The sequence below is a fragment of the Podarcis melisellensis genome (genome assembly GCF_964234715.1).
Source record: "Podarcis melisellensis genome assembly, chromosome: 3".
Taxonomy (NCBI): Eukaryota; Metazoa; Chordata; class Lepidosauria; order Squamata; family Lacertidae; genus Podarcis; species Podarcis melisellensis.
In genome coordinates this window covers 69,183,961-69,256,049 of record NC_138530.1, presented here as the reverse complement: position 1 = coordinate 69,256,049, position 72,089 = coordinate 69,183,961, and positions in this window count along the sequence as shown.

Sequence of the window (72,089 nt, the reverse complement as noted above, 5' to 3'; positions counted from 1 at the left end):
CAGCAGTGTGTAAAATAAGGTGTGTGCATGTGCGTATGTGAGTCACCAGTATTTGCGCAGTATGGTACATTTTGGTGGGGTTGTTAGAATATGCTCTGTATGATGTATAAGCTTCCTAATAAGGCAGAGATGAAGTTATTCTAAGGCTCAAAGAAGTGTGGTGCTGACATCAGAATCTCTAAACACAAAGCACTGCTAGCAATCCTGAGAGTGTAAACTAAGCTGAAGAGCCATTTTGCATGCTCATGTGGAGCTTTTATGGTGTGATGCACCACATACAGTACAAACACTTCTCCATGGAATTATGAATGAACTGGTGAGACTTGAGTTTATTTATTTCAGTTGAACTTTAGTTTGCCATTTTGAGACTTGCATCAATAGGGTCAAATTCTGTATCCTCATCATAATTTTGTCTCTCACTTTTGGCTTGTTGAATCCATTTGAACTATACAAGCATGCTCAGTAACAGCTCCTGAAGTCTTCATTAGCTGTTGCCCTAATTCTGCCTTTTATCATAATCATCATTTAATATTTTTACGCACCTCAAATGTGCTAAGTGCTGTACATAAGGCGAAGAAGACAGGTCCTGTCCTACAGGCTTGCAGTCTACATTTCATTTTATCAAGTTTATTTATCTATTTATTTTTGTCTATCCTGAATTCAGCACTCAACTGGGAAAAGCAATTGAGCAAGGATAAGTTTATGGAAGGAGATGCATTTAAGCCAAACAATGTTAAAGAAAACAACTGTTGTGGGATCTTACCACTAGGTACTGTGGGTTTCAACTGGTTCCCTTTGATGTAGGCTTGCAGTCTGATTTCACTCTGGTCAGAATCCGCTTGCTGAATTATCCTCACTGCCTAACACCCTTATATAGCCTCACTACCAAACTGTCACTATTATTGTTGTTTCAGCTCTTAAGGGGGCAGACTATCTTCAGCTTTCTCCAGCCTGGATAAACCCTTGCTCATCTTCTACCTGCTTCTGCTTCAGTGTTTCAGGATTTGGCCTTCTCCCTCAGCTTCTTCTCCTTTTCTGTTGTTGTCCTCATCTTCCTCTACTGTCATCTTTGTACACTCATTTCAGGGTTCTCTCAACAAATTTGGAATAGGCATACTTATGTGCTAGCTTGCCTTTCCTTCAACCAATCAGATTTGAGTAGCATACAGTTCTTCCTCCTTTAGACATCTTTTCCTGTCCAGTGATGGACCAATAATTTTGTACAAAAAAGCCAGTCAAAAGTGTAATTTTACAACCCACTTTCTTGGAGGAGTATTTAAAAGAACCAGGTTGTCCCCATAACAGTCAGATGTCAGCCAACAGCAGATACTTGGTGTTTCAAATGTATCTCTTACACGACACCCACATACGCATACATTTTATCTAAAGCAAACCCTGTTTTAGTCAGCATATGTTAAAAAGTGATTTCTCCACAACATTGTAGAGGGTGCTAAAGGGGGTGGTGGTGGCTTGAGGGGGAATAGGGAACTGGCAAAAAGGCCTCTCTTCATTTTCTTCTGTGAATACATTTGGTGGATCAAATGTCATTCCTTGAGTGCTGGAACACACTGATTGGATTTCACCTGGAGCCTTGGGGAAAAAGTATTACAAAACATGGGGGAATAATGTTAAGTCTGCAATCCTAAACAAACTTACAAGGGAGTAAGTCCTACTGAAAACAGTAGAAACTTCCTTCTGAATTAACATGCATAGGATTGCACAATAGATTGCAATCCTAAGCAGGTGCTATGAAATAAGGCTACAATGTTATACACACTGACCTAGAAATAAGTCCCACTGAGCTCAGTAGGAAATAATATTGATAGACATACGTAGGTCTTCCTGTGAATTTAATGTGACTTACTTCTGCCTAAAGATGATTGGGATTGATTATTATTTTACCCGAAGCATCTCTTTCTTCTTGTCCTTCTTGTTCAATGTGATCCATGCAGCTATTTAACTTGGACTAGGACTGTTGATATATTTTATATAATTTGCTCATTGGTTTACTTAACCTTTTTGTTTTCCACCTTTCATTCATTATTGAAGCTGGCCAACAAAATTCATTAAAGAAACTTCAGAAATGCAGTAAAAAAAAGATTACCAAATGAAACAATGTATTAATTCATTAGCATTTTTGCCACTTTACCCATCCTTCCCTCCTTTTTCTTAAAGTACAGCTGCGCTCCTTGTATTCCCTTCTAATTACGTGAAGCTTCTTCAGGTGCCCTTTAAACATTCTTTGTATTTTGATTTAATCTTACTCTTGATTTAATCCTATATTAGAGGCACATGTAGCTCCTGAGAGGCTAAAATGTCACAGGTAAATGGTATTCAACTCTACTTGTGCATTGGTTAATCCCCTGCAGTGCTTGAAAGGTCCTGAATGTTAGTGTATATATGCTAGTAGGAATGAGAAGATTTTGGGGGCGGGGAGAGCCATATCTAGAAAAGAAGTGTTCATGAAAATTAGTCTTGGCAGTGACTTAATTAATAGAGGGGGGTTGCATTGGCCCTGTGTGTATTGCCAAGAATGGAGCAAATTGGGATGATTTGGGGGTAGCGCTTCACGTTACAGAGTTAAATGTACCATTAGCAAGGTGTGTCACGGTGGATCAGGGAGAGCCCAGCTTTCCAAGTAGCCGTGTTTCACGTAAACTTAAATGCACGGCCGCCTTCCCCTTTCTTTTCTGAGAAATGAAAACAAGCTGACTGGAGAAATGACCAGTGCTTGAGAAAGGGAAGATAGGGGAGACTTGGGGCACATCTTTCACTTTGACAGGCAGGTAACAGGAAAACCTTATTCAACAGAAGCTACACCTTGTTCAACAGCTGCTACAGGAAAACCTGGTTCAACAGCTGCTACACTGCATTTCTGAAATGGGGCAGCCTGCACCCTATCAGAAGGTGCAGTCATATTTGCTAGTTCTTTGAAATGTAGTCATTTTTGTTCAGTGAGTTTGGTTTTTGCTCACTCAGGCCAGAATATTTTCCACATTTTTTTTGTTTTTGTTGTTGTTGTTATGTTTGTGTCGAGGGGGAATGACAGTCACCACCACCCTCAACACAAACATAAGAATAAGAATAAGAATAAGAATAAGAATAATTGAATTTATATCCCACCCATCTGGGCAGCTTACAACATAAATAAAAACACATCAAAACATATCCTATACAAGCAACATATCCTATACAAGCAACAAACAAACCAACAAATCAATGGAAACAAAAAACAACAAAAATAACAATAACAAACAGTTTACAGTTATACTCAAATTAAAATAACCACCAACCCCAACTAAACATTTAACCAACACCAATCCAACAAAAACAAAACAGGGGAACCAAAATCAGAACCATTTAGCCAGTTGCCCCAACCCAAGAGTTGTTCCAGCAATGTCCCAGTGGCCTCCCAGGAGCCTCTTTTGGCTGTTCAAGGTGAGTCTGGGCTCCGCCCCCAGGCCAGGTGGAAGTGAGCCTTGCAGCAGGGAGCAGGTCTTTCTTCCAGCACTCAGGTAACAGCCATGCCTTGGATCTGAAGGATGGAATATGGTGGCCAGGCCGCCAATGCTGTTGGTGTTACCTCTTGTAGTGGCAGCAAAAAAGCCATGCCACTGTCACTGTTAATGGCAAAACCCACTCTCGAGAAACTATTAGGGCAGGGATGGTTAAGCCCCAGTTTGGGGGTCTGATTATGACCCCCTGAATTTTGTGGCTCCTCAAGAGCCCCCCTTCTAATTTTGACCACAACTTGCACCCCTGAAAAAACATTGAATAGTGCCCAGGAATGTGATGGGGCTGCAAGTTTCCTCCTCCCTGGTCATCAGATCAATGATTTGATGAAATGAAATGGGTAATAACTGACCCTCCATAGCTGATCTGCACAAATCCCCTGAGGGATGCAGTTTCCTGTGTCTGTGAGACCTCTCTTAGTGCTGTAATGTGCATCCCTTGTGTGCATGTAGTGTGCATGGAGAAGTGTGCATGGAGAAGTGTGCAGTTGCACACAACCACCTTTGTGTCAGGAGCCTGTCCTACACACGAGTAGGACCCTAGCAGAGACATATGCCTGACTGGCATGTACTCTCTCTCCTGGTCAATCATTTGGGGGCTTCAAAGCTTTCTTCAGCCTGAACATCACAGCAACTGATGCCAAGAAACATCAGCACACTTACGGATCCGCAGAGTATTTCACAGTTTGCATAACAGAACTCAGTAGGTCAGCATTTGGCTAATCTATTTTATTTACATATAAACACACACGGAGCACTGCAACATGGCTCCCTCTCTCTCTAGCATCAGATAGCAAAGAGACAAAGGACAATAGACCCACTTCACAGAACATGGTAACACAAACACCCTGTCTCTGTCACTTCCCACTAGACAACAATCCCATGACTGCAGACATGGGGAATGAATCTCCAATACTTTGGTTACATCCATCATTGGCATGTGGCCCCCAGAGATTGGGCGAAAGGTGAATGCGACCCTTGGGCCCCCAAAGGTTAGCCACTTCTGTGTTAGAGAAATTGTCCTCCCAGTGCGGCAATTCTGTCAAATTCGTTCTCCCATTTGTCTGCCTGCACAGCAGGAGGAGACTTTCAAAAGGCTGATTTCTGTAAACAGTGTAAGACATGGTTGTGATCCAAAACACACAGACTGGGAATAAGGAATCCCTATTAAAAATGGTGGGATTTATTTCAGAATTAGCAGGCACACAATAGTGCTTTGAGTTGGATTTCCATTAATCCTGCTCTTGCAGCAAAATCTAACTGAAATTTTGTAAAATACCTTAAAGGCCATCTGTAGTTCATGAGCTACTACTGCACAATCTTTTTGCTAATTCTGTAGGAATATATATCTGGCCCAAGGATTTTTCATTAAGGCAAGTGTACTTTACTTTAAACAAACAAACAAACAGAAATCCTCAAGCTAGTTACTTACAGTTAGCAAAAAGGAACAAAAATAAAGAAAGGTAAAGAACTGGCTCGTGAGCTATTGGTGGCTTTAAGAGTTTGAATTTGGGAGAAAGTTGTTGCCAAGTTCAGTTAACTGAGATTTATCTGCTTCAAAAATAAGGCAATTTCCAGGTATGACTATTTATGCCTTTTTGGAATAAACATAAGGCTGCCCACCTTAGCTTTAGATCAAATATTTATGATTAGAGGAAGCAGTGAGGTAACCTTGCTAGGGGCATTCATCTCACACTTATGGTCTCTTTTTAAAAATATTTTTAATTAATGAATGACCATATTTCATTGGTAATGTATTGATTAAAAAATCTCTGTCAAATGTCAATATGTTGACATAACCAATGATTTTTGACTCTGGGGTTTCTAAACTTTGCTTAGCCATGAAGATCACATACACAACCTTGGGCAAGTCACTATTTTTCAGCGTAACTTGCCTCACAGAAGTTGAGGATAAATGATGAGAATATAATTGTAAAACACTTTGTACATGGAAAAGTGCTGTAGAAACAATTAGCACTAATTGAAGACCAGGTACACATAATCTGTTATCCTTTTCATTCTAGAAAGTCAGGCAATGAAAGATTTATTGGAGAGGGAAGAAACAGAATAACTGGTCTTTCTTTGGGTTATGTAAGAAGTCTCTACACATTATGCAAGAATCTTCTCTACAATGAATTCTACTTTCTAGTTGAATCATTGCCTAAGGCCAGAATAAAGGTGTAGAATAACTTGTGCATTATCCTTCTCCTCAAAGAAGAAGAAAAATCCTGCTGGTCCAATTCTCAGAGTACTGTGGTAGAACAAACCTTAAGTCTTTTGTTCTCTGAGAGCATTATGGTTGCGTTCAACCAGCTTGTCATAAAAATAATATGTGCATGTGTTTGGTATATAAATAATGTCCCGTATGTTCTGAGGACCATTGCATTGCCTTAGAATGTGTCCCTGTTTGCTTGGAGCAACACCCAAACTACAAGCCAATGATTAATAAGCATTCTTAGTAACGAAAGGAAATTAGGGTGTAGGAACAGAATAGTTATCATGAATGATCTCAGGGCTAGTTGGTTGTCCAGTAACTTGTATCCATAACAATATTAAGGCATTTCCATTTTAAAGCAATAGATGTCCTATAGGATGATGTTCCATGAGAGTAGGACTTTGTCTGTAACCTGAAGTGTCTGTAACCTGAAGCGTCTGTAACCCGAGGGACCACTGTAATGTTTATACAGTGGTACCTCTGGTTACAGACGCTTCAGGTTACAGACGCCGCTAACCCAGAAATAGTACCTCGGGTTAAGAACTTTGCTCCAGGGTGAGAACAGAAATTGTGCTCCGGTGGCGCGGTGGCAGTGGGAGGCCCCATTAGCTAAAGTGGTGCTTCAGGTTAAGAACAGTTTCAGGTTAAGAACGGACCTCCGGAACGAATTAGGTATGTAACCAGAGGTACCACTGTAATATAATTTGAGCTCTAGATTAGATTATCAGTAGCAAGACAGGTGCAATTGATAATCCACATGTCTGTAAAAGTCACAATCCAGTTTTTCCATCTCCTCTTCCTTCTTCCCTACCCATCTCAGTCTATTGCATCAAATCCACATTTCATCTAGGTAGAGAATGAGCCCTTGATAAACACACGTGTTTTCCTCTTTCTACATTTTTAATAATACTGGATATTGAAGGGTTTGGTTTTTTTTGCTGGCTTATTGGATCAGATTTTATTTCCTTTCTTCAATAACAAGCAGTGTGAAACTTTTCTTTCATATTGTTTGATTCCCTCAGGGTGCTTGGTGAGCACTGAAATCACACTGACAACATTCAACATGTAGCAAATCGAAATGGCCCTTCTTGCAGGTAAATAGAGAGGAATTTAAAACAGCCCCAAAGGTGAGATTGCAACACACTGCAGGCTCCTGAGACTGCACAAGGAATTTCATTCATGTAGTCACCAAGTACAGAACTTAATACTTTAAAAAATAAAATAAAACCCTCTCTTTTCCCTATCCACATATAATTCTCACATTCACATGTTGACAGAAGCCCTTGCCAAGTGCTTGTCCCTTACACAATGACAAAGAAAGTGGGGAATAAGCACACTAGCACACCCTTTTGTTTCGGTCCTCCTGATATGCACACCTACAAAGATGTCTTCCTCTTTTGGAGCTCAGTGAAAAGGAGACTTTTTGCAAGACTACTGTCAAATTACACTTGGAGTTCAGAGAACGATGCCTACTGAGATATGCATGGAAATACACATCCTGCCTCTAATCTGGGAATCTCACTGTAACAAGAAATCTACTCTACTGTTTGGTTAATTGTATTGATGATTTTCTCATCCATCCAGTGTTGGCTCTAGACTTTTGAAAAACCCAGTCTTGAGCTCCAGACTTTTGAGGAACCTACTTCCTGCTGTTTCTGCTATCTGTCCACTTGACCTGCTCTTCTTGGCCCAATCCAAATCACTGTCCAGAGGGAGAGGTCAAGACTCAATCACTTGAAAGCAGGTGAACAGGTAGAGACTGAAAGTGGAGTTCTTGCAGGGCCAGGGGGCTCTGACAGTTGGCAGCTGTCCCTTTCCTGAGCAGGGGCCTTGGGAGAGGAGGACCAGTAATGGTGGCTCCCAGCACAGGCCCTTCTTCCATCTTATAAGAATTTTGGGCTGGCCAATAACTATTGAGGCAACCATTCCTCTTACAAGCCATTTCCCAGCATTATGGCTATAATTATAAATACACACACACACACACACACACACACACACACACACACAAGCAATAGTTACAATAGATATCTTTTTAACTGATGTTTTTGACACAAAAGCTGGCATGGAACCATTTCCTCAGACACAATAAAGATAGCACAATATTTCCACACAGTCATAAGAACTGTGGTATCAGAGTCTGGCAGATTGAAATTTTCTGGCAGAAAAACCACAAGGATAGTCCTGGTGGAGCTTTCATGGCAGATCACAGTCAGAAGATCATGCGTGCAGCCAAGCACACTGTGAATAGGTTGAATTAAAGTCACACAGATGGACCTGGGCATAAAAAGGTGCACTTTGTGGAATTAAAACAGATGGATTCACCACAAGGAGTTCATAGGGCTTTCTGTCCGTCCCCCATCCCCCAGTGTAAGGATCTACATCACATACTGAGGACACTTTTATTTATTTATAACTGTCAGTACCTGCAATTTTATGAGATAATTTTCTTTATTTTGAGATATTTTCACAGCAAACTTGAAGAGTGAGCAGATTTTAGAAGATGAATTATTGAAGAGGAACACAGCTGTAGTATCTCTAACTATGGAGTAAGATGCCACAGTTTAGTAAATATTGATTTTGTCCAGATGGAGCTCATGCTAGGATACCTGTTAAAAATGACTGATGCTCACTTACTAAATCACTATTTAATGATCGTTGCAAATTAGCAGTATTTAACCGACACACTGCTGATAGCCAAGAACAGTCTTTCAGTATGTGTGTTTTTGTGTGTGAACACACACACCTTACCCTATCTATTTATCCATCTGAGAGAGAGGCTCTGTTTTATATTGAAGAAAACAGGATCCTATAATTAAAAGCTAATGGTATTGGAGCTTGGCTAATACAATTTAATCTTTTTGTTTACTTTTACATTTATATTCCAGATGCTTAGCACAAGACTCTTGCAGTGGCTTCCTTTGGCTTATACAAAAATAAAAACAACAACAAATACTTATCAAAAACTCAGGTAAGCGTTAAGTGTGGTGGCAGCTGGGTCATTAGGGCAAATGGGCATTGCCCCACTAGTTTCTGCCTGCCCCCAGGCAGCCCCTCCTCTGCCTGCCTTCTTACGTCTTACAACCCATCCAAGAAATGCCACTGCTGCCAGCTTCTTCCACTTTGTCTCAGTTGTAGAATTGAGCAGGGAGGAAGATAAAACTAGAGTTAGTTGGCTCAGCCTCCTTTGTGCCCCACCAGTCCTAATGGACACCAGATACCACTGGCTAAGGGTATGCACACAAACTCTTATCAGCTACTCCAGCTATCCAAATGTTTTCCTAAGAAGGAAAATCTCAACCAAAAATTTACAAGAAATTCACGAGGGATTCAGACAGGCCCCTCCTGGTGCCTGGTCCTGACATAACTCCATAGAGACAGACATCAGCAGTGCTTTTTTCTAAAAAAAAATATGTTTAGGGGTACTCTCATTTTCCTACTCATATTGAAATACTGCCCCTCAATGAGGCCAGACTTAGATTCACAAAATGTTTAGGCGTGTGCGTACCCCTGCGTCCGCCAGGAAAAAGCACTGGACATCAGCCATGGTTAACCTGCTACACTCCCTTGTGATTGTGAGGTTTTTACATCCTGTAGGGAGCCTTCATGAATACAGAAGGCTCCATTCTGCGGAATCCAGCAAGTCAGTGTGCATGGAGGGTGACAGGACTGGCAAGAGGAATGGAAAGGGAGAGGGAAGCAGAACATGCCCCCTCATGCCCACCTATTTGTAAATAGGACTACATAATATCAGCAAGCCCAAACCAGAATTCAAAATGGTGGCACAATGGAATCCAGGCAGAGATTTAGCCTCTGACTAGAATCTCAACATCATTAGTCTTCTGCTAATGATTTCTTTTTCTTTTTTTTAAGACCCCCTTCAGACATTTTACCCTTCCCAAGCCACAATGAAGGAAGGGGCAGGGGACCCAATTGGCATGGGCCTACAATTTTGAGGAGTACTATTCTAAGTCCCCCTGCTAAAGGTAAAGGACCCTGGATGGTTAAGTCCAGTCAATTTTGACTTTGCCCCCTGGTGGTGGCAAAGGGGGACCCTTTGGTAAAGATTACTGAAATGGATCCTATGTTTCCTATCTAGCTTGGATCTATTACCAGATTTCCATGGCGCTGCCCCTCCCAGTCAGTGCACCTGTTTGTGAAACATTTATAAAACACATGTGTGTGATGCATGGACTTGGAAAATAATAAATCTATGAATATGAACATTAATTTTGAATGACAATTACTTTTGTTCCACAAAAGATGTTCATCTGAAGGGTAAATGAGGTAAATCTACAAAGGCAGCATAGCTGGAATCCACTGACTTTGCCATCCCATCTCCTCATTTGCTCTGGTTTGGAGGAGAATAGGAATGTATAGCTCTTGATGTTACTGAATATGACTAGCTGGATTCTGCATCCACAGCTCCACACATTCCCCCTCGGGATAGCTTTTGATCCCCTTTCTCTGAAGCAGGCAGAGCTACTAATAGGTTAAAATGGTCTGGCTTACAGAGTTTTCATCAGATTTGTCAGCCTCCATTTGTATCTAGGGTAAAAACCTGAAGCAATTTTGAAGAGCTGAGATATTGAACTTTCAGAGCTGAGATTCATAGCTGATGTGTGCTGTACTATATAAGTAATAAAGGAATGCATAAACAGCTGGCAGTGCTCATGATTATGAAGCATTTTTCAAATATTAAATATTATGGATTATTTTTTTCTAAATAAAAATAGCAGACTATTTAGAGTGATAGTCATTTTTTAATATACCTCTACTCTTTCCACGCTCAGAGCATACGGAACATCTTTTGTTTGGCCGACCAGATCTTTATCTCTCCACCCCAGAGGCCAACTTTGATAGTTTACAGAGTTGCCTGTGAAGAGGGATTGATTGTTACACCACCCTGTGAATTGCAGCTCTTAGAGGTGAATAGCCATCTCCTAACAACTCCCAGCATCCTACAGGTTCCAGAATTCCTTGGGTGACTCAATGCCTGTTTAAAGTAGTATTATGTTGCTTTAAATGTATGGTGTGAATGTGGAGCTAGTCTGTATCTATACAGTATTGGAATTGTTTTTAAGATTTTTGAAAGGTTTTTGTTGTTGTTTGATCACTTGTTTACCGCTCTGAGATCCTCTGGAAGGAAAGGTAAGATATAAATTCAGTAAAGTAAACAAAGAAGGTAGACCTCAGAGAGGGAGCTCTCATGCTTTCTTTGGACCTTGAGATGCTCTCCTTGGGGCAATCGAATTGAAGCATCCATTTACAATTCTATATGCAACTTTCCTGGAAAAAAGCCTTATTCACCAAAGTTGGACTTGCATGTAAGTAAACAAAGTTGATATTGACCTACATGGGATATTATCATTGACAGTTGTCCAAAGCCAAACAATATGCTCATATTATTATTTATTAATATATGGATCACTGAATGCCAAATTAGGTTTCTAAGCCATTTACAAATGATAAAAAGTCTTAACAGAGACAATAAAGTATAAACATCCATAATTTAAATACACTTGTACCTTGGCTTTTGAACAGCTTAATTCTCAAACGTTTTGGCTCCCGAACGCTACAAACCCGGAAGTGATTGTTCCGATTTGCAATCTATTTTTGGAAGCCAAATGTCCGACGGGGCTTTCGCGGCTTCTGATTGGCTGGGGGAGCTTCCTGCATCCAATCAGAACCCATGCTTTGGTTCCCAAAGTTTGGAAGTCGAACGGACTTCCAGAATGGATTCCGTTCGACTTCCAAGGTACAACTGTACGCTATAAAAGAATTGCATTAAAGCATAAGATATAAAATATATTAAAAAATGTTCTCCTGACAGAAGCCCAACTCTGATCTTTTCTCAGAGCAATTCCATTTTCCAGGTATTTTCACCCTACACTATTTTCTTCATTCTGAAACTAAGAATGTGTTGTTTGTTTGTTTATTATTACATCCATTTATTAGTCTCCTAATAAAAACATTTCTCTAGGCAACATAAAGCCACAAAATTAAAGCAATGATATTACAGCTCAACAAAACCAAGAGAAGCCCACTCAACAGTAATTCTCTAGTAAAATCAACAAAGCAAAGCAGCCAATCTACTAGCAGCAGAGCAATCTCCAACAGCTAAAACTGATCAACTAAAAACATATTTATTTATCTAAAGCCTTCAGGCTTTAGTTGGTGTTGGTTCTGGAGCAGATGATGTTGATTGTACATTGCTGCAGATTTGTGATTTGATATTAGGCTGTTTTTATATACTCTATTATTTATGGTATATTGTACAAGCTGTGTTGTCAGCCAGTCTGTGCTCCTATTGAGGATGAAAGATATAAAAAAGCATGTAATAAGTTGCTGCCCATCTAAGGCAGGAATTGCCAATATACTGCTCATGAGTACCAGTGTGCCGTCTATTACGTCCTACAGTGCCCACAAAGTATCCCCTCAAAAATCCACAATACATTAGAGCTCATTTGATTTTCCTTCTCAGATCCTGTCTGCATTGGCTCAATCTCTCCTATATTGAACACCCCCCCCCCCAAACACAGCCATATTTTTTGGATGCCAGGACTGGACGACTATTTTCTTCCTGTTCTGAATAAAAGAGAGATGCAAAGAGTTTCTGCCTCTGAGTGAGGATGGTCGTGGTTAATATGCTCCCCCCCCCTCATTGTTAGGGTGGGGATGGGATTATGCCTGCATCATTTTGAAGACCTGCATGTCCTTTCTGCTTTTCAGTTGTGGCAGCCATTTTATGTTATCCATGGCCCCACAGAAGACTGACAATCGCAGCACTCTCTCAAAATTCCAAATATGCCTATTGGCAATAGAAGGTTGACGACTGTTGACATAAGGGAATAAAATGATAATTAAGAAATACAGACTATTAAATTATGTTATATTATATTATATTATATTATATTATATTATATTATATTATATTATGTTAAAATGTTAGGCCTGAGAAAACTTTTAAAAGTCTCCAGTGACATTTTTTTTTGCTCTTAACCGTCAACATGTCTGGTTCCTTAATTATGGGGTTTTGGTTGCACTCCACAAGTTGATACATACCTGCGAAAAGGAAGAGCCATTTGTGTAAAAACTTGCTCCTGTGGGTCCAACTGAGTCCTATGTTCACTTCTTCAGCATTATTTTGAGACAGGGCACGCCCCCTCTTTTACAATTTATTCTGTATAGCATGTGAAAATCATGTTTTGTTTTCCAGCCTTTTTGTGACATGATAATTGTATGTGGTTTGTCAGGATAACATGAGAGGGCACACGAATGTCTGTGTATACTTGTGGTGTGCTCAGCTATTTGGCTGATTATGCTTTTGGTATGAAGACAGCTTTGTTTAACTTCAGTTATTAGGGATGGGGTGGGGGGAACTGTCATTTTCAATATTTCTTGGTTCCTCATTTTTCCAGTCATAAGTTCAGTTTCCTCATCAGGTTGCATTCAAAGAAAAGGCCATCATGAAAATCCATCCACATTTTAGTGCAAATTTCTCCTAAGGCAAAATTGCATACAACTTTTTTTTTTTTAACATACACATGTTTATTTTATTTTTGCAAACTGAATTGACATAACATAAGTGAACATACTTGTCTCTGCATGACAATGGTCAGCAACTAAAGTCCTAGCTTACACATGCGGCAGAGGTGGAGGTGGGTGGGGTTCTAAGAGGCCTAAAATGGTGGAATGGACTGTACCACTTTATGCTGCAGATGAAAAATTATATTTCTGAATTTTTCACTATGTGGAAAAGATTTTTTTTTTAATACCCCAGAGAGAATGATTGTAGATCAGCCTCTCCCCAATCATGTTCATTTCCCAGAGAGTTTTCCCACACAGATGAGCCTTCAACCATGTGACCCACTTTTTTCAGTCTAAAGTGATATGGTCTATTAGTCTATTCTCCCACTTTAGTCACATTCTGCTGAGTGTGAGGCTGGTCTTAAGTTGGCCCACAAACAAAAATACAGCTTACAAAAGCTGGTTTGCCATAAACATAATCTACAATAAACGTATTTCCCTAGAAAAGTGCCTTTCCCCATCATCCCATTGATGCCTTTTATTTTCAGCAACCTCCCAGGCTGCTTGCTGCCACCACTGCCTTACAGTCAGCTCAACAGTAGCACGAAGGAAATCTGACACATGCTTTTTGTACTGAAGCCTCTGCTATAACAAGGTGAGCTAACCTATTCATACCACCGTTATTCCCAAATGTAACTTCGCTAGTAATAGATAGTAATCACGGTCCCCTCCCCTGGGACCAGAAATGCTGAAGCAATAAATGTGCCTCTGAGATAATGTAGCCACATTTTCTAATCATATTTCTAATTTCGCTACCTTGTTACATAAAACTTGCTCAGATTGGGGAGCAAGAGCAGACAGCCTGTGGGATAATAACAAGTCACTCAGCTGCTGTGGTTCGAAAATTGCAAAGCAGTATGAAAAAGTTACATAAAACCCCAAGGTTGCACCGCCTGGGTACGTTCTGAGAGGTACAAATGCATTAGGGAGGAAACAGGCACAGAAAACCATCTATTTTCATAGACCTGTCATCAATTTAAGCGGAATGTTGTACACATACTTCTGCTGGAAAAGGTAAAGTGTTTGTTAAGGCACTTTCCAAATATAATACACGCTGAGCACAGTGACAAGGTCTGCAGTCACTTTGTTCAAATTGACATTCCAACCTTGTATCTGCCCACTCAGTCTTGATCATGGAAGACTTGAACAATAGTGCATTTAAATAAGGGAAAAAAAACAGAAACCAAACCACAGCATAGTATGAATACCACAGACACAATAAGGGTCCTGAGATGAACTCACAGGTCTCATGTCTAACCGAGTGGAAGCATTATTGTTCCCTCTCGTTGCCAACTGTTACCTAGAAACTGTTTTTCGTCATTTCTCCTTGCTCTTTGGCACCATTTATCTTCTGCACCGACTACATTTCCTGTCTTCTGTGTGGCGCACGAAGACACCTCATGGGCATGGGCCTGTTCACAGGATGGTGTTTAATTTATAGTGTATTTCATACCCTCCAACATTTCTCCGATGAAAGTTTGGAAGCCCCATTCCAGTTCCCTTCCCCTTGACAGTTAATGACAGGATTCAAAACTTCATTTAAGAATGTTCTTAATAAAAGTTGAGTAATGTTTGAAGAATTGTGTTTTTATTTGTTAGTTAGTAGTCTGAAGGAAATCAGCCCTGAGTGCTCACTGGAAGGACAGATTGTGAAGCTGAGGCTCCAGTACTTTGGCCACCTCATGAGAAGAGAAGACTCCCTGGAGAAGACTCTGATGTTGGGAAAGATGGAGGGCACAAAGAGAAGGGGGCGACAGAGGACAAGATGGTTGGATAGTGTTTTTGAGGTTACCAGCATGAGTTTGACCAAACTGCGGGAGGCAGTGGAGGACAGAGGTGCCTGGCGTTCTCTGGTCCATGGGGTCACGAAAAGTCGGACACGACTAAATGACTAAACAACAAAAATCATTCAGCAAAGTACACAATAACTAATGAGGCCCAGGAGCTGCTGCAATACTGCCAGGATGCTGCATGCCCTCCAACATTTCTCCAAAGTAAATAGGACGTCCCATTCCATAATGATAATTTTACTATTTATACCCCACACATCTTACTGGGTTGCCCCAGCCACTCTGGGCAGCTTCCAACATATATAAAAACATAAGAAAACCTTTAAAAAAACTTCCCTATATAGTATTGCCTTTAGATGGCTCGGGGGTCGGATAACTCCACACCCTCCAACATTTCTCCAATGAAAATAGGGACATCTTAAGGAAAAGTGGGACATTCCAGGATCAAATCAGAAACCAGGATGGCTTCTAAATCAGGGACGTCCCTGGAAAATAGGATTACTTGGAGTGTCTGGTATTGTGCAAATATACAAGTGGGGCCTGTCATCAAATGCTGTGGTGTGGAGTACTTCTGTTCAGGGATCCAAGCAGCCATGTCATCAGCCATCCTTCCCCCTTGGTTTTCCAATTTTCCATGCCCAGTGAGCACACCCAGCCTTAACTTGGCTACTTGGGGAATAATCCCTTTAGTATTTTCCCCTAAATAGTTTTTAATAATTTTTCAAACTTGGGGTTCTCTGCCTATGCCCCCACTTCCTGTGCACAGACCAGCCTTTCGCATGATGAATTCTGCATATAAGTTAAATAAGCAGGGAGACAATATACAGCCTTGCCGTACTCCTTTCCCAATTTTGAACCAATCAGTTGTGCCATATCCAGTTCCACCTGTAGCTTCTTGTCCCACATAGAGATTTCTCAGGAGACAGATGAGGTGATCAGGCACTCCCATTTCTTTAAGAACTTGCCATAGTTTGCTGTGGTCAACACAGTCAAAGGCTTTGCATAGTCAATGAAGCAGAAGTAGATGTTTTTTCTGGAACTCTCTAGCTTTCTCCATAATCCAGCACATGTTTGCAATTTGGTCTCTGGTTCCTCTGCCTCTTCTAAATCCAGCTTGCACTTCTGGGAGTTCTTGAGCCTTCCTTGTAGAATTTTAAGCATAACCTTGCTAGCGTGTGAAATGTGTGCAATTGTGCAGTAGTTGGAGCATTCTTTGGCACTGCCCTTCTTTGGGATTGGGATGTAGACTGATTTTTTAACTTATATGCAGAATTCATCAGAATTCATCATGCGAAAGGCTGGGCTGGAAGAATCCCTAGCCAGAATTAAGATTGCTGGAAGAAATATAACCTCAGATATGCAGATGACACAACCTTGATGGCAGAAAGTGAGGAGGAATGAAAGAACCTTTAAATGAGGGTGAAAGAGGAGAGTGCAAAATATGGTCTGAAGCTCAACATCAAAAAAACGAAGATCATGGCCACTGGTCCCGTCACCTCTGGCAAAAAGAAGGGGAAGAAATGGAGGCAGTGAGAGATTTTACTTTCTTGGGCTGCATAATCACTTCAGATGGTGACAGCAGCCACGAAATTAAAAGATGCCTTCTCCTTGGGAGAAAAGCAATGGCAAACCTAGACAGCATCTTAAAAAGCAGAGACATCACCTTGCCGACAAAGGTCCGTATAGTTAAAGCTATGGTTTTCCCAGTAGTGATGTATGGAAGTGAGAGCTGGACATAAAAAGGCTGATCGCCGAAGAATTGATGCTTTTGAATTAGGGTGCTGGAGGAGACTCTTGAGAGTCCCATGGACTGCAAGAAGATCAAACCTATCCATTCTGAAGGAAACCAGCCCTGAGTGCTCACTGGGAGGACAGATTGTGAAGCTGAGGCTCCAATACTTTGGCCACCTCATGAGAAGAGAAGACTCCCTGGAAAAGACCCTGATGCTGGTAAAGATGGAGGGCACAAGGAGAAGCGGATGACAGAGGACGAGATGGTTGGATAGTGTTCTCGAAGCTACCAGCATGAGTTTGACCAAACTGCGGGAGGCAGTGGAAGAAAGGAGTGCCTGGCATGCTCTAGTCCATGGGGTCATGAAGAGTCAGACACAACTAAACAACAACAACAAGGACCAGCACTTGAATAGTACATTTTCCAGTAATATAGTGTATGCTATTAGTATGTAAAAATGATGCCAAAAAAAGTTTAAGGAGAGAAATATCACACACAAAGTGAAGGCTGGAAGAGAAGGAACAAGAAGCTGCAGGTTCAGCTGTAACAGAAAAGCAGGAGCAGTGGTCTAAAGGCAGTCAAGTCTGACCTGGCCATGCGGCTGGGAAAAGTAAGTAAGCAACCTGCTTAAGGGAGAACCAGGAAGAAGTCTGCTCCTACCATCCACACAATGCTGTGTCTTTCAGCATTGTTGCATCTGGCCTGGGGCGGGGGGGGGGGGAAGAGATGCTAGATTCCTGCTCATGCACATGAAGGCAGAACTTCTTTTCAGCCAGAGCTCACTGGAACTCAATTCCAGCACCTCTCAGGTGGGTGCCATTGCCATTATAAGAGAACAAGGAAGGAGTTCATGTTGAGTTCCGGCACTTCTTTTTCTGTGATGGGCTGAACATTGATTCTTGTTATAACAGAGTATGGTCAATAGCATTGGCTGAGAAACTAACATGACAGGTGAGAGCAGCAAAGTCAAACACAATCCATATTCCTTTTATAACATGTGGCAAATGTTTATTGAATACATAAAATGCTCAGACTATGGCAGAAATCCACCCAGCACTCCCAGGAAAATGTGGTGTGATCTCTTGGAGTAATCAAATGAAACTTCAGCACATGGAATGATAAAAGTCTGTAATTTTAATAGGACAAGTTACTTGTTGTTTACTGTTGTAACAATTGTTTTGCGTGTCGAGGTCCCCAATCCATCCCCCCAAATAACTCACAACGGACACGTAATTTTTTGTTTAAGATTTTTGGCATGATTTTGGCCACAACTTTATTAAAATACAAACTGTGAGTGGTTGTTTAGGCATTGGTTAAGACTATCTGTCCCCCCGCCTGGGGACAGAACTGACTTCCGGGCACCACCGAAAGACAGTGCGGGGGAAAGCAAGTGGGGGAAGAATTGGAGCTGAGACACAGACCCTCAACTCTCACCCGCCTGCTCCCCGAAGGCTTGCCGGCCCTAGTCCCATTCCAGGGATTGGACGAAAAGATGGCAAGCCCCAGGATTCCTTTAACGGAATTCCCTTTCCGCAGCAACCATGGAGGGGCAGGCCCAGCCTATCCTAACCCCTCCTCCACCAGATTTATAACCAATGCCTAACCACAACCTTACAAGTTGTGACGATTTGCTATGCAGTAGGCAAAAACCACCCAGCCAGCCAATTTGCCAGGTGGAAAAATTCCTACCAGGCCCCTGCTCAAAGGCAGATGACCCCATGACAGGCATAGCAAGGTCAACGCAACAACCCCTTATTCTAGGGCGGGTGGGCGGGTGATCCGTTGCACGCAGCAAAAGAGAAAGTACAAGGCTGTGTGCAGAGTATTTAAACCTTTTACCCCTCCCACAAAAATTGCAACATAACTTTTCCCCCAGCAACTCGGCAATCCAATCAATGCCCCCTGGCCATCTTGGAGAACTTACCCAGCAACAAAGGAGGTGGCTCAGTAGACCTCACCGCAACACGTGCTCTCCCTGAAGGAGAACACGCTTTCTCAAAATTTATCTTCTGTACCATGAAAATAAATAAAAACAGTATTAAAAAAAGGAAAAAAGCATTGGCTGAAGGCTTTATATGCATTGGTCACACCCCTAAGGGCCTCTTTGGCCATTTTCTCACAGCTACCCAGCTTGGTGTCTGTTCTAGTACACTATTGTCAGATGCTTTGTGGCTGAGTAAGATTTGTTTTGCTCAAGCAGGTTTTTTCACCTACTCTGCAGGGGGTGTTAGTTTCCGGTGGTCATTGTTGCTAAATAGGTTAATTTCTTTGCATGTCTATGTTGGTCACACTGTTGGCAGGGAGGTCCAGGAAAGGTTAAGGTTAGATGAGGTAACAAGGTGACACCTTAAGAAGGTGAAGGCCATTTCTGTAGCCTAACTTCTGGGTTTGGGGCTCTTAGTCTGACTCGGGTATTCTGAAGGCTCACCTGCCACACCTGCCCAGAGCTGTGTGGCACAAAGGTACCCCTTCTCATCATAAGGTGAGTCCCCAGTCTTGGAGCTATGCCTTGCCAGGCTCCTTGGTATGGGCAGGGTTTGATTCAACCAAGACTGAAGTGAAGTTAGCTTCATGCTCTTCTCATTTCCCTGGAGATATTGTAAATAAAATGTACCCCTAGTTCAACTCAGGAATCGAATGGGTTGAAAGACTAGAAATGGTGTCTGAATGGGCATAACAAGACTTTTTAAAGCATTGGTCTTAGCAGGCAGAGCGGCACCATTTGAATTTGCTTTAATCACCGACATGTCTTGGGCAACTGGTTTCTCATTTTATACCGCTTTACAGTTCTGCCCATGGTAACATCAATATGAGTTGTTCTGTTAATACTGAAGAAGAGGACTGGCCTTGAAAGATGAAGCTAGAGTTATTGTTAGAACTTATTTCTGTGCTACCTTTTAGCCAAAAAGGCCCTCAAAGCACACTATCAAAGTCAACTAAAAATGTAATTTACAACAATAAAAGTGTGAGGGCATGGAGGATAAGTTATAGGCAAGAAAAATATGTGAGGGTTTAGAAGTTGTTGACTGCTACAAACACATTGAGATTAAGATAGGTGCCTTAATTGACAATTTTCCTGTTTTATAGTAAATTAGTGGTTTCTTAAGGGCTGTGCTCAAAGGTGACCTTCAATATATTCTTTGGAATGAATGGCATTTTATCACTCTATTAATTATTTAATCTATCTTTTAATTAGTACTACGACATTTTCCTGCTGTAATTTTTAATAGTAAAATATTTGTGAAATATCACTTAATGATTGCTATAGCATCATTAGCACTATGATGCCTTTTTTTTTTACGGGGGGAAAAACTTTCCTGTCACCACCAATTTAGCAAGGTGCTGGCAGTGACCAGAAAGTGTTTTTAATTATATGTTTATGTGTTTTTAAAAATAGCATTCTATGGTTTTAACACTCTTTAATATAAGTGGTATTTGGCTAATAGTTGGTTTTTAAAATATGTATATAAAGAAATGCTTTTTAGTCCCCTAATTAAAGTTTTTTTAAAAAATCAGTGATGATACAAAGGTGCATAAAAGTTTGCACTGACTGCCCAGGTTCATTTTTCTTATACTAATTTACAAGGCCATTAACTTGAGTCAAGGATCCCTTAAGGGCCACTTGATTATTTATATCCCTGAGGTCTTCAGGGGAGCTATTGTTTGTGGCTTCCCCTTGGTTTGGATGGTACCTCACATCCACCAGCAGCCATATTATGGCCCCAATCTTGTGGCACTCTATTCCATCTGAGATCAAACAGGCTTCCTCCTCTATGTTGAACTTCCAGAGCCTAATGCAGACTTTTAAAAATTTCAGCAGGTATTTTAAGCCATTTCTGAATTTATATTTAGTTTTCAACTTATTTCATCTCCCTTGCATTTTTGAGCTTGCTCTACACTGCTTACAGCCACAATTAAATTGTCAAAATAAAATAAATAATGTTCCAGAATGCCTTGGAGAGGGGCGCTAACTCGCTTCTTCAGAATAAGATTTCCAAAAGGATGGGGCTCCAAAGAAAAAGCAGACTTGGAACTTTGAGGGAGAATGTGCTGATTCCTTCAGTCACCAGACGGAGTATGAAAGTAACATTGGAAAGAGATGAGTGAATCAGTGGGTGAGGGCCAAGGAGAGAACTTAGCAGTAGAGAGGACATTTGTGGGTCTCGTCAGTTATAGTCTCAGTTCACTATATGTGGCCCTGTATTCATCCTGCATATAGTATATGCACCTGTATCAGAAAAACTGCTGGACATGATCTGTCTGAAAGAGGAATAGTCTCATAAAATGAAGTTACAGACATGGCTTGGGGAGAAGTCTTGTCACTCTGTCCATGGGTAGCAGAGGCAGGAAGACCTTGTTTCTTATTAATCATGTCCAGTGATTACCGGTAATAATGGACTTCTGTATTAGCTAGATTAAAAATGCATACAATGTGCTGTTGTGAAAAATTGTGTGGTGTTATGACATTCTCTTTTGGGACGTGCCTTTCTGAAGGCATCTTGTTGAGGAAACATATGGTGTTTTGCTGCATTTTTGGCCCAAGAAGTTAAGATCTGCTGGATTCCAATCCATAAAATGGCATTTAAACATTTGAAGGAATTACGGAATTACTAATAAAAACACCTGTGTTCAAGCATAACAATGTGGAAGGACCAATGACTGTACTACTAGAAGCCAGTTCTCTGAAATTAAGTGCTGTATTATTGCAGAAAGCACACCTGTTGCATATGCTTCCAAAACACTGGCAACTACCCAGTAAAATCATGCTCAAAGAGAAAAAGAAATGCTGGCAACAAGGTTTAAATATACAAAATCCCACCCGTATATATTTGAAATAAACAGTGACTGCAGAAATAAACCACAAACCACTGTGATTTTCAGAAAACCTTTGTATACACAATACACAAGAATCGTGTATTGTCTGGTAATGCTAGAGGAATATCACCAAGAGTGATCAATCAAACAAAGAGGTAAGCATTACTGCTGCTCTTTGCAGGCCGTATAGGGATTTGGAAAAGATGCACATTCTTCCATCTCATTCATTCATTTTATTTGTATGCAGCTTACCCACAACACAATCATGCTTACAGTCGTACCTTGGTTGTCAAACGCCTTGGTACCTGTCCGTTTTGGCTCCCAAATGTCGCAAACCTGGAAGGGAGTGTTCTGGTTTGTGAACGTACTTTGGAAGCCGAACATCTGACGGGGCCTCCGCAGCTTCTAATTGGCTGTAGGAGCTTCCTGCAGCCAATCGGAAGCCGTGCCTTGGTTTCTGAAAATTTGGAAGTCGAACAGACTTCCAGAACGGATTCTGTTCGACTTCCGAGGTACCACTGTACATGAATGAAAGCAGGAATACATTTCAAACAAACACTACAAAACCAATTTCACAATAATATAGCATAATAATAACATAACAATTTCATAATAACATAGCAGAACAATAGCAAATATAGTAACAAAAAACAACACAGTTTAATACTATAAATACAAGAGTACTTTAAAAACATGCATTATCCTATAGCAGAAATAACAAAGGAGCTTCGCTGTTTCACCTTAGCCCTCCTCTGATGTTGCTCACAGTCCCTCTTCCCCAGCAGCTTCTAGACACTAAAACTGACCCACTATTTCTGCCAAAGTATTTGCTCCTCACCAGAAAAGCATTCTCTCCGCCCCTTACACAGGCAGCAGGGCAATCAGATGTACTGTGGTGGGAGTTGTGTTTGGTTTAATTAAGTGAAAAGTGGCGGCCAAGAGATCTTCTTTGCAGCCCAGTTGTGTTTTCAAAGCTCCGAACATGCACTTAACAGCACGAGGTTCTCTGTGCAAATGCTTCAAGCCCAGAAGCAGCTCCTTGAATTGCCATGTGATGCTGCAAGGGGGAGTTTTGATTTATTATTCCTAATATTGAGGAAAGCAGTTCTTGGCAACACCATTGAATAGTTTAAAGCTAGAAAATATGTAATTTTGAGATCAGTAGTTGTAAGGGTTGCACAATGTTAAGCAAAGCCTCTTCCCTCTCCCACAACACTTCATGCTTCTCTGACATTATTTTATAAAATCTGCAGGAGATATTATGAACAGTGAGTCATAAGGCATGTGGCACAGAAATAGCACCAAAAGTATCTTGAATCCAAGTAATTCTCAGTCTACTCAGAGTATGACTTAGTTGGATACAACTCTTTGTCCTTTTGCTTAACAGACAAATTTGATGAATATGACTTACATTCAGCATGCGGTCGCACTCCAAAACTGCAATCATTCCAGCTGTTGACACATCTGATAAGACTTTCAGGGGAGTCTCTCCTTTGACTCCAAGGATCTCATAGAGATCATACCTTGTCTTGGAGTGTTCTGAGACACCCCAATTTGACTTGTTTGCATGACACCTCCGTACATTCTTTGGAAAAGATGAACTTTTCGTCATATTCTTGTATCAACCAAAGCTGCTGTTGAATAATAAGGGGGAAAGAGGATAAAGAGAGATAATGATTAGGCCTATATAAATTAATTAATCTTCTCATCAGAACAGACAGCAGACATAATTTTAATGCACCCTACTCATGCTTTGTGGAAGGAGTACAAATTGTCTCCATTAATTGTCTTCCATTTTATTCATGGGCAATGTTCAGCTGTGATGATCATTACATGTTCAGGTGAACCCGCCACGAGGGCTATAAATCAAAGTTATAAATTAGTTAAATGTAAAACATCCAATTGAAAGGGTTTTCTAATAAAAAATAATAATCAGCTGCTTGCTGTGAAAAATAGTCAGTGTTACAAAGTCAATCAAAATGTGTTCATATGCCAGTTCAGTAGGTAATTCATTAGCTTTCATGACCTTAGAAGCCACACAATGCCTAACAGAGGAAACATAATGATACTTACAGAGCAGTACTATGCATGTCAACTCAGAAGTAGATTTTAGTGGGTTGAATTGGACTTACTTGCTCAAGTGAGTATCATGTGTAGAGTCATAGAAATGTAGAATTATAGAGTTGGAAGGGACAATGAGGCTCCTTTCATCTAACCTCCTGCAATGCAGGTCTCTCAACTAAACATCCCTGACAGATGGCCTCCCAGTTTGGTGTCATCTGCAAATTTGATGAGCAGCCACTCAGTTCCTTCATCCATATTGTATATAAAGACATTGACAAATGTAATCTCAAATACAGCATGTGTGGTCTGAGGAGATAAATAGATGGGGGCAAACACACACTTACACAAATTTATACAGTACTTTACTCTCCAATGCAAATTCTCAGAGCACCTTACACACACACCAGCAACCTAACCAACTTATCTAAAAAGCCTGTGGAAATTGGGAGCAGAGGCATGACAACTGGTTTCTCACCTGGCACTGAATAGACAACAGATTCAGCACAAGGGTTCAGGAAGAGTTCCAAAGCCAGGGGCTGGATCTAGACACATCAAAAAAGTGTGTTAGGAAAACGTGTTGTAAACCTCAAAGTGGGAAATCACACTGGCGAAAGATGGAACTCCACAGCACCGTCTGGTGTCACAGTGTTATAACACATATAAAACACTTTTTCTTTACCGATGTAGCTGAGTCCAGGGTGTCAACACAGATAACGCCATATCTTCAGTCACCACCCAGCTCACCTTTGGTGATAGTAGGATCTGGAGAAGGTCTTTCCTTAAACCTTTATCCATTCTTCCTGTGAAAGTAACCGGCACAAACAAGGATTTCAAGAGACACAAATGGGAAAGCTCTATTTTCCTTACATGTAGTGTAGGACAACATATCCTGCCTTAACAGGCCTTCTCATGTAGAAGGGGACTTCTTAGGGATGTAAGCTCTTCATAAACTTTCTCACTCATTCCCCTATGTTTGCTACTGATGCTGCACAATCAGTTTGCTGCTTCACAGACAGAAAGAAACATTTTGAACTGTATTCAGGTTGTGCAGGATTAGGATTAATACATGTTGTAGCGGCTGACCCATCTCTGTAGGTCATGGAGTTCTTTTGTACCTTTTCTTTCTTGAGCAGTTGCCAGAGTGGCAGCAAAGACACAACGCTTCCACATCTGTTTCGGAGCAGGCAGCATGGGAGCTACAGAGAGATCTGAGCCAAAATCACAGCCCATGCACTCGGTGGAAAGACTGATTTCTCCATTGTTCAGGTGGATTTTTCAAAATAAATAAAAAATTAAAAGCAAAAGCATTTTAAAATCTTTATTTATACATGATAAAAACAAGAATGGCAGGAACCCAGAACAAAAAATGTTATTGGAACATCAGCTAACTCCAGTGGCACATTATTATTATTTTTTGCTAGACAATGCAACAGGCTGTGATTAGTAATCTTAGCATGCATGGAGCAGCTCTTATTTATAATAGTGGCATAATAATTTCCTTCACAGCTGGCAAAGCACTGGAATTTGTTTCTCTGAGATAAAGTGCAGCCTTCTGACAGAAACCTTAGGTGTTCGTAATGATACATCCCCTAAGTTTCAGTTGCCTTTCAGCTATGCAGGTAGTTTCAGTTAAATGATGAATTCTATTATATGCCAGGAGAGCAAATAGCAGAAAAGCTAATTTACAGGTTCTCTTCTTTAATAGCTGAGAACTGGAAATTGTGGCACATGGCCATGAAAATTAAATAGCTCTTGGGTGGGATCCAGACTTCACTTTTCTTAGAGCAGACCCATTGAAATAAATGGGATGCAGGTTAGGCAGGACTAACCTAATTCCCATTTATTTCAATAGAGTTACACTAAGCATGACTAAAAGCTGCAGTCCCAACCATGTCTACTCAGAAGTTGGTCCCACTGACTTCAGTGGTGCTTATTCACAGATAGGAGGCATTAGGATTGCAGGCTAAGTTTGTATCTAGTCCACTAACTTTTATATTATGAGCTGGATTCTATTACAATTCCTCAATTCTGCCCTCAAGTCACACTGAATCAATGGGGGGGGGGAGGTCTCAAACATGTTTCTTCATACTCAGCACATGCAAAATCTAAATTTTTTACTTAAAACTCAAGAATTCAGCACTTGGAATAAATTATGCAAATCAGTGCAATTTATGCCAGTTTTACTTATTTTCCCCACAGTGTGCTTTGTTTAAATGATGTTTGAATAACCGCATAGCCATTTTTCATGTTTAGCTTTGGAAATCAGCAGTGGAATGAGAAAATGAGAACTAAAAGCAGGGCACAGGCATATGCCGCAATTCCACCAAAGTGCCAAAAACCTGCAACACCTTCTGGTGTCGATCCCAGAACCTCTGCTTTCTTCTTCTTTGCTCTTATTGTTCAGGAAGTATGCTTGAAAATGCATGAGATGAACAAATGCAGAAATCTTGGAGGCAACAAGGGTTTCTGAACAAGGTTGCCAGTAGGCTAGGCTTTAATGAGATGTATACTTCCTTGGCTCTGCCCATGTCATAATGCCATGCATGTTGTTTTCTTTTATTTCACTGAAATGACTCTCCTATTCTCCTTTGCTGCCTCTTGTAGCTTGAACTCCTGTGTGAGAGCACTGCTCTGACCTCCACTGAGACCTCCCTCAAAACATTTCTATGAAGTCTTTTAAACAACCCTCTTGCGCCCATTCCTTGCCAAACTAACAACCTATCCTTCCCCTGTTGACCTCTCCCTCCATTTCCCTCACCTTCCTCTGGTTTACTTGTGATTATTTGGAACTGTATAAGCCTCTTGGAGCAGGGACTTGACAAACCTGTACTTTATAATGGATTATATGCGTAACTGGGATTATTATTATTATTATTATTAGCAGAATAAGAAAGATGACATTTTGCTTGCTTTGCATATTTTATAGAGGTTTTGGCTAGAATTTCCAGGGTTTTTAGTGGAGAGAACACACTAAATGAGGACTATATTAAGTAGGGAAATATAATTGGCAGACTCAGAAGAGGAACATGTACATTTGATGGGTGGAAACTTCCTTTTTTATCTAGCTTCTTTGATGCCATCTGTCTCCTGAGCAATGTAGCTTTTCTTTGTAGACACACGTACCATGCTATGGAGTTCCTGCTAAGTTAAAGTTCAGAGCTAGTAGATTATTTCTGCCATTGTAATGTATGGTACATCCTGTCAAGATGACTTGAAGCAAGAGGCTTTTGAGGTTCTGCCTTGCTCAATGTTCTGCATCATGGTCTGTTCCCTGCACCCAAACCCCTCCTCGCAAAGCAAACAAATGCTATTGTAACCTTTGTGACCAGAAATGAGCTGCAAGATAGCTCCACCTTGTCACACTATTCCAACTTAATATTATTGATGGGGATTTAAAGAAAGAAAATTAATTACAGGCTTGAGTTGTTTCCCATCCTATGCAGCCATCGCTTTCAGCTTCAGTGCCTGTTGTCACTTGTCCCTCAAGAAATACTAGCTTCAAAGACTGGAAGATAAATAAATAAGTGAAAGGTGCAGCACAGGGAACTCTTCAGAAATAAAACCCTGACAGGAGGTCATGGCCAGTGGAGAAAGAATCTATTCGGTTTTGCAAAGCCCTTGTATATATGAATAAACTTCAGAGTGCACACGTCAAAGGATCATTCAGGGAGTGTTCCACTTCGTGTGCTGAGAAGGGAACTGTGTATAAGTTGGTTGACTAAAGTCCACTATGAATTTTCTCTTCTTCGGTATCAAGTTAAAGCAACTGTTAAATGCTGAGGTTACGAAATAAAGCCTGGGCAACACTGTCAAGCTACAGCAACAGATTACTCTAAAGCAGGTGTGAGGAATGTTTGGTTCTCCTGATATCATTGAACTACTACTCCCATCAGCCCCAGCAAACATGACCCATAGCCAGTGATGATGGGAGTTGTAGTTCAGAAACATCCAGAGGGCCAAAGGGTGCTCCTCACAACTGCTCTAGAGTAATCTGTAGCTTGGCAGCCAAAGGTTCCCTACGCTTGCTCTAGTGCATGTGGCCATCCTCTTTCCCAACTCTGCAAGTTTCTTCTCTCTACCATGATTCCACTATCACTTCCATTCTCTATTACTCTCCCCTTTCTTCAACTTCTTTATCTGCCATTTAATTGGTTACTGGTGGTAGGGAGTCTTCATCCTTAGTGTGTACCTGTCACCATGACTTGAGTCATAAATTTACTCAGCCTAAGAAATGTTGTGAGGACCATCGATAGCATGCGATACATTTTGCACATTTCACTTACTTCTGCAGAGAAACAACGGAAATGTTTTTGTTTTTTCAGAGGTTCAGTAATACCATCTCTGAATGAGCATCAGATAAGAGAAATTACTTAAAGGTGAGCTGTACGGCTGCCCAGCTCTGCCTCTGCAGAGCCGCATATCAGTAAGCTAAGCATGTTGCAGGAGCCTTATTTATCATGTCATACCGCAAGGTAGCAGCTAAAAAGCAAAGTCTTGATGAATCGGCAATAGAGTCCTTCATCAATGTGATGCTCCTGTTGCTTCATTTGTGTGCAAAACCACAGGCTGCTACTCAGGGCTGCAATTTATACTATATAATTTTACTGATCTCTCCCTCTCTCGATGGTTCAATATTTGGAATCAACTTAATTCTCTCAGCACATATTTTGCTTTCAGATATTCCAGCTACACTTCAGTTGAATGTGTGCCAAAGGCTGAACCAAAAGCCCCATGTTTTCTCCCATGGTGTGAGTGGGGCTGTGCTTGTGTGCACTGTGAAAATCTGCAAGGAAGTGCTTCTTCACACAGCACATTATTAAATTACGAAACTCCCTTCCATAACAGGCAGTGATGGCCACCAGTCTAGATGGCTTTAAAAGAGGACTAGACAAATTCATGGAAGAGAGGGCTATCAAGAGCTGTTAGCCATGATGGCTATGCTTTGCCACCCAACCTGGAGGCAGCAATGCTTCTGAATACCAGTTGATGGAAACCACAGGAGGAGAGAGTGTTCTTGTGCTCAGGTCTTGTTGGCCACTGCGAGAACAGGATGTTGGACTTGATGGGCTATTGGCCTGATCCAGCAGCTCTTCTTATGTTCTCACAAGGACAACCCCTTCATACAGCTGTGTGCATGGAAGCTTCTGAGTAATCTGGAACTGCGACTGCACAGGTTTCCATATTGCATGGAAGCCTTGGTGTGTAAAACTATAGAAGCCCCTGTAGATGTTCACACTGTAGGTATGGATACTACTGTAGACAGCTGCCATTCTGCACCCACATGCTGGGAGTGTTCCTGAGTAAATAATCTCAATAAGACCATTGTATACCAGAAAAGAAAAGCTCAGCTGCAAAACGCAACCCAGATATTGAATTCTTGTGATTTCCTTATACTATGCTGGCAGAGAGAGACGTCACACTTAATTTCCAGATCTGTTTAGGATGTGGCCCATTCAGGATCATGTACACTAGCTGCAAAATGCATCCAGGTATTTTATTAGAGAATCCTTGAAGTGCCAAATAAACAGATCAAAAATCAACACTCCTGTGTTTCAAAATATTTCCTTTTGTTGCTGTGGGTTGTCTTCTTTGCTTGAATAATCTGATGTTCTTTGCAGGCCTCTTCTACATTACACCTTCTCAATGGTACTATAGGCTGGATTGTGTAAATCGGTCCATGCAGTTTGTGGGTGGTCCTGCTTCACAGCAAATGGTCGACTGAGATGGTACTTTTTCTTCATCCAAGTCCTATCCTAAGATGTTGGTGCTGTTCCAATGTTTTCAATAGGAATAAGCCAGTGTTTTGTGAGCAACCCCCACACTTTTGCTTCAGGGTGAGAAATTTAATTAATAGGATATATTCCTATATAAATACCAGGCTGCAATTCCAACTACTCTGACATAATAATTGGTTGGTATATTACCTTGCATGTGAGCCCTACCTGTAGAGCTGTGTGCAAATAGCTTCACAAAATTCTCCACCCTTATTGCAGACGGAGAAATCATGGAGCAGAGGGAGGGAGCAGAATTTCAGCAATTTTCTCAGTGGGAGGAGAAATTCTCTAATACTCTTTTTGGTAGCGAGGATCACCATAAGCAGTGGCAAGAGCATCTTTCTTTTTAAAAGGGTTTCTTTTGTTGTGCTTCTTTTTATTACTGCTGCTGCACAGGGTTACAACAACAAGGGAGTCGGCAGCCGTGCCACTCTTTTGCCTTCGCTGCAATGCCCCTGTCCCTTGTGCCATCCCAGGGCGCTGTGTGGAAAAGGGGGAAATGGCAGCCACCACAAACATAGTGGATACTTTTAGAAAGAGGCCTTCTTTTTCTAAGGAGGTGGGGAAATAGAGAAGTCTCCTAATTTTGTCAGAAAAGGTTGTCTTCAGAGATTTTTTTTTGCTCTGCTCTATCTACACAGCTATAAATAATCAAACCATGATCCTGTTTATGATGTTGGTTTTGTAACATCTTCCTAGGCTGACTTCTTTTTATGTATTATATCATCTGTCTTCAGTTTGCTGCAGGCAGTTTGATTTGATGGGAGTTCAAAAAGCTGCAACAGCAGTGTTGTCGAGACCCAAACCCTTTGCAGAGTATATATATTGAAAAATAAATGACACTTCCTCCTGGTGATTGTGTATGTGTGATGTGAAATCTGTTATTTGCATAGGAGAAAGATCACACTTAAAAACAACATCAGAGTTCCAAGGAAGCTAGTGTGGAAACACTGCAGCTCTGATCAACAAAGGCAAAGGGGTAATGAAACACACTTTTCCTGAGTGATCCACCACATGGGATTGGGTCCTACTCGCAGCAAAAGATGATTTATGCCCCCCCCCAATCACTTAATGTGCACATTTATTGAGTCAGCAGAATCCATTTAGCACTATTCTAGCAGGAACAAATCCCTCCAGTTTTGGGAGATGGGTACATGATACAGACAGTCCATAATGAAAGTTTTGACAAGCACCAAACAGGGACAATGGGCTGAGGACAGCATCCTTTCACTGATCATTCCTATCAAGGCTGACAGCATCAAATGGTGGGCATAATCTCTCATCATTCTGCATTTGATGACTCATCGCTGAATAAGTAAGCTATCTGCATGAAAAACATTTGTTGGAAGTGATACGTAACTATGATGTTTGGAATGTAGTACTGTAGGAATCTCTTGAAGACTTTTAAATAATGATATGCCTGTGCAACTGCTTAACATTTTTTTGTGTAGCCAGCTATTTTAGTGATTGTTTTGCACTGCTTTTAATGATTTTTCTTTTAAACAAATGTTTTTATATTGCTGTACACCATCTAACGGAATATACTGAAATGGCAAAATTGACAATGAAACTAAGAGGAAGAGACGACAACAAATTTAAGGAAGAATGGAAGATGTTTATTGCATATATACTGGAGCACAAGTTAATACATTAGCAGGGTTTTAAAATTACTTGTAATTTAGTTATGAATGGATTATAGGTAATACAAATGGGTTTAAACTTAGCAATGGACTTGCGGTACACTGATAAATAATGGAACCAAGTAAGGGACTAGAGGGAAGTCAATCTGTTTTGTTTTTGTGTTTTTATTTTTGTTATTTTTGGAAAATTAATAAAATATTATTAAATATATTGCTGTACACCACCCTGATATTTTATGGCAGGGTGGTATATAAGTAAGTTAGTAAGTAAGTAAGTAAGTAAGTAAGTAAGTAGTAATTTCAAGGAAGTTCTTTGAAGCCATTCTCTTAACATGGATGCCTGTTCAAACTTAACAGATTCCTAATCCTCCCTCCCTTTATGTTTCCATGAGACTGTTACATTATTTTGTAATGTGACATCAATGATGGATGATGCTTTAAATATTGTACAGCACCATGGAAAAACTATAATGAGGTGTGACATTTTTACTATCATTCCAAAGGCTTGTGTTCACTTTGTATTGATATTTTTTTTAAAAATGCTTTGGGTTGTGTGTGTGTGTGTTTGGCTTTTTGGTTTGGTTTTTTTTTTTTAAAAAAAAAGAAAGGCAGGTTTACATTATATAAAAGTAAAGTGGTCTCCATTGGAGTATTAGGAAGCCTGTAATTTTATGTTCACGTCTTCTGCCTAAAACATTTATGGTGTCATAAGAACTACTTAATGAATGTACTGCCTTGTAATACTCCACGGGGTATACTTTATTCTCTATTACAGCTTTTGTGTCTGCAGATATTTCTAAAAGATCAGTGCTAAGAAAGCAGAACTGTTACTGATCATGCATGTTTATTAGGAGGTGTCGGTCATGGAGAATGCCAGTGCCTTCAAAGCCTCAAAACTATGTAGATCTTTTTTTACGCACAGATAAGAACTGATGGCTGCGGGGAGTTTCTACATTTTGCATATTACACTTGATAATAATATATTGGTATGCTCTGAGGCAGTGTTTCACCTGATTCTGTAATCTGTCTTTATGTGTTAGGCCGCTCAGTGTTATGTCCTTGCATTTCCCTTAATCCTGTGTTGGACAAATCCATGTTGATTGCTTCTTTTCATACTGTGAGCACAGAATTTGTACATGATTTGTATAAATAATGGCAATGATTAATGATTATTTAAGGAGAGTTGAACAGGGCACAGGACTGAACTTCCCGATGATGTGCTTGTTACATTTATTTTCCAAATTTTCTCCACCGTTTGGGGTGGTTGTTAGGGATGTGCAAAGCCCTTCTGCACCAATCTGGCCCCTGGCCCTGGTCTGTGCCCCCACCCCCCAGATTAGGCTGATCTGTCCCTTGCTGCTCTGGGAACCTGCTTTTCTCCCCCATTCCCCTTTCTTCTGGAAAGTAACAGGGTATACTGCTTTTAAGTATAGTGAACAAGACACCATATTAAATGCAGTGAATCTATAGTAAAATGCAGGCTCTAAGCAGGAAGGCAGCAGAGGATGATTATGGTGTAGATAAGGGGAGAGTGAGAGTGAGCGCAGACTCTGAAGTTAGGGGGAGATTAGAGTAAGGTTACCAGATTTTTTTCAATGAATCTAGGGACACTCACCAACTTCCTACTAAATAGATTGAGGACTGATTTGTAAATCCGGGGACTGTCCCCGGGAAATGGGAACGTCTGGTAACCATAGATTAGAGGCTTCTGTGGAGAGCTGCCTGCTGTTGGTGGGTTGTTTATGGTGCAGCTGCCCCATGCCACAATGAACAAACAAATTAGGATAGAATTGGTCAGAAATTTATCATATTCTTCAGATGGATGGTAAGAACATCCATTTTACCTGCTGCAATTTATCAAATATGCCTGCACAGAATACTTGAAAATGTCAAATGTGTCAGTGTAATCTTTACAATCACTTCTTGAGATTCAAGATGTTGACACAGGAACACAGAGATAGTAATTTGATCTCTTCAGTTTTTGAAGCACCACACCAGGAAAATAACCTCTTCTGTGTGCTTATATTCTTTGACAAAGGACCATCCATGAGTGATCTCATTTTAAAAATATATATATTGGTTCTTTATGTTTAAGATTTGACATATTCATAACTTTCTTCACACAACGCTTTTCTTTCTTAATGAAAAAAGTTGTTCTTTGTAATAACAATGGGCTGTTTGTTGAAAGCCCACTTTCTTTTCTTACATATAGAAATCTGTTTTGAAAGTTAAAAATACCGGGTGATTTTCAATCTTACTCAGAGTAGACTCACTGAAATCAATGGACTTACATTATTTAAGTGTATTGATTCCAATGAGCCTATTCTGAGAAAGACGAATGTTGACGGTTACCCACAGACAACAAAGAGGATGAACATACGGTACATTACATTACAACTAATTAAGGGGAGAATTAATCTCACTTATTATAGTCCATATTGCAGGGATCACCAACTTCTTTGTAACTTTGTGTGCCTATAGAACCTAATGTAAACCTGAAGTGAAGTGCAATGCTGAGTTGACAGGAGTGTCAGCCTATGGCACAGAGGCAGAAGGCCTTGAACACCCAGCATTTTCCAAGCAAACACCAGTAACAGAGCTAGCAAAGAGCACAGAACAGACAATAAGGTGATACATTACTTCCACTTCTCTTCCTCAAACCACCATGACTGAAGAGTCCGGTAAAACCATTAGAAGCTAGACATGTCAGTCACAAAAAACCCCCTCTCCTTTCACCCTCTCCCCACCCTGACATTTCCCCTATATTGCAGGCTTGGGGAGGAATGTTTCAGTTTTTGCAGATATGCTGTCCATAGCATTTTGTTTGTTTGTTTGTTTGTTTTAAATCCAAATTTCTGAAGAATGCTGGAGAGATCCAGCTTTGGCTCATACAGGCCTAGAATCTGCCAAAAATGAAAACAAAAAAACCAAACAAACACCCAGTTTGTCAATTTTGACTAACTTCCAATGAAATAATGGGATTAATTGCCAGCTAACATCATCTTATTGGTCAACATTAACCTAAAAAATAAACAGAACAACATTATAGTGGGAAAGTACAGCAAGAAAGAAGAAAAGAGAGAGAAATTCTAGTCCACTGCTTTTAAAATGGAGGTGTTAAACTATTATATCAATGTGGATGTGAAAAATGGCAATTTGTTTACCTTTGGGGTTACAAAGAAGACATCTGTTTTTCATAAGACTGGTAATTATGTAATTATAACTTATTAGCACCCACATGCACAGGGTGTTTTGTTCTACTCAGTGAACTGACTAATACAATATTTACTGACAAGTACAATGTTTATTGCCATGAACTTCACTATGTAAATTGCCATGTCAAACAATATTTTGAGTGCTTGATTCAGAAAAAGAGAGATAATTTGGAAAAATAAAATACAAGTAGGATGGAGTTTGTTCTGTGGGCAGATGCAGATGACCATTTATCCCATGCTAAACGCTTGGAATGGACGTGGGTGGCGCTGTGGATTAAACCACAGAGCCTAGGACTCGCCGATCAGAAGGTCAGTGGTTAGAATCCCCGCAACGGGGTGAGCTCCCGTTGCTTGGTCCCTGCTCCTGCCAACCTAGCAGTTCGAAAGCACGTCAAAGTGCAAGTAGATAAATAGGTACCGCTCCGGCGGGAAGGTAAACGGCGTTTCCGTGCGCTGCTCTGGTTCGCCAGAAGCGGCTTAGTCATGCTGGCCAAATGACCCGGAAGCTGTACGCCGGCTCCCTCGGCCAATAAAGAGAGATGTGCGCCACAACCCCCGAGTCGGTCACGACTGGACCTAATGGTTAGGGGTCCCTTTACCTTTACCTTAAATGCTTGGAAACTCACTTGGAGAAACATGCAAAGACATGGGAAACCAGTCATCATAGTGACCAGCTATTAGAAGATTTACACTGTTTTGTACAAACAATTGGAAAGGTTGGGTAACGATGACAAGGGGATGAGGCAGAATTTGCCAGCAGTGAAGCAGTGGGGCTGAGGATTCAGCCTCCTGGCAATGGCAACACTGCCACTTATTGGGATGTGGCAGAGGCAGGGCAGTGGCATGGTCAGGGTGGGGATAATGTACCAGTAAAGCCAATCAAATACACCTGCTGGTGCCTGTGCCACCCCAACCTCACCACCCCTCTGCTCCCATACTGTCATCCCTCCTGCCAACATCACTTCATACTACAGACATCTGCAAGTAAGAGGTGCATATTAACTTGATGACTTTTTACATGAAAGAATCATGAAGGGAGGATATCTGACTTCTGGGACTAAAAATGGCAAACAACGTCATTGTTTATTGTTATGGGCTTCTTACTGGATACAAGACTAGCCAAGAAAATTCGCCTTAAATCCAAAGAACAAGACTGGAGTCAGGGGAAAGGATTAGTCAATCTATGGAAATTGGTTCCACATCTCTTTCTTTCATTTTCAGTGTGAGGAACTGAATCAACAAGAATTTGTCCTCTCTTCATTTCATTTTTAGCAACAAAAGCACACACCTCCCGACTGTCATATTTGTCAGTTCTCATTATGCAGCGCAGAGGACGCAGGCCAGAGGCCTGTGGCAGGTGCCTCAAACCACCACTGATCAACTAATGGGAACAACTAATGGAATTGGAGGCATGACCTGTATGTTATTTTTCAGGCTGCCAGCTCCTAGCAAAACAATGACTTTTGCAAACCTGTTTCAATATGCAACATCCCACTTGTGGATTGTTCAATATATTCATTGTATTTGCTGAATACAGCAGAGTAAATGGGCTGTCAGAGTCCCCCTGCACCATTTTGGAACCTATCATGAAGGCTCCAGCTGATCCTGAAGGTTAACTGAAGTTCCCATATTTAGTTCACTGTAGTACCTAGACAGATGGATTTACAGTAGGTGTGTGTGTTTGTGTGCGTGTGCATCAATATCTATCCCTACATCTTATTGAACATTAGGCAATATCAGTATGCCAAGATCACTCTTACTGAACCAGAGTACTGAATATTTTGGGATGTCTGATTTCTATTTAATATAGAAATTAATTGTCACCACTGCTCTGTTCAATGTCTGATTTTAGGAGAAAAGAAGAATAGTATCATTTCATGACACTATTTTGAAATCTCTTGATTTTAATGAGGCTTACTCTGATATATGAGGGTATGAGAATTAAGCTTAGAATCTGAATCACATTTGGATCAGGGAGAAGGGTTAGTCTATCCATGAAAGTTAAATATAACATAATTATGATTCAGGGTGATTGATATGTTATATGTGAATGGGTGTAATAAAACCAAGATGGCTGCTTATTCTAGGGGAAAGCTGGTTGGGGGGGGATTTAAACCACATAAGCAGTAGGTAAAAAAGTATGCTTAGAGGTTTTTGCACCCATTGCTTTTCTCCCTATCAACTTCCCATCCCAGTGTGAAGGTGTCTGCTTACCTTCACAGACATGTACCTGGAACCTGTCCCCTCTGAATGAATTATAATTCCTAAATTCTCAGCTTTCATTTTTGTTAAGGGTTGAACATGAGATATGAGGCAAAATGTAGAAACTATCATTTTGTGCATGAAAAACTCCCCCTCCTCCAAAAATTCACATGTACATTCATGAACAAGGGTTAAGCAGACACACCCCACACTGCTTTTCTGATTCAAATAATGTTCTCTTGGGGCTGCTTTTCTGTAAAAGAAACAACTGTTGAGGTTTTGTAACATGTATCCACATGTCATGTATAACCCTGTCCACATTCAGTCATTTGGACATGGTGTTGATATTTGAGCACACACACCCTTCCCGGAACTACTAATAGCATCACGTTTAAAATGCAAAACAATTTAAAGCACCAGGTATCAGCAGGTTAATTTAGTGAAGGAAGTTAGGCACAAATTGAAAAACAGTCTTACATGGTAGGGAAATCTCAACCCATCTGTGCTCTTCTTTGAAGATGTAGCACTCTTAGGAACTATGAACTCTAGCTAGGTAGAGTGGTTTTTTTTTATTAAGAAAATAATTGAAGCCCCAAGAATCCCAAAGACAGAGTCAATAATCTGAATTGTTCCATAAAAGAAATCCCTTTTGATTATGCTTACTAATCATTTCCCCACTTAGAAACACTTGCTATGCAAATTATGAATTAGGTGTATATGGGCACATAAGGAATAACAGTACTGAAACTTTTAATTATTCAAATAAAAATAAAGTTTGAGGATATGCAATAAAGTCTATATCATTAGGAGAATATTATACAGTAGTTGTGCTTACTCCTTATTTTATATCAGCAAAATAAAATGAAAATGACAAAGTTTTCTCAAGTATTAGGTTCACTCCATGATGAGTTAAATGCTTCAGCTGGCCATCTGAGTGCAAGCCAAACTCAGCGTGCTGGATCCTGACTCGCACTTTTGCCAATGTTAAGGACTCCTTCCATTCACAGAAAGGACTACAATCCAGTGGACAACGCCATCACTGGAAGGAGGAGGGGAAAGGTGGTTTTCACATATTTCCCTGGCTGCCCCTCACAACACCACTCATGGTGTTCAAGAGAGTCCTTTAGCCTTCCAGAACAGATTTAGGGTTGAAGGAGAAAATGGTGAACAGTGATTCTATGGCAACCCATAAGCACAACCAGCAGAAACATCCCTTAAGAGGAATTCCATTTACAGGAATTCTGGATCCAAGTCCATTATAGTATGAGTTAGGCCTGGGCACAACCCGATCTGGGCACCCAATCCAGACCTCTGGATTGCACCCAACTTGGCCCAGATCCACCTCCAAATCAATTTGGCAAAGCAAATTGAAAACCTGACAGCCATGGATGGCGCCACATGGTCCAACACAGGGCAATCCAGGGCTGTCTTGACCCAATTTAGCTCAAGCCCAGATCCTCCTGAATAGGCTTGCTTCTGTTTGCAATTTGGGACCTGGCACAGCCCTAGCTTGTGTGATCCACTAACAACAGCCCTGCCAAAAAGAAAGAAAGAAATCCCCAGGAAGTTAATTTCCTCTAGAATATGCAAAGTAATGGGATCACAGATGGCCATTTATGAAATGCCAATTTTCCACATTGTTCAGGTAACCACATCGTTATCAAGCAAGCTTTCATGAGCTACTGGGTGGTGACACAAATTTACCCACATCCTCTGGATTTGTCATTGGGTGTAGTTGAGTGCTTAAATTATTTTTTGGCAACTGAATTTGGATTCTGAATATTGGCATATTACCAAGCTGTTCTATCAACTGTCCAAGTATACAGAGTAACAATTATCTAAAGAAGTACCGTAAGTATCACACAGTCAGCTATTTGACTGCACACATAGCTAGTTAAAAGAGGAAACCAGAGGAATTTGGCTTTAATAGACTGAGGGCAATCTATTGCTGTGTTGAAGTTTCTTTGAAAATCTATTATGCAGATCCAACGGTATATGATATTTGTAAATGGGCTAATATTAGCATGACCATGATTTATTTTAGATAAAACCATATATTTCTCCAAGGCACTCTCTTCAAAGAATCATTATTACTTTATTAAATACTACTTTTGCCTACTTGGGCTTAACAAACAAATCTAATGGCATGAAAGAATTTAATTTCAGAGCTAAATGATAATTTGTCAGGCACTGTTAATTCACGTAATTCAAAGTTAATTATGTTTGCTGTATTAGGGAGTGCTGTAATTTTGGTCTGTTCAGCTGCAGCTTTTCTAAAATTGTACAGTTTGATTTGACAAGTCAGATATTGAAAGATTATGGAAAACATATATAAAATTGGGATGCACACTTTTTATAAAGGTGCATTTAAATGCTAAATAATAATATTTTCCCGTGCCCACATATATGCATTTAAGAACAGCTAAGTCAAAATTTCAGAACTTTCCAAGATACCAAATGTGCACATCTGTGGTTTGCTAAATGTACATCCCAATGCTGAAAGAAAGATCTGTAAATGGGTGTTGTATCTGATTATTTTTTTGGATAGATCTAAGACTGTAGAACGTTCTGGCTGCTGGACTGTTTTGATGGTCACCAATTAGCCACCACATGGAACTTGATAAATCGTCTGCTTTCATTGCTTGCCATAAACTGCAAAAACAAGTAATGTGAGCTGAGCTTGGTTAGGTGGCCAAAAAGTGAAGCAGTAATAGACACTCAGACAAACTTTGATTAGAACTTTGTTTCAGGATTACACTATACCAAGCATAACCCTCTTCCTTCAATATTTTCACAGAATCATAGAATTGTAGAGTTGGAATGGAAGCCCTAACTGTTGAAAAACCTCCAATGAAGGAGAATCCCTGACCTCTTGAGGGAGTCTGTTCCACTCCCAAACAGCTCTCACCTCCAGAAAGTTCTTCTTGGTGTTTAGTCAGAATTTCTTTGCTTGAAAATTGAATCCATTGGTTTAGGTTCTAGCCTTCAGAGCAAGAGAAAACAAGCTTCCTCCATCTTCCATGTGACAGCCCTTGAGATATTTGAAGATGACTGTCATCAGTCTCCTCTTTACCAGGCTAAACATACCCAGCTCCTTCAACTGTTTCTCATTTTAAACCCTTCCCCAGCAATTATTTTACTTACAATTGCTTCACCAACCTGATTATAAGAACATGCCCCCCACTTTAGTTATTTGGCTTCTTGTTATATTTTCATGTATAATATCCACAGCACAGTGAGTGAGATATTTTGTTATATGTAAAGACGACTTCAAGCAATAGCAAAGAAACTTCTGAAGACTGGTGGGTTCATTTATGTCCTATAATTACTGTGTGTAGAACTACAACTTGGCTTCAGGCCTTGGTTAAGTACACAATGAGTCCAGTAGCAGAGACATTTCCTCACAGTTCTATTCAGAATCATAAATCACAGAGCTTCAGGGTGACAGAGATTATTAATAAAGTCATTTTTGTGGGGAAATGCTTGATTCCATTAAGTTGGTCCTGTCATTAGGGGAAGATAAGATTAGGCCTCTGCCTTGAAGTGCTGTATGTGCCTTTGGCCAAACTGAAATTAAATATGAACTCTTGTGTACTTTGTAGTAGAAATGTTATTGCTATCAAAAGAATTGGTTGCCTGTTGTACTTATTTAAGGAAGAGACATAGGTTGAAATTGAGCAGTAGAGTCCTGTACTTATTAGCAGGCTCTTCGACTGTTGCTGGCAATAGCAAAGGGAAAGCTTTCTCTTGTACCTATGGAACTATATCTTCCATAGTCAACAATGGGAGTCTTGTATGTGCATCAATTATATTGTATCTGGGTTTTCCTTCTGGTGTGCCCTTAGAACAATTTTCAACAGTCTCCCTCAGCCAGATGTGTCCTCGGAAATTTTACTCACATCTAAAGTTTCCTGAAAATAGAATACTGCAATATACAACATTGTCCTCCATATGATGGGATATTATGGGATATTATGAGACGTGGGTGGTGCTGTGGTCCAAACCACTGAGCCTCTTGGGCTTGCCGATTGGAAGGTCAGCAGTTCAAAACCCCTCAACGGGGTGAGCTCCCATTGCTCTGTCCCAGCTCCTGCCCACCTAGCAGTTCGAAAGCATGCCACTGCAAGTAGATAAATAGGTACCACTGCAGCGGGAAGGTCAACGACATTTCAGTGTGCTCTGGTTTCTGTCACGGTGTCCCATTGCGCCAGAAGCGGTTTAGCCATGCTGGCCACATGACCTGGAAAGCTGTCTGTAGACAAACGCTGGCTCCCTTGGCCTGAAAGCGAGATGAGCGCCACACCCCATAGTTGCCTTTGACTGGACTTAACCGTCCAGGGGTCCTTTACCTTTCCCCTTTACCTTTATATCCCATATTATCTACATGGGTTGAAATATACTCAGAGTCGCAAAGTGATTTCATGCTCTTTATTCAGCTCATAGTGGTGAGGAGGAATGAATGAATGTCCCCTCAGAGTATCTGCTTTATATACATTATTTACACAATGGGCTGCACATGATTGGCTAATTCCGGAATTCTACTGTAAGCCAATCAGGTTGTGGATTCACTTCTATCTGGAGCATGATTGGGTGGTTCCTGCTAACAATCATACTGCTGCATTGTTCTAGGACCAATCAGACTGCTGCCTTTTGGAGCCTATTGTTCTAGGACCAATCAGACTGCTGCAGTTTGGATCCTATTCGACTCAGTACATAACATGGGTAGATACACAACTTTTTTTTTGGCAGTTCTTCAACTTAGCTTAATCTCTACACAAGCAAGATTCTGATGGTGGATCTGTTCAACAGATAAACCTACTGTGTTCCAAGTTAGAACATTAGTCTGTCAACACTAACTGGCAGCAGCTCTCTGGGATTTGAGGCAGATATTTCCCCCTCCCTGTCTGGAGATGCCAGGGATTGAACTAGGACATCTGCATGCAGAGCATGTGCTCTGTCATTGAACCACAACCCTTAGAGAGGTTGCAACTGCAACCACATTTAAAGATAAAGGTACCCCTGCCCATACAGGCCAGTCGTGACTGACTTTAGGGTTGCGTGCTCATCTCACTTAAGAGGCCGGGAGCCAGTGCTGTCCGCAGACACTTCCGGGTCACGTGGCCAGCATGACGAAGCTGCAACTGGCGAGCCAGCACCAGCGCAGCGCACGGAAACGCCGTTTACCTTCCCGCTATAAAGCGGTACCTATTTATCTACTTGCACTTAGGGGTGCTTTCGAGCTGCTAGGTGGGCAGGAGCTGGGACCGAACGACGGGAGCTCACCCCACCACGGGGATTCAAACCGCCGACCTTACGATCAGCAAGTCCTAAGCACTGAGGTTTTACCCACAGCGCCACCCGCGTCACATAGCGCCACCCGTGTCCCGCAACCACATTTAGTGGAACATAAATCTTACTGCACTTTGCATCCACGGGATTGGGCTGCATGTCTGCTTATTGTATTTTAGAAATTGTTGGATGCAGCCGACAGACAGACATATCCCATGTATCTTCACGTGGTTCTTCCAAAGCACAAATGGGAGAGCTTTGTCAAAGAGCCCCAACACACTGGGAAAGGGTTGCTTTTCACATTTATGGAGAATGAACTTTGACAATACAGGCCAGAACACGGAATCTCCTAGAACCCCGTCATAGTATATCTGCATGGACGGTGTAACCATGCACCTAAATGAACACTATCAGAATTGATAGGTCAGAAGTAAGGATGGGAATTTTTTTTTAAGGCACTCCCTAATTCATACTTTCCAAAATAGTACATACAAATGCATATTTTAATGAGAATAACATACACAAATATTTTATATTAGGGAGGTATTTGCACTAAAATGCTGATGAATTTTCAGAATGAGCTATCTATCTATCTATATCTATCTATCTATCTATCTATCTATCTATCTATCTATCTATCTATCTATCATCTATCTATCTATCATCTATGTGTGAACTATGGAGAGCTGAATTGGGAAAAGATTGGAAACATAATAAACAGAGAAAAAGACTTGATTTGCCCATCCCTAGTCAGGAGCGAGATGTTTCATGCATATAATCTAAACCACAAGATTATGGGTGGTAGCTAATTATGTTTTATTCAGAGGAGACCCACTGAAATTCATGATCGTGATTAATTTTAATGGGTCTATTCTGAGTAAAACTGAATGCTGCCCTATATGTATAGATTTTGCACTGGGTGCCCTGATCTCTCTAGTGGTGTCTCAGACTTACTGCATATTCTCACCAGCCTCCATAAACTTTCTGGCTGTTTTTTCCGTAGTTCCCACAGCTGCTAATGTGGAGTTCAGCAGGCAAGGTGGAGACATCAGGACTGCTGTTTGTTTTCTGAAGCGAGCAATGGAAAGCCATGGAAAATGTAGAAGGCTTGATTAAAATGCAGCCTCCACTCACTCATACACTCTGGTTAAGCACCGTTGCTAACCTGCACCACTGATGCAGTAGCTGACTAGAAGCAGATGCTTGCCAGAGATGCTACATGTCAAGGAACTCAGCAGCAGGGATTAATTAAAAGACCACAGGCATCTGTAAATCTGTGAACAGTTCTTCAGGAAAAAGCGGACTCTTCTGCATAGGAAAATCCTATGGCTGCTGCTAGAAAGAGAGCTTGGTGGTTCTTTGTTCACTTCCCAGTTATTCACAAGAGCACACACTGTGTTGCAGTCAAATTAAGCAGCTGTTGAGCTGCTGTTTGCATTGAAGCATTTCTACTCAAAGAACTTCAGTTGGAATTCTTCTCCCTGAAGAAAAAGAAAAGCCACATCATTTGGTTCCCCCAGGTTAGGTTAGTTGTTGTTGTTTTTAAGTACATAGTAGATGCTTCACCTTCTGCTGTTGAATTTGAGTATTTGAAACTAGAATGTCTTTAATGCAACCTCAATAATCTGAAATTTGAGAAATGAACTTTTTTGAGGAGCAACATAGTCCTGATAGATACAGCTACAATCCAGAGGGATGGAAAAAACACACAGGTGTGTTTAAATGCTCACTGAAATCAATGATGTGCAAGTGTTTAATTGCATAGGTCTCTTAAGTTTTTATTGTTTGATATTTTATCACTTTTTTATTCTGTTGGGAGCTGCCCAGAGTGACCAGCCAGATGGGTGGGGTATAAATGACTTATTATTGAAATTTCATGTTTTTAATAGCTAGAATTAGTCTGTGCTAAACAGTTTTGGCTTTTACTGGCACACCAGGAGGCACTTTTCTGAGGGGACGTCCCATTGTGCTTCTGTAAAGTAGAAAGGCTAACAATTATGTGGAATTGATAGGTGAGGGTGGTGCAGATCTTCACCTGCAGAAAACCCCATGGGGAAAATTTGTAGGTACTCTTCACATATTATAATATCAAATTATTCTACTGTCTTGTTTGTGGGAGAGTGCAGGAATGAAGACATTTGCTCTGCTCACTTATCCCTGTTTTAATCACCCTCTATGAATCGGAGGATGACCTTTACATGTAGAGGTGCCTTGCATGCTTTAGAATCTTCATTCTGCAGGGTTTAAAACATGAGGGGAGATATAGAAGCATGGGCATTTGCTGTATATTTAATCTAACTATGACTAGTTGTAATTCAAGGACCTGCCACCCGCTTGGGGATAAGAAAGACACATGGACACAGTATATTAGGTTAATGGGCTAAAAAAGGCCACAACTTTATTGATTACAGCATGTGAGAGGTATTGGCTTAGGCATTGGATAAAACAACAGAGCATGACTCCACCCCCCTCAGGGAGGGGTGAGTCTAATAAGGGTTAACCACCAGTGGGAGGAGCCTGTTGATGCAAATACAAGTGAAAGCTCCCCCTGGCGTCACCGGGGGTCGTGCCATGGCCCTAGACACTAGCATGGTCGTGGATCCTGTCCAATGCCCTTGCTGTGGAGGGGTAGGTGATGGCCACACCCTGCCCTCCAATACACAAACATATTCCAGTGCCTAACCGCCAATACCTAAAAGTTGTGACGATAGGCTACTAGGTAGGTGAAAAATCAAGTGGCCGGTGCCAATTTGCCAGTTGGATAAAAATTCCTACCAGGCCCCTTGGACAACCAAGGCAACCAACCACAGGTCCATAGCAATATCAAGAAGCAAGCAATGAACTAAAGGGAGGGAGGGTGGGTGGTCCAATGAAAACCAGCAGCGGAATGAAAGGGAAGTGCTGCCGTGGCCACATGTGAGCAGCAAAACCCCACCCCAAGCCTCCACCTGATTGGTTGGCTACCTGGAAACGTGGCGCGGCAGCCAGGCCAGCTGGGCAGGGGCTGGAATGCCCCCTGCCAATGCGGGAAACTGCTCCTGCTCACAACTCCTCCCCTCTGTAAGGAAAAGAGGCTTTCTATGACTAGCCACAGACAGGAGCCAAAGATCCTGCTCACCTACATGCTCACCAACATGCAAGGACTCATAGGATCATTTTAACAAGCAACTGGTGAGTACAAAAGATGTGGCAATCAGACCTCAGAACTAGAAAAGCTAAGGCCAGGCAATCCACTGACCAGTGCAGTCCCATCTGTTTCCCGTTGCTTCCTACCCCCCTTAGTCCTTTTGGAAATAAAGTGAAGGAAGGTTAAGGAAGTGGGTCAAATTATTTATAAGTGTCAGAATCACACTAGCAATTTAAGGTAGATCGATTGCCTTCAGAAAGAAAAAAGGTTGACAACACATGACTGCAAATGGAAGCTGTAAGTGAAAGAAGGCAGTAGAATCAGAATGTCAAGGTAGAACTGCAAATGCAAATTGGAATGGTGCACATATTTTTGCTGAAATCTTTCACATTTAAATTAAGACAAATACTGTCATACCTTGGTTTTCGAATAGCCTAGTTTTCGAACGTTTTGGCTCCCGAACAACTGAAACCTGGAAGTGACTGTTCCGGTTTTCGAATGCTCTTTTGGAAGCCAAACATCTGACAGGGATTCCACAGCTTCTGATTCGTTGCAGGAGCCGTGCTCTGGAAGTCGAACAGATTCTGTTCGACTTCCAAGGTACAACTGTACTGGATAGGTCTGTTGGTTAGATTATAGTGCTGATAATGCCAAGGTTGAAAGTTTGACCCCCGTATGGAATAGCTGCATATTCCTGCATTGCAGGGGGTTGGACTAGGTGATCCTCAGGGTCTCTTCCAACAGAAAGGTTCGAACAGAACATTCTGTGATTCTGTGAATAAAGGTTTGATGTATACAGAAACAAGAGGAGGTTTCTTCCTGTGCTCAGAGAAGGCAGTGGTGAGAGTTAAAATCCATCTCGCAGTAAGCTCAGGATCTAGATATGTTTTCATCTTCATTAACCTGCATATATATATATATATATATATATATATATATATATATATATATCCCACTCATTTGCATTTTATTTACTGAAGGTACAAAATGTCAATTTTTAATTGGCTCAGGAGGGCTTGGTACAACAAAGGCTCTCCTCAAAGTAGCCGAAGATTTCAGACTAGGTCAATAACAGTCTCCCACTGCAGTTTCCCATAAACTATGTGCATCAGTATGAATCTATTCACTGAAAAGCAAAACAGGGAGTCTTTGCTTGCATTTCTGCCTCAGAATAACAATTGCCATTGTCTGTGATGCAAAAGACAGAACAGAAACATTGACCTCAACATTTACATTGTGCCACAGCTATATTGAACAGAATTCAATAAGCCAAATCCTGCTGCTCAAATATGTCTAACCAAAGACATAAGGATGAAAAAAAGAGTCTCTGCATGCTCACTGCTCTGAACAGAATATACTAGATTAAGTTCAGCCCATCATATATTCACATCAAAGGCATTTCCTTTGGTAGAAAGGACAGGACATAAAAGTTATAAAGATAAATAAATATGCCCTGAACCGGCCTTCACCAACCTGGCCTCCTCTAGAAGTTTTGGATCACATCTTCCATTAGTCCCAACCAGCATAATCTTTTTTTTAATAATATTTTTTATTGATTTTCAAATACAAATTTATAAAACCAAATCACAATTTTTCACATATTCTTCTTTTGGACTTCCCTCAGTTTCTCTGCCAATCTCCCGTTTTGATTTTTTGTTAGCGCATTCCCTAATTTTAATATTGCCTTTTAATAAACCCTCCTGAATCCTATTCCCTTTTTTACAATATGCCTCATACTTTCACAGAACTTCTTGAAAAGCCACAAGCGTTGTCTGTTCATCACATGTACTTTTCAGATAATCTGCAATTTTTCCCCAGTCCTCGATGAACCTATGGTCTAGTAAATATCGAATCTTCCTAGTTAATTTGTCAAGTTCTGCAAAGTCCATTAATTTCATTCTCCATTCTTCAACTGTCGGTAATTCTTCCTGTTTCCATTTTTGGGCCAGTAGTATTCTCGCCGCTGTTACTGTGTATTGGAAAAGTTTACAGTCCTTTCTGTTTATTTCATTTCCTACTATTCGTAATAGAAAAGCCTCTGGTTTCTTAACAAATGTATATTTCAACATCTTTTTCAATTCATTATATATCATTTGCGTGTCGAGGTCGCCAATCCAGCCCCCAAAATAACTCACAACGGACACGTAATTTTTTGTTTAAGATTTTTGGCATGATTTTGGCCACAACTTTATTAAAATACAAACTGTGAGTGGTTGTTTAGGCATTGGTTAAGACTATCTGTCCCCCCGCCTGGGGACAGAACTGACTTCCGGGCACCACCGAAAGACAGTGCGGGGGAAAGCAAGTCGGGGAAGAATTGGAGCTGAGACACAGACCCTCAACTCTCACCCGCCTGCTCCCCGAAGGCTCTGTTTGGAGTAATTTTTATATTTCATAGATGCTGTAACTGTGCTTGGACAAGCATGTGATATTGTGCAACTATTTGGATGTAACATTGTTTTGTGCCTGTTTTGAAGAAAGTTCTGTTCATAAAGCTTTTGAACCATATTTTTGGGCTGAGCAACTTGTAATTCAAGAAGAGTCAGTTTTCATTCATCCTACTGCTTCCATATGCACAATATTAACAAACACATTTTACATCTAGAAGGGTGTAACTCTAGTTTAAAATACATGGGATTGTTTCCATTTATGTCCTTCTGCTAAGCCTCCACTAACTGAGAGTGAGGAGTCATTTCCCCCCTAATTCCCTTCTGCTCTTGCAACCTTCCACACCTTTATCAGGCTATTTCAAAGGGTCCCCCCAACTCCCACAGCAGACTGTCAGGGAACTGATGCAGGGAAGAGGGAGAATTGTTGAAAATCACTACCCCTCTTTCTATTAACGAAAATTCTCCAACAAATGAAAGAATAGTAAGAGTAAGATTAATCCACATTTAGACTTTTCCCCCCAGTTGTGATTGTATGGTGTTCCCCTATCGCCACCAAAAATTGCTTGGGTTTTGGGTGGGAGGAAAGACATTTTCTTTCCAGTCTGTCACAGAATGAATAAACTGTTTCTAAACTTAGGATAGCTCACAGTCGATGAAATGATACACATTGCAAATAGCACTCCACTGGCAAGCAGTCAAATCACAGCAGCTCTTTTAAAATCCAACTGCTTGCTTTCAAAAGATGTTTTTCTACATTTATTCTCCATGATGAATGAAGAGCAAATGTTGACAGAAGGTATTCAATGCTCAAAGTAAAAGAATATTCTCAGTACTACTTATATAGAATTTTGGGTGTCCACTGACAACACAAAATTTAATAATCATTGCAATTAGGTTTTAAAGTTTTTTCCCCTCCAAGTGAACAAACATTGGCTCATAGTGATGCTTTTTTATAATGGCTATAAAGAGAACATGTGCAAGAACAGTGGCTTTGATAAAAAAAAAATGTTGATGTCATGGTAGCAAATAGTTGCATTTCCTGTCATAAAGAAACAACAGCTGCATTTAATTGATTTGCTGCTCTAGGCCCCTACTACATGAATTTGAACCAAGTCAGTGGTTCCTTGGCCAGCATGTTTCATGTTAAGTCAGGGGTGCCAACGTGAATAAAATATGGCCTGGGGCAGGTAGGTCCTTCTCCATATAATCGATCACAAGACACGGCACGCGCACACCATTTGAATGGCATGCCTATCAACTTTGGGGGATGGCCCCCTCAAGCATGTTATGGGGAGGCAAAGGGACCTTGGCCCCAAGGAGTTGCTCCTATGTGCTAAGGAGACATGCACAAGATACCTATTACTTATATTACAATGACTGGAAAATAAGCAGAGCCATTTCTCCCACCAGTCCAGATAAATAAATAAAATCAGGAAATGTTTCTCTCTCCTAATTTCTTAGCCAATCTGAATTTGAATATACAGCCTAGATTTTGTTTGTTTGTTTGTTTGTTCAATCTTCTGACTTTTAGCAAAACATTTTAGACAGCTAAAGGACAAGGGACACCATACGCAGGTTAATCAAAGCCCTGCTCGATTAAGTGAAAGGCCCATCTTATTCTTCATCCTGGCCTCACCATGGAAAACCAGAGCCTTATAGGGAGCCTACAAGCAAGACCTGAATTCAACAGCCAATTGTGATTCCAAGCAGAGTCAGATATTCAGATGCATCCTGCTTCCAACAGCGGAGTTTGAACATAAGCATCATGGCTAGTAGGCATTTGATAGCTGACCCTCTTTTAAAGCCATCCAAGTTGATGGCTGTCATTACATCTTGTGGAGTGCTGTGTGAAGAAGCACTTTATTCTGACTTTCTTAACTCTTTCAACATTCAGTTTTATTGGATGACCCTGAGTTTTAGTATTATGATACAATTCATAGTTTTATACACTTCTATCCTATCCCCCTCTTACCGGCCTATTCTATAAAGTAAAAAGTTCCAAATGGTGCAACCTTTCCTCATAGGGAAGTTGCTGCACCCCCTTGATCATTGTGGTTGCCCTTCTCTGAACCTTTTCCAGTTCCATGATTTTGTGATGAAGCAACCTGAGCTGAACACAGTATTCCAAGTGTGGTAATACCACAGAATGGGATTGCCAGCTCACAAGCCTTTTCACGGTCCTCCATTTCATCAGCCACAAAAAGAGGTCCTCTTTTCTGTCTTTGGTAGAGATGAGGGAGAACCATGATTCAGTTCACATTTAAAGCCAAATCTAAATTCAACATAAGAACCAAAAGACAACCATCCTTTGAAATTCTTGGGAGTTTGAATTCTGTTCTCCAGCCAAGCAATTTGTACAAAGATAAAATTCACATATTAGTGAAAATAACATACAGAAATGCTTTATAGAATAGGGAATTGCTTTCTATGATAAACTGCATACAATTTTTAATATATATTAAGAATAATTTTCACTAAAATGCTACTGAATTTTCATGAGGACATTTTTTTTTAAAAAAAATGCAAACTGAGGTGGAAATATGGAAAACTGAATTTAAGACCGGGGAAACGAGAAATTGGGAAAACCAAAATTGACAGATTCTTCTTGGTACGGTTTGTGTGGATGCCAGGGGAGAAGTTACTCACTGCATGCAGCATGCAGCATAGGGGGTGGGGAGAGAGACGGGGCCCACTGAACTGAACATAGTAGAAATTAGTTTATGATGAAACTGTTAGAATTCCTGCTCCATGATTGCAGTCATGGGATTGCTGTCTTTCACATGACGGTATATGTTTTGACTCCACAAAGTGGTAAGTGATGGAGACAGGATGTTTGTGTTACTGTATTCCGTGAAGTGGGACTTTTGTCCTTTGTTCTTTTTCTCTTTGCTGTCTGATGCTAGAGAGAGAGGGAGTCATGTAGCAGTGCTCTGTGTGTGTTTATATGTAAATAAAGTAGATTAACCAAAATGCTGAGTTGCTGGGGTTCTGTCATGCAAGCTGCGAAGATTCTGCAGATCCCTAAGTGTGCCAATGTCTAGTGGCATCGGTCACTGAGATGTTCAGGCAGAAGAAAGCTTTTGAAGCTCCTGACCAGGAGGGAGGGAACATGCCAGTCAGGCATGTGTCTCTACCAGGGTCCTACACGAGTGTAGGATGTGCTCCTAACAGAAACATGCATAGGATTGTACTGTTAACCTGAATCCAACCAAATTATTTAGCACAAATCAGCCCAGCAGCACTTCCATGATACCCCTCCCCAATCCCCTCTAATTTCCCGTTGCATCTTGCCCTCTTCTGTTCCTGTTCATCTCTCAGCTAGATGGTTTTCTGACCTGTGCAGTCTTTTCAAATCCCATTTCTGACTCTTCCTGTTCCTTTCTTCTGAGATAAATTTAATTGCTCTAATAGCATAACTTGAGGAATCCTTTACTGAAATTAAAGACTTGGTGTTTTCTTCAAGAAGCGGGTTTCTCAGAGAGCTTGATATTTTAGTTACAACTGTGTTTAAGATTCCATCTATTGATTAATAGCCATCTGCTATGTAGCTCTTTCTGACCACTAATAAAGTTATAGTGAAGTAATAAACTAATGTGAATTAAGTACAGCACTGGAAGTGCCATTTAATCATTCCGCAAAAGCCTTTACCTTAAGCAATGGTCTCGGGTCTTGAAGCAAACATCTCATTAAACATGGGCAACTTTCTTAATTTCATATAAAACAAAAAGGAAATAGGTCAGTAGTGGACATCTAAGTGCATCTCGTTCTACTTGAATGCTGTGTCCTGGGCCAAAATCATTAAATGGCTGATGAAGAGGACCGTGAAGGGCAGAGCTGTAAAATACCTTTGCCTGGGAGTCTTGTGAATGAAGGCACACACTTATTTGTTAAAAATATCAAAAAGCACCTCAGTCAAGTTTGTTCCAGATCCCAGAAGGGTGCAGTTAATCATGAAAACCAAATATTAATTACAACAAGTAACAGAACAGAAATTATCTTTGTAAATTTGGCAGCTGGCAGAGTGCTATAACGGTAGGGTTGCTCATGGCTTTAGCAAGATGTTCAGAATCAGCTTGCAATCACTGATCAGCAATTCTAGCTTGCATACCTGTGAATCTAAATGTTTCATCACCTGTGTTTATTTCAGGAAGACAGTTACTATCAAGAGTATGATGAGTAGCACAACTTACTACATCAAACAAAGCATCACCAGCACATCCTGCAAGATAACATACAACACTGATGCCCAGGATGTTGTATATATCTAGATCTATACCTACTGTGCTCATTTCCTCCTTATGGACTTCCCATGGATTTCTGGGTGGCCACAGTGAAAACAGAATGCTGGATTAGATCGGATTTGGGACTCTGATTTTCCTGGTGCTGCCAACTATTTCCAAACTGTTCCATTCAGGCATGAGGCAGAGGAAACCAGCTGAAATTCTCAGGAAGTAACTTTCTCTGCCAGATACCAGATTCTTTCCCCCCCTTCTTGCTCCTTGACTGTTAAGTTGCTACTGAGTATAAAGTGCACAAGCTTAGTATCAGAAAAGGAAGTTTATTCATGTTCTGTCATGAAAACCTGATTTTGTTCTTTAACAGGCACTGAAGGGTGAAGATCACCACTGTGTTAAAATGCTTCTCGAAACCGAGAGCAAAGCCCAAGGTTTTTTCATTATACAAGGATAGTAGAGAGCAGGGGGAAAGTGAAACTATTTATGGCTTACACTTCATTGCAGTAGGTTCCAGCTCCACTCCAATGAGTGGGACACTCTGAAGAATTTATTATGGCTTGTGTTACCTGTGGGTGTCAGTGTGCCCACCAGTACCTCCTATGGCATCCATGAGAAGTCTCAGTAAATAATCACTTAAAAATCCACAATGCACAAGAGGCTTTCCCTCACCTTGCTCAGTTCCTGTCTACACTGGCTCATCCTCTCCTACATTGAACCTTCCACCTCCTTAAACATGCCCCTGCTTCACTTGATGCAAGAATTGGACACCCACACCCATTCTGAACAGAGGAGAAGGTCATTGAGTGAGCACAGTGATGGCTTTTGCCCCATGGATAGAGGACGTGCCTGTGCCATTTTGTGGTCCTGTCTCAATCCCTCTTCCCAGGGAGTTTTGAGAATTGTAGCTCTGTGAAGGGAATCACAACTCTCAGCACCCTTAACAAAATACTCCCCCCCCCCCGGATTCTTTGGTGGTGGCAATGACTGTTTAAAGTGCTATTATACTGCTTTTAAACATGCTGTGCAGATGGGACCTCAATCAATCTATTAAAGTAGCAGTTAGGCAACCCCTATCCTTTCATATGTTGCTGCTTGCCAATTTCCATCACCCTTGACCATTGGGCCATGCTAACTGGGGCTGATGGGAGTTGGGACTGCAATGAGATCTGGAGGGTTACAGGCTTCTTCTGTATACTGAAAATATACGTCGCTTAAAATATGACTTTCCGCCTCACTATATCATTCATTTTGGTGTCACCCACCACACCTTTCTTATATCCCTTTAAGCAAAGGGACGTGGGTGGCGCTGTGGTCTAAACCACTGAGCCTCTTGGGCTTGCTAATCAGAAGGTCAGCGGTTCGAATCCCCACAATGAGGTGAACTCCTGTTGGTCTGTCCCAGCTCCTGCCAACACAGCAGTTCGAAAGTATAAATAGATACTGCTGTGGCGGGAAGGTAAATGGCATTCCTGTGCACTCTGTTTCTGACATGGTGTTCCATTGCGTAAGAAGCGGTTTAGTCATGCTGGCCAACATGATCTGGAAAGCTGTCTGTGGACAAACGCTGGCTCCCTCAGCCTGAAAGCGAGATGAGTGCCGCACCCCAAAGTCGCCAGGGGTCCTTCACCTTTTGTATTTTAATCTATCTATTTAAGCAAGGATTGTTTTCCAGATCTTGTTGGAGTATAGCTCCTCTCATCTCTGACCAGTAGCTATGCTGTCAGGGGGCAATGGGAGTTGGAGTCCAGCACAGAGAGGGCCACACATTCCCTATCCTTATTTGACGTGACAGTACTGCAACATCCTCTCAGTTTTGTATGTTTTATGTACAAGCGCACCACAGCTGTCATTTTCTGAAATGCAATTCATATTCACACACCCAGTTTACGAAAAGAATTCCTTGTATTACCATTCTACATGTGAGAAGCCTGACCATAATATATCAGACTTACTGCAGCTCAGCATGTCAAAAAGTGAAGGGCCCATTTGACAAAACTATGAGAATGAAAACGAGTGAAATGGAAAGAGGAGAAATGATTGGTATTCTTTTACTGGGGAGGCAATGAAATCTCTGAGTTTTGTTTTAGGCATAAAACATTCCACACCATTGCATTAGCAACAGGCAGTATAACATCACACTACATCATCTCCATTTCAATCCTAGAATAATAATGCCATCTCAGGCATAACCATTAATTCCTAACAACATTAACTTTTTATTTACCTCCTTCCTACCTTCCGGGCGTCCAGCAGCATGTCACTGTTCTAGATGCCCTGCAAATTTCGATGTGATCTGTGTCCATATTAGTAGCCTAAAAAAAAGAAAAAAGTTTTGTGTCCTCATCTGTCTCTGTCTTTAAGCAAGTTTCTTTACTCTCGATGCAAATTTAAACTGAGAATTGAAGTGCTGATTTAAACTCATGAGGTTCTGGTGGAAGCAGTAGAGGCTCATTATATCTCCCATGATGTGTTGTAGTTTTCATCATGATTGAAACCACTCTGTAAGTGCCTTTCTTTCCTGTATAAGTGTCTCTTTTCTAATTGAAGTCTCAAATTCATTTGACGAATTGCTTGACAATTCTGGGACACACACACACATCTTTTGGAGCTTCGTATAGTAATAAAAACAGATGATCTCCAACATCTAATCAAACTGGGTCATTTGATACTATAATTAAAATCACTTTATTATGAATGTAGATTTCATTTTTCTTTTCTTTTTTTTAAAGGAAATAAGACCAGTGACTTCCCAGCATGGGAAACACTTCTTATTCTTAATTAGATCCTATAATGCTCACTGGAATATTTTTGTCACGATGCTTTAGATCTTTGCTTTAAAGTGAGTGTATTGGCAACACAATTTAAGATTCAGTCTGCAATCCTTTGTCAGGTGGAAGCAAGTTCCATTAAAATCAGTGTGGTTTACTTCAAAGAGGAATATCAAGTTGCATAGGCAGGAACTGTAGGCAAAGTGTGCCAAATACATTCAGAAACCTGACTCTACAGATTTCAGGAGGCAGCTATCTGCACACTTACCTGGGAGCAAGGCCATCTGAATAAAGTAGTTCTCTGCATTGGATAGGATCTGTGATGAAACCTCTAGACATTTTGAGTTGTCCCAGAAACCCCCAGGAACATGCTCATACATAGAAATATAAAATGTGATGAAGGCATCATGAATACGGTACACAGCAGTTTCCAGTGACATTATCACTTTGTAGGACTGTATTTTTTTACTTTGCTGTTTTCCTCACGCTATAACTTATACTGTATTTGTTTAGAAAAGTGGTCCCCACTAAGAGGTTTCGCAGGTTAACCAGGATCATGTTACAGATGTGGCTTAACAGCAAGGATACACCAGCCTTCCCCACATTTCTAGCTGATTGTGGAAGATGGGTGGAGATCCATTGGACCACATGTGGTCAACAAAATGTTGCACATACTCATTTCTTAAAAATTTTTTTTTGAGGGGGTTCATTTTCACAGTTCTCAAGGTTGGGGCTTTTGGCACTGAGCTGTATAAGTAGTCTGAGGTGTGGTTTTTTTTTTTTTTTGCTCTATTTTGAAACAGGAATGTAGAACAAGTGGTCTTTCAGATGTTGCAGGAGTCCGTCTGCCATCATTCCATTGGCCAGGCTAGCTGGGGCTGTCTGAGTGCCCAGGTTCCCCAGCCACAACCTCTTAGTCTTCCAGTGCCGTGGCCATACTTCCTGCAATGCCCTTATGCAGTACCCTTCACATGTTGCAAAATGTCTCCCTTCTCAAAACTTGTGAGGAAATTGGAAGGAAATTGGTGCAATTCAGTCGTCTTGCCCATAGTCAGAGATGGTAACAATTCTGAAAACCAGTGGCTAGAAACTACATGGAGCGGGGAGCCAGTGTGGTGTAGTGGTTAAGAGCGATAGACTCGTAATCTGGGGAACCGGGTTCGCGTCTCTGCTCCTCCACATGCAGCTGCTGGGTGACCTTGGGCTAGTCACACTTCTCTGAAGTCTCTCAGCCCCACTCACCTCACAGAGTGTTTGTTGTGGGGGAGGAAGGGAAAGGAGAATGTGAGCCGCTTTGAGACTCCTTTGGGTAGTGATAAAGCGGGATATCAAATCCAAACTCTTCTTCTTCTGCTGCTTCTTCTGATCAGGTCCTGCTTGCTTATTTCCAACAGGCACCTGGTTGGCCCCTATGAGAACAGGATGCTGGACTAGATGGGCTATTAGCTGACCCAGCAAGGCTTTCCTTATGTTCTTAGGAATGGACTAGTGTAAGCAACCAGCGTAAGGCTCAAATGGACCAGTGTAAGGGAAGGTTATTTTGATTTGCCTTCTGATGGGGATCTCCCCCCCCCCCCAGTCCTACATGGAGATGCTGGGGATAAAAATGAAAACCTCCTTTGCACGGACAGCCTGCCACTGAGCTACCCTGGCAAATGTATATGACTATTTTATTGGAATTTAAAAAGTAGTAAGCAAATCTATGGCATCAAATTCATTTTCTTTGCTAGAATAAGAATCAAAGTATTCTAAGAGTGAATAGCTATTGCAATGGATGCATATTGATTTTGGAGCATGCAGAGTACCCCCCCTTTAAATCATAGCTGTCAACGTCTCCCTTTTTTAAGGGAAATTTCCTTATTCCGAATAGGATTCCTCGCAAGAAAAGGGAAAAGTTGACAGCCATGTTTTAATTCCCTGTTAGATCTATAGCTAAACTATACCGTAAGGGTGAATCCACATACTGATGTACATCCAGTTTGTAGAACATCAGGGAAATTCAAAATTAATTGTATGCTCAAATTACATGAATAGTTGTTTTGTGACTTGTGTTTTCAGAATAGTACAGTTCTGCATCTCTTCATTCCAGTGTATCCCTAGAAAAGTCTACAAAAACACACTCTCACATACTACCATAGCAAAGCCTGTGAGTTATTTCTTTATTGCTGTGCCAAGGAAGTTGTGGAGAGATAATTTCAGGTCTGGATTCTTCTTTATCAGTTTGTAACGATTTCCTACACAAGCCTTCTCTGTGGAAAATTTTGTCATTTCAAACCCAATTTCCAGAGAAATAGAACAATTGTTTCTTGCCACACGGGTTTGCAGAACTGCTTTTTAACTTCCCACTCCATCGTTTGCTCTGCTGATTGCTTTTGCTACATCTCTGTTTATTTTGCAATAGGTGACTCAGATATGTTCTAGTTTGGGAGCTTATTGAATGTTTGCTGATGTTTGACATGTTCTGGTGAGCTCCTATGTGCTCAGCATAAAAGTAGCAGCATGGAGCTTTGAACTGGTAGCTCAATCTGTTCTGTAGCTAAGTGGAATTTCATCGCCTCATTTTCTCCCCTCACTTTGTAGCTGCTAATATATTACAAATATTGAATTCAGTTTTAGGGAATTAGATCAGTTGCTTCCCAGCATAAGAGATGTGGTGTTATTAGATTATGTGGAGATAACTGCTCCGAGCTGAATCCTCAACTACCAGCTAGAGAAGAGCATTCAGGAGTTACCTGAGCACTGTGTATCTAGCTCCCCATTTGCACTGGCTCTGCAAAGCATTTCACAGAATTCCACTGTGATAGATCACTGACTTAGTAAAGATCCACGAAGCCTGGCTCCCTTCACCATTTCAAATGCTTAACTACAACTCCCATTATTCATGGCCATTGGCCATGCTTACTAAGGCTACTGGGAGTTGTAGTTCAGCAACATCTGGATGGCCAAAAAGCTAAAATGAGATCTGAAATGAATTTGAATCTTTATTATAGACGCCTCAATAGTTCTGACAAGGCTCGTCACTTTCTCAGGGGGCTTTTCTCTTTGTTTTGGCAGTACCTGATGTCTCAGTTAAGAAGAAATACCCCATGGGAGGGTGAGGGGAATACCTCATGTCTCCAGCTGAGGGAACCAGGACAGCAACCGTAAGATATCCTTCTCAAATGCATGTAGCCTCGGTGCGCATTCTCAGTTTAATACAGGCTTTACAGGCTCTTAGAGTTAAACTGGCAGAAATTAAATTAGATCAATTTATACTCCACTGATACATGCCCGTATCATTGTCAGGAGTAATGATTTATTGGAGCTGGTGTAATTCAGTCATTTATAAATGTTGAAGTTCCTGGGCTGAAACTGTGAGTTTGAATTTAGTGTCTGTAGTTCACAAGGATAGCACGGTGCCAAGTAATTTTCTCTTTCATATGACCAGTGGCATTTCAAATTATGTGCTGCTGTTGTGTAGGAAAATCAATTAACATGATTGTAATAACCAGTGGAATGCTGCCAGTCAGCACTGGGAGTAAGATACATCATCTAATGGAACAGAGAACCAATATTTAATTTGGATACTTACACTTGAAGGTGCCTTGACATGCCTGTGACGGTTGGGTTGCCAACTTCTCTCTTTTCATATTTCAATAAACACAAATGGTATGGAATATATCATGTTGACATTAAATATAAAATACCTCTCCCCAAATGCCAATATGCCTCTTTTTAGGGACAGAGTATTGATCCGCAGAGTGATGAATATGCTGTTTGTGTAATGACTGGTAAGAATAAGGTCGAATCTCTACTTCTACATCCATGGTTCTCAAATGGTGAGGCAAGCATCTCTTTAAGGATGTGCAGATAATTACTAGGTGAGACATTAGCACTTTTCCAGTACACCCACTCTTTTCCAGTGCATTGTGGGAATTTTTGTCCACTTCTTTCTGTGCTTGGCTATCACTATGCTGATTGTATCCATAGGAGCCAACTCCTAAGGGCTGAGGGGTCTTCAGCCCCCAATAAAATATTTCAGGGAGCCACCCCCCAAAAGTTGATGGGCATGTTTATTCAAATGGTGTGTGTGCACTGCATCATGTAATCAATTATGCAGGTCAGGGCTAATAATAATAATAAAAATAAAAATAATAATTTATTTGTACCCCACCCATCTGGCTAGGTTTCCCCAGCCACTCTGGGCGGCTTCCATAGAAACCAAAAATACACTAAAATATCACAGATTTAAAACTTCCCTGAACAGAGCTGCCTTAAGATGTCTTCTGAATGTCAGGTAGTTTTTTATCGCTTTGACATCTGATGGGAGGGCGTTCCATAGGGCGGGCGCTACTACCGAGAAGGCCCTCTGGTTCCCTGTAGCTTTGCTTCTCGCAATGAGGGAACCCGCAGAAGGCCCTCGGCACTGGACCTCAGCGTCCGGGCAGAACGATGGGGGTGGAGACGCTCCTTCAGGTATACTGGGCTGAGGCCGTTTAGGGCTTTAAAGGTCAACACCAGCACTTTGAATTGTGTTCGGAAATGTACTGGGAGCCAATGTAGGTCTTTCAAGACCGGTGTTATGTGGTCTCGGCGGCCGCCCCCAGTCACCAATCTGGCTGCCGCATTCTGGATTAGTTGTAGTTTCCGAGTCACCTTCAAAGGTAGCCCCACGTAGAGCACATTGCAGTAGTCCAAGCGGGAGATAACTAGAGCATGCACCACTCTGGCGAGACAGTCCGCGGGCAGGTAGGGTCTCAGCCTGCGTACCAGGTGGAGTTGGTAGACAGCTGCCCTGGATACAGAATTGACCTGCACCTCCATGGACAGCTGTGAGTCCAAAATGACTCCCAGGCTGTGCACCTGGTCCTTCAGGGGGCACAGTTACCCTATTCAGGACCAGGGCGTCCTCCACACCAGCCCGCTCCCTGTCCCCCAAAAACAGTACTTCTGTCTTGTCAGGATTCAACCTCAATCTGTTACCCGCCATCCATCTTCCAACCGCCTCCAGGCACTCACACAGGACCTTCACCGCCTTCACTGGTTCTGATTTGAAAGAGAGGTAGAGGGTTACCTCCCCCACCCCAATATTTCATTCAAGTTGGCACCCCTGATTGTATCACTATGGTCTAACATGATAGCCCCTATTTTTATGTGGCTTTTGGATTCTCCCTGACTTTTTTAAAGTCACTTTTGACCAGCTTCCCACTATGCTTAAGATAGTCATGGGTGCTGTCAATCAAGTAATTTATCTGCCTTTGGATTTAGTCATCGTGGGGGAAAGTTCAAACAACTTGTCTTTAACTCCGGGAAGTTTAAGGAAGCTTCCAAAGGTTAACGGTTTACACACACACACACACAACTGTATCCGTTCTGGATGTGGCCAAAGCATGTTTGTCATGGTTTGATATATGCTTCTCCTTTTCTCCTTCTCTCCAATTGAAAGACGGGAATTTTTTGTTTATTTCATGCCACCTTTTAGAATAATTTTCCACAAGATGGCTAACAGAAAAAGATAAAAGCAATTGAAATATTGACCAACCTTACAGTGGGGTTGGAAGTATTTCAAGAACATATACCATATTTTTCACTCTATAAGACGCACCAGACCACAAGACGCACCTAGTTTTTGGAGGAAGAAAACAAGGAAAAAAATATTATGAATCTCAGAAGCCAGAACAGCAAGAGGGATCGCTGTGCAGTGAAAGCAGCAATCCCTCTTGCTGTTCTGGCTTCTGGGATAGCTGCGCAGCCTGCATTCGCTCCATAAGACACACACACATTTCCCCTTACTTTTTAGGAGGGAAAAAGTGAGTCTTATAGAGCAAAAAATACGGTATATTGGTGCATTTTATATTATGATTGCTGTCAGAGCTAGGATTAGATTGTCCTGATTCCAACAATGTTCTCACTATCCTACACTGAATGTCTGTGAAACTATTATTAGAAAAAAATACCCTGGGCTAAATTGACCAAGGATCTGATGTAATTGAAGGCAGGTTTATATACTGAAATGCTGATGCCTTTTCTCTAATTCCTGCTCTCCATCAATAAGGATATATTGAGCCTGAGTGAATATCCCAACAAGAGTAACCTCCATAAACCTTCTCGGTTATATTGCATGCTACCCATGAGGGCCTCCTCCAAGTGACACATATTGTTTAGCTTCAGAAGAAGAATCTGGCTTTTATGGGAGATTACTGACGTGCTAGTCTAGGTTCAACAGAAGGTTCAACAGAAACATATTCATAAGCAACCCTTTCATCTCAAACAGCATCTGTGGATGGTGGTAGGCTTTATTGGCTTAGTTATCTGGCTCCTGCTTCTGGCTTGATCAGAAGAGAAAATGACAAGCACAACACTAGATTTCATCCAGGCATACAGAAGTAGTTCTGGGCACACACAGGATTTTCCCTGAGATGCCTGGCATGGTGCATTTTTCATGAGAGAAAAACGGGGAGTGCATGGCATCTTTTTCTGGAACGTATTGTAAAACTGAGTTATTGCGAAGGCCAGACCACACTCATTACACCTATCCTAGAAAATTGGTGGGAAGCTGTTGCCAGTTATTTCCATACGGTCCTAGAGCACAAGTCATTCCTCTTGTCCAAAAGTCTTTTGCTTTTTCCAGTCCGCTTTTGAAAAGGAACCTGGAGTCGCAGTTGATTATCGATGCTAAACGAATCCAATTAAAATAGTGTTAGCAAAATGTTTTACTACTCCATGACAAACCCAAGATCTATGGAAGGGCATGTTCTTGACGTGAGATCAAGCAGACACATGGTTCTCCTGGCCCACTTTCAATCTGCTGCAAGACTTTTATGGAGCTGACTTTTAAGGTCTCTTTACGAGTCCTGCCTGTCCATTTAGATGTCATTCATAAAAATTAATGACTAAGAATAAGATTGGCAGGGTACGGATTTATGAGTGAGCTGCTGAATTTATTTCTTTGGCTCCACAAGACACAATATGCATTTTTATGTAGTTATTCGCCCATCCTACTGCGTTCTGTTCATGTGTGATGTGATCACAATATAGTTGCTGTTCCTGCCACTAACATGGACTTGTTTAAATGACAGATGATGAGAGAAAGCAGTCATTTGAAGATCAGGACATTGATGCGACTCTACCCCATATACTTTGGGAGAGTTGTTTAAAATTAGGAATTATGGCTGCAATCCTATGGTATAAAGTTAGCCCACTGCCAGCACATCAAATTGGTGACACTGGACTAGATAAACCAATGGTCTTCCTCTGTAAGGAAGCCTCACATATTTATATCAATCCAGCTGTCTTCAGCTGGATTTGAGCAGCCTAAGAGTGTGCAATTATCTTTCACTTTAGAAACAAGACAGATGTGGAGTGTATAATGCTAGGAGTTAGTCAGAAGGTTGATGAGGAAGCTGACAGGTCCTTCAGTCAGAAATATCACCTACTGCATGCCTTACATTAGCATTCTCAAGGTCTTAAAACAGGAGAATTAGCTATGTTAAAACTTAGGCAATTGTCATTTACATTGCCTTTCACCATGTCTTAAATAGGTTATATATTATGGGTGTCTCTTTGTGCAAGGGCACCGTGAACAAATATGAAAGAATCTTCCTGGGCACCAACAGCACATTCAACTTCTCACCCACTAATGTATTTTGGAAGAATTAAAGCTCAATGAAAGCCACCCACATCACCATATAAACCCCCATCACCACCACTACTGCTGAAAACTTATTCAATTCTACCTCTTAACTAATGCCCACAGCATGGACACGAATGATTGCATAGGGATATAGACGGTATGATCCAGAAGCAAAAGAGATGCATCAATCCATGGTGGAAACAAGAAGGAAACACCCAAAGGAGCCCTTGAGCCCTGCCTCTTAAATTCTAGGTAAGTGCTGGAAACATGTTGGGATCTTATCAGAAGTGGCTTGTTAGTTGAGGCAGAGCTGCTTTGCTAGCTTCCTGAGGATGGGTGAGATGTTGTGTGGTGCAAACCAGCATTCCTGCTGGAGCATTTGCACAGTGCCAAGCTCCCCTCCCCCTCCTCTGGATCTTATGCAGCTGTATCCATTGTTTTCGGTCCTGAGTGCTATGCCTATATCATGCATCACAACATAGCTTGTTTTTTGTCATCTTGTGAGGTGTCCCTGGGAATACTGAAGTCCAGACAATGTGCAACAAACCCACATTCTCACTATGTGTTGAACGTTGGTTTGACCTTTTCTGCATTCTGCAGAGAGCTGTGTACTGATCCTTAATCAAAAAGTGTTGTGGATGCTCCCTATCTGTTTTCCTTTCTCACAACACTACTTCCCTTCCCATTTGATATGTTAAGCCAGGGGGCAGTTTCCTCCCCTAGAGGTGGTCTCATTTATGTGCTACCTGGCCTACTTTAGCTTTTCCTCTAGCCATGCTTCTTACAGATGGCGATCAGTTTCAAAGGAAATAGGTACCTTTTTCTAATTAAAAAATGCTTTCCCATAAAAACTGGAATCTAGTTTCCTTGGAAATTTAGATTTCCAGTAAAAGTCCAGTTCAAACTGGCTGACCGTTCAGTTCGTTTCCTGATCCTCTTTCTTTATTTGTTCTGCAAAGTATCTCTCACTTTAGCATGGAGGTAGAGGTTAAAGATGAGATCCATTTTCCATGCTGCCTTAATAAAATGCAAAAAAAAAAATTAAAATAAATACCTTGCTGGAGTTGTTTTATTGTTAGGCACTCATAATCCTATGAATAAGCAAGCTGCTCTGCAGCCGTTCAAACCCCTCTTTCTTATCTTTCGCAGAAACAAAATCTGAATAATCATGACCATATGAAAAGCAGACTTTTCCTTCACATAGTAGTACACCCACTTGTGTTGGCTTATACTAAATTGTTCAACAGTTCTACTGAACTCTTTAATGAGCAGCAGCAGAGGGATCTTCAGGTTCAACTTGTTAATTAGCCATACGGCTTCTGGCGAGTGTTAGGTCGTAAATAATTGATTTCAAAGGTGTACGGCATACATGATATTACACAAAGATGATCTAATGAGCAAAGAGGTTTCCCAGAATCGTTTTCAAACAATACAGATGGCATAGCAACTGAATGGAACCCTGTTTCACTTGGAGGGCAACAGTATGATAGACAGAAGCATGAGACTATTTTAGTTGCTATATATATCACACACATGTATATGTGTGTGTGTGTGAAACTATAAATGGACTTTCACATGCTGTAGGCTCTGATTATTGGTTTTCCAAAGGAAAGGTTATACCTGTCTATGTGATGTGAAAAGCAAATATATTATAAGTTTATTTTGCTTACAAGATTGATTTTTTGTTTGTTGATAACCTTTTCATTACTTAGCTGACACATAATACTTTGGGAAAATGTAGGAAAGCACTCATTTTTGTGTAATGCTGAAATGTTTGTGTAATGCTGAAATGCCTAGGAAATGTTCACATAGCAACCGAATTTCATATATTCTCTGGGTATATCAGCCAGATCTTGTACATTCTCCAGCCATCACTGCACACTCTGCAGAAGGTCTTGGGTAATGGGCGTATCTTGGCTGCACTGTGGCCAAAGAATGTACAAAATTCAGGCGAGATATGCACATTCCCCCAAACCTATTGGGTATTATGTATTATGGCTGGGGAATGTGCAAAATCACACATAATGAACTGGAAATGTGAAAAATTCTCTCTTTATGGAAAAATTATGTGAACATTCTCCATGAGGCCTGGTGAACAATGAGGCCAGTTTTTATGCACATTATTTGCAGAAATTACATTGCACATACACATTGTTATTTTGCTTTTTATGCCCAATCTAAAAATAAAAAATTGAGTGCAGAGGAAAAAATGGAGTCATCATAACCATTGGGCACCAAACAATAATAGCACTTATTCTGTGGTTAGGTAGGCCCCTTGTCCTATTGATTTTGCATCAGTGGCAAGGTGAAAGTCTTCCCATAATTTTTAGTTTAAAAGGTGGGAACTCTAGTTGTGCACACATATCTGTGTTGTCTAGGCTTCAATAGAGAAATATATGTGCCATATTCCTTAGTTCTCCATACACGCAGCAGAAATAACAGATGTTTACATTTACAACAGTGCAATTGAGAGCCTTACCTTGTCTTTTTTATTATTAATTCTTGAAATGAGAAGCACTAATGATAAGCTTCAACTAGATAATTATGAGACGTTTAGTGAATGGTGCCTTCTTAGAACATTTGTTATAGTCAATTACTTCCTGATAAGACTTGTTTTACTAGGTTTATTAATTGAATTATAATCAGTTTACACAGACTCCATGGAAGAAATTTGTGCTGACAAGGCTTCATTTCTAAAATTATCATATAATGGAAAATATATATGCAACATTTTCATAGGAACAATTAAGTCTGTGTTCAGAAATGATGCTAATAAGGCGAAAAAATGTGGGCACAATCCGAAGTAAGTCAGGCAGGCCTAAATACCATTGTATCCAATTGGATTCCAGCTCACAAGGCCATTAAGCCCAATTGATTTTAAGGTGCCATTTTATCAGTTGTCTTCAGGGCACCAGATTCAACTAACCCAGGGTGCTGGTGGGAGACAGCACAGGGACTTCTGCTAGAACAAGGGGGCTTTTCTCCCTCTCATCCCATGTCCCCCCAGTGCTTCCCCAATTGGCTCTGGGGGTTTCAGGAGAATCAGAGGGGAGAGAGAGAAGATTGTCCCAGCAAGCAAGAAAAAAATGGTTGTACTGATAGAGCAATCATCTTAGTGTGACACTGAATTCCATCAGGTGGGTTTTAAGATCAGAGTGTGGAGCCTAGAACACCACTGGCTATATACCGGTAGATGTTAAGAAGTAGCAGTAGTAATGACCGCTCCCCGCTTAAAACGGGGGGCGCCCTATGCGTGGACGCGTGCAGCCCCTAGATCTGGAGCGGCTCCAACAGCATAGGCTTGGCTTTGCCTTCCCTCAGGTGGGATACCTGGAGGTCTCTGCCTACCTCAGTCAGTTGTCCAATCCCACCTGGGGGAAGCGTTGCCAAGGAGACCAGGCCAGGTAGGGGAGGGATTACCTGCCCACACAATAGAGGGAGGATCTTACCTGGGAATCCTCACTTGGCTCCAGAGCTTCTCCCACCCTACCCACCCTCAGTTAATGTCTTATTTTGCAGGTTAACTTTTCTTCGCAGGTTTTGCAGGTTAACTTTTCTTCACAGGTATGCGGGCGCTGCTACGTTAAGGTTGCTGTTAAAGGGCCGGAAAGGAATTTCCCTGCATTGGCAGGTTTCGCCTTTCCCGTAGCAAAACGTCACAACTTTGGCGGTATCAGGCCTTGGGCGGAATCCTTTTGTCCTTCTTCCTCTTTGCGGCGGTGATACCAGGGTTCCCCGTTAAAGGGGTTTTCTGAAGGGAGGCTTTGACCGTACGCCGAAAGGTCGTCATTGCTCTCCCCTGCGGCGGCGGCGTTACGGGGGCGGCTATCTCTGCTTGAACATATGTTCTCCAGAGCCGGCCCATCCCCCCACACACACACTGGATAACCCTGATGCTCCCTAGGTCCCCGGCTGGGGACTGGGGAGGGAGAACGCCCAATGCCTGAGCCAAGGTCTACCCACATTTGAAATTTAATAAAGTTGTGGCCAATTTAATCCAATAGCACATTGTCTTGAGTCGTTATTCCACATGACGGGGGGACCGCGTGGGATCTGGGGACTCCGCCTGTCCACACAATGGGTGCAGTTTGTAAGAATTGCAGCAAAATTCTACAAAAAATATTATGTCAATGCTGTAAAAAAAAAGGGAGCAAGTTTAATGTATTTGAATTATGTGCAGGCTGATGGTTAATGTAGTTACTGTTCTTGTGGCTGAGCACAGATATTGGTTCCTCTCAGACCTTGCTTGTTCTTCAAACCTGCTTATAAATCAGAGGGGAGCAAATCTTTTTTTACCTACACTTCGCAGGTAAAATTCACCTTCTGTTGTGTGGGCAGGACGGTCCCTCCCCCTACCTGGTTGATGCCCTGGCAACGCCTCCCCAGGCAGGATTGGGCGATTGGCTGAGGTAGGCAGAGACCTCCAGGTATCCAGCCTAGGGAGGGCGAAGCCAGCCCATACTACCAAGAGTCGCACTGGGATCCGGGGGGCTGCGCACGACTATGCAAAAGGCACCCCCCATTTGATGTGGGGAGCGGTCATTACGATTATATACTATAAGAAAAAGTTCATAATTATAGCAAAATCTTGCACATTTCATGTGTGTGTGTTTAAAATGTCATAGGAACTTCTGTTATATACATAAACTCTTGAATCATGCTTTAAAGAAAATTTGTTAAAAAATTTGGCTACCTCTGGGTAAGATGGTAGCTCCATCCTAGCTACAGATCCAGCTGGCATGTCACATGTAAAATGGAAGATAGTAGGTGTGTAGTTACTAGGAAGAGTAGACAACATGTAAGGAATAACACAGGTCCAACAAATGCCTAGTGAAACCACAGCCAGGAGGGCAGATTTTACAGAATCTGTGAATACAGAAGACTCTGTTGAGTTTGTCTTGTAAAATGTACACTGTAGTGCGAAAAAATCCATTCATCTTAAATAATTTTAATTTCATGGTGTCTTATAGTATTTGGGATACAGCTGAGTGAGAGTATAGGGGGCTTGTCCATTCTAGGTCATCTTTCCCTTGCTCCCTTTTCTAAACGTTTGTGGTATAAAGACAGTGATTCGCTCTCAGTTATCTGGGCTTCTCTGATAAAATGTGCGTTACAAATGTAAGCAAAACGAACAAACATACAAAAACCCAAACAAATAGTATTTAATATTGAATGTTAAACCAGCAGCATGAATTAGCAGATTGACTTAAATCATATTAAAAAACCCCAAAACAAAACAATGCTCCTGTGTTCCACTGCACAGAAATTGCACACCATGGATCTTGAAACCAATGCCAAAGACATAACAGAATGGAATGGCTCATCTGCTTGCTGTGGTCTTATTTCCTGGCACTGTCCCTTATGCCACCATACCAGCTGCTGTTGGCACTACTGCATCAGAACATAGAGCTGCACTGGGGACTTCTGCGAGATTACTGGGAATGACACGATGTGATTTCAGGGACACTCTGGGGAATTAATGATAGTCACCATCAGCAGTCAGGATCTGGGAGGAGATCTAGTAAATAAAGCTTCCCTCATCCTTGACGCCCCCCTCCCACCATTTCCGCTGCCCTTGAACAGCAGGGCAAGATGGTGCGGGCAGGTTTTAGTTCAGTCCTAATCAAACCATGTTCCTAGGTACAGCTTAGCAATGCAGCAGTAAAGCCACTAAGAATGAAACAAAGTAGAAAAGATGAAAAGAGCAAATTGGATAGCTGCCTGCCTCTTCCACACTTCCCGTGCACATAACATTTCCTTAGCTATGGTAACACTGAAGCAGATCTGAGTATAAATGTCAGGATGCCAACTGACTTAATTAATATAATGCTGAGCTCCTTTGTAAGCGTTCAGTTATAACAAGTGTGGTGGCCCACCAGATATTGCTGAACTGCAGCTCCCATCATTCCTGGCCTGCTTGCTGGGCCTTATGGGAGTTGTAGTTCAGCACCATCTGGTGGGCCAGAGATTCCCCAAATCTGATTTATAGGATTTTTACCTGCCCTTCACCATAAGCTGAGATCTTGGAGAAAATTCCATCAATATAATCCAGTATGGCATGGGGATGAGAACTTCCCATCCATGGTTTCCCTCCTGAGACTGCTTTGCCATTGCTCTTTTCCTAGTGGCACACTGTGGATGGAAATAGCCTCTATTTAAGTTTAACCAGGGTAGAGTGGTTTCAAGAAGAAATCATGGCTTGGGGTGTTCCCAGCTATTCATGCCAACCCTCAAGTTGGATTGTGTCCTTGTCTCCTTTGTTTCTCATTGATAAGTCAAATATAATTTCAGCCAATGTAGGGTTTACATTTGCGTTGGAGACTAGTTTAAACTCAAACAGATGTGCAATGCAGTCCTAAGCATCCTTACTTCACAGTGAATCACACCACTTTCAATGGGAGCTGCTTTCTAGTAAAGACAGCCTTCACCGTTCAGGTGCCTTCCAGATGTTTTGAGCTCCAACTCCCATCAACCCAAGCAAGCATGGTCAATGACTAAAGAGATAAAGGGAGTTGCAGTCCAAAATATCTGGACAGCACCAAGTGGAAGAAGTCTGCCCTAGTACCCATGCATGGAATTTCAGCATTTGCTTTGGGAGCTGGGCAGGGAGGGAAATGCCTATATTTCAAGGAATGAATAAAACTATTGTTTAGAGCCATAGGCCACCACTATATAAATACGGCAAGCAATCATTTCTAACATATTCAGTGCATGCGTGTGTGTGTATCTACTCACAAAATGAAGCAGAAAAATAATAATCCCCACAATGTAAATCAGGAATTGCCTCTCTTCAGTGAACTATAGAGGTGTTAAAATTACAATAGAACAGAAGCACATCCCACTCAGTCTTCTAAGTTTTGTTTTGTTTTTTGTTTATCCTGGCTCATATTTTCTTAGCTGGCAGAACACATTTCAAGAAAGAGCTTGAAGAGATTTTTGGCCAAAGGCCCCCCCTAGGGAAAGAATCATTCTTCTACATAAGATTTTTCTTCTCTTACTTTTATTTTTTGAAAAATCCATCTCAACCATTCATTTGATATCTTAAATTTTAATCGGATGATAGAGAGTATTTCTGTGCTGGCATGAATGTCTTGAGGCATAATATCAAATTAGTCAAAGAATTCTGAAGAGACTCTGAAATGCACTGCAAGATTCAGAAGACCAAGCTTTTACTTCTGTCAAGTGTAGGCATATCAGAGTGTTTTATATTAATATGCTTTAAGAATGCATTTGATGACAGTATGTATCTGCCTTAAGCTATATCCGGCACTCAGCCTCCGTACATAAGCATAAACAAGCTTCTTGGAAACAGTCACTCTGCTTTCATTAGAGAACTCAGTTGTGTCTCCTCTTTTTATAGCTCTAAGTAGAGATGAATAATTCACAATGACTATGCCATTATCAAAATATCTATTCTCAATAGCAATGAGGAATCCTCATCTGCCCCTTTGAGTTTGATTTTAGGGGTTCCCAATGCTGAAAAGCCTGGGACCTTACCCAGTCTATGATAAATATTAAAACAGCTATTCTGTGTCATGCAAATTCCTTGATTGCCTTAAATAAAGTAAATTGAAGTTTCCATCTCTGCTGCCCTCCCCACAACCACAACCGAGTACATATTAAACCCTTCTCACCTTTGTAAAGCCAGCCTCAGGATATTTATAGATTAATTTTTATTTCCTTACAATTATGTTCCATCTTTCCTCCACAGAGCTCCAGGTGATGTGCACAGTTCTCTTCCACCCCATTTTATCCTCTCAACAGCCCTGTGAGGTAGTTTAGGCTGAGAGGCAGTGACTGGCCCAAGGTCACCCAATGAGCTTCATGGGATTTGAACCCTGGGATTTGAACCCTGGTTTCCAGCCACAATCTAATCCTTATATCCCAACACTCACCACTACACCACACTGGCTCTCTTCTAATTCTTGGCGTTTTGCAGTATCAGCATCATGATATCAAATGCTGCCAGAATCACTGCAAATGCATCGGAATGCCCACATAACCTGTTATCCTCCCAGCTTAGATTAGGGCTTCCTCCAGACAAGCTGTTTATTCAGCATTCATCTTTATTTGCTTACACAAAGCTTGTGCGTAGGTTGAACTATGGGGGGCGATTATGTGACAATGAGCATCAACGCAGCATTCATGCTGATTTCCTTGCTGCTGTTCTCTTTTTGGATTTCACACCTTCCCTTTAATGATTTGTTCATCCCACTCCTTTCAGGGTATTTCCCCCCTCACTTTCCTAAACACAACAAATCCGGTTTGACTTTTTAACTGGAGTTGAGCTAGGGGGACAGAACCCTTTAAGCCACTTTAATTGTACAAACCTCAGTTTCTATTATGAACTCCTCTAAATGCTCTCCTTGGTTCCCCCTTCTGAAAACGGCCCATTTTAGAGCCAGTTACCTGTCAACTCCAGCCAGACTCATCTAGATTTGCTTTTACTGAGCTGCATGTTCAAGCTATGCCATCCACTGTCCTAGACAGATGAAATAACAGGGTGCCATACGAAGACAGACTCTGCATATGTAGGCAACCACAGGTGGAAGACATATTGCACTATTTGCTATAGTGTCCACTATGCAGTACATTGGACCCAGGAGATGATTTCTCACCTTACCGTCCATACAGGAAATATGTCTCTTCCCAGCAGAGAAGGTCCTATGGCTTTTTAGTGATGTATACACTTCAGTGACTCATAAAGTTGCACTTTTCCTTTGGCGGCCAAAAAGATCAGAAAGAAAACCTTGGCTATATAGCAGTGAACTGTAAGGGAGACGCAGATATCTAAATAGAGACCATTATTTGTGGCACGACACCCCTTTTGCTTGTATTTATTTTTGATTCAGATTTGTCATGGCGATAAAGTTATTTGGTTTGGTTTTGGTATGAGCTTGAAATTGAGAAAGAGTGACAGTCTGGAGGCACCCTAGGTTTGCTCTGTCCTGTGACAAGTATGAAGTGGGGTGGAAAGCCAAGTTGGAGGGTTGTAACTGATTAAAATTTGTTCTGAGTTTTTTCAGGGATCAGATCTAGCCTTCAAACAACCAGTTTGGCCAATTCTGACTTAAAAATAGGAGCAAATATAATTTGGCTTTAAAAATAAATAAACAACCCAGAGAAAGGAATGCTTATCTCAACTTATTATGCAGGGTGGTTCCATTAGAAATAATATAGCTTATTATAAAGGCATAGATATTGTGCACTGTTGCCCCTAACCAAAATGTTAAATATGTATTTACCCTTTAGCTTATAGAGCTGTCAACTTAAAGAACGTATGAAATGTAATAGTCAAATTTTACTTTTGCCAGGAGAGAGCTTTCAAGAACACCATCTGCTTGCTAATGTCACCTAACAAAATCAGGATTGCCATTTTCTTGAGCAGCTACCAAGTGATATTCCTGAGCAGAAAAGCAATATTGTCATCTATTTTGGTGTGTGTGTGTGTGTGTGTGTGTGTGTGATTGGAGGTGGGGAAAGGAGCCAAACAAATGTGCTGCTATTTTTGGTCTTAAATTGCTTTGCTCATTTTTCACAAGAGGAAGAATCAAATCTCATTTCAAATTATATTACCCACTTGTTAGGGCATGGATGATTACTCACCTGTGTAAAAGCTGCAGGTTTACAAAAGATGAAACACACCCCGAAGCAGGATTTTGGAGATTTTAAGAAGTGGCACTGTGGTCTGGGAGTTGTCTTCTCTGGGGAATATTGAAGTGGGTTAAGGGGATGAGCGAATCAGGTTGAAGGCTTTGACAATGAAATTTCATGTGAAAAAGGCATCAAATTGGAAAAGCCTTTGTTTTGTTTTGTTCCCACTCTTTCGCTTCTCTGAAACATGTACTGTTTTTACAGAACAGTTGCTCAGCACTGGGAACCACTTGGGAAGCAAGCAGTGAGCACAAAAGCTGCAGTTATATTGCGTATTTTAGCTGCATACAATTGACATCATTTCCATACCATTCTCATGAGCATGGGCCAAGCTCCAATTGCACGTGCAACCCGTAAACATTATTCCATTCCTCTCATAAAAGGCTCCATAACTGATTAATAATAATAATCCTTGATTGCTACTCTGTGATAAAATCAGATTTATTACACTGTGTTTCAGGCAAA